This window comes from Zingiber officinale, chromosome 1B (assembly GCF_018446385.1).
Source record: "Zingiber officinale cultivar Zhangliang chromosome 1B, Zo_v1.1, whole genome shotgun sequence".
Taxonomy (NCBI): Eukaryota; Viridiplantae; Streptophyta; class Magnoliopsida; order Zingiberales; family Zingiberaceae; genus Zingiber; species Zingiber officinale.
In genome coordinates this window covers 61,188,460-61,260,548 of record NC_055986.1, presented here as the reverse complement: position 1 = coordinate 61,260,548, position 72,089 = coordinate 61,188,460, and the positions used below count along the sequence as shown (strand labels likewise).

The 72,089-nt window shown below is 38.9% G+C and overlaps 1 protein-coding gene across 1 annotated transcript; it reads left to right on the top strand.

The window, feature by feature from the left end:
• Nucleotides 1–21,869: 21,869 nt before the first annotated feature.
• On the top strand, nt 21,870–25,576 carry LOC121967509 (two-component response regulator ORR24-like). The gene is made up of 6 exons (XM_042517793.1): nt 21,870–22,417; nt 22,780–22,932; nt 23,171–23,563; nt 23,681–23,757; nt 24,009–25,286; nt 25,364–25,576. Exons 1-6 carry the CDS (start codon nt 22,291–22,293, stop codon nt 25,427–25,429), a joined length of 2,094 nt encoding a protein of 697 aa, XP_042373727.1. The 5' UTR covers nt 21,870–22,290; the 3' UTR covers nt 25,430–25,576.
• The last annotated feature ends 46,513 nt before the right edge of the window (nt 25,577–72,089 follow it).

Genomic DNA, 72,089 nt, shown 5'->3' with positions numbered 1-72,089 from the left:
AAGAATCAGATCAAGATTCTTGGAACCCAAAGTAAACCGTTCCAACACATCCTTTAGTTCTTTGACTTGATTTTTTAGGCTAAAATTCTCTTCCTCAAGTTTTTGGACTTGGGTTGAGGTTCTAGTCTGATCGAGATTAGTCAAGGAGCTAGGGTCATTCACTTCTTTAAGGGTTGTTACCTCCTTTTGAAGTGATTTGACCCAGACATTCGATTTAGCTAACTTGCACATTAAATAATTAACTAAATTATGCAATGAATTTCTTACAGTGGGTTTGGGTACTTTGGAAACGGATATGGATCCGTGGCTTCACTCAGACTCAACTTCTGATTCACTTTCGGTCTCCGATTCGTCGATGTATTCCCGGGCTGTCAGTGCAAGGAGCTCATTTGTTCGAGCTCTTCGTCGGAATCTTCTGAAGAGGACTCATCTCATGTCGCATGTAGTGTTTTCTTCTTCCTCTGCTTCTTTGCTTCTTTTAGGTTTGGACAATTAGCCTTGACGTGTCCCTTTGATTACACTCATAGCAGGTTACTTTGAACTTTACCTTTGGACTCATTAGTACCTTTTTGGACTGAACCACCTTCTTGATATCCTTCTTTGTGAACCCCTTCTTCTTTCTGTAGAGCTTGCGTACTAGGTTAACGAGTTCGGCTTCTATCTCCTCATCGTCATCGTTTGAGTCTGGTTCTTCTTCGAACTCTAATTCGGTTTTACGCTTTGCTTTTGCTTCCCAGGTTCAATTGTACCTGCAATTAAGGCAATACCCTTCTCGACAGAGCGTGTATTAATCTGTTCGTGTAATTCAAATTCTAAAAAAAGTTCATCCAACATAATTAAAGAAAGATCCTTGGATACCTTGTAAGCATCTACCATGGATGCCCACAAAGTATTCCTCAGAAAAGCGTTTAACGCATACCTGATTATGTCTCGATTTTCCACCTTCTGTCCAATTGCGTGAAGATCGTTGAGGAGGTCTTAGATGCGTGCATGCAATTGACTTGCTGTTTCACCTTCCTGTAATTTAATGCTATATAATTTATTAAAAATCAGATCCCTTTTACTTACCTTTGTGTCTGAAATCCCTTCATGCAGCTCAATCAGCTTCTCCCATAAGTCTTTGGCACTTGAGAATGGTCCAACTCGATTCAGCTCCTCCTTTATTAGACCACATTGAAGGGTGAAAGTTGCTTTGGCGTTGGCCTCAACCTTCTTGATTATGCTCATGTCCCCATTCTCGCATGAGACTGGTTTCCCTGAGCCATCGAGTGGAAGTACGATGTCAATCTTTATGATCATCCACAATTCAAACTAAGTTTGGAGGTAGGACTTCATTCGACCCTTCCAGTAATCGAAGTCTTCGCCGGAGAAGAGCGGGGGTGGGTTGTGTTGTAGCCTTCTTGATGACCCATTGTTAAAAAAAATCTTGCACACACACAAAAATAAAAAAACTTGTTCCAAGACTCAGTCTTGGATTAGTAGTGCGGGATTAAGAAATTAAAACATGAACTCGAGTGGTCTTGCACTAACTTCGAGACAAAAATTCAATTACGAAGAAAAAAACAAATCGGAAGGCGACAATTTTACCGATTCCGATCGACTCAGAAAAATTGAAAAACTACCACGAAAAGTTTTGCTTGAATGGTGGTTTCACCAATTCAAAGAAACCTCGCTCTGATACCAATTGTTGGATCAAAAACACTAGAGGGGGTGAATAGTACTCGTGGCTTTCACTTTCATTTCAGAAAACTTTCAAAATAATTACGCAGCGGAAAAGTAGATAATAATGCAAACGCAAACACCAAGGATTTTTTAACTTGATTCGGAGCCTGAGGCGACTCCTACTCCAAGGCCCATGATCGTTGAGCGTTTACTTTGGGCAATCACTATCAATTTGAAAATATTACAGTTTAGATTTACAATATTAAACAGTAATAAAATAATACCAACAATGAAAACAGTAATCTTTAAAGCTTCTAGTTGTCGGAGACTTGTTGTAACTTTGCTGGATCGATCTTTGAGCAGCACACGGAAGAAGGGTTGTCAAATTGTGTTGTTCCTTTGTTGCTACTCGAGACAGACTTATATAGCTTGTTGAGGGCACCTCCAACACCATGGAGGGCGCCCTCATCCACACCGAATCCGCAGCGTGGATGAGCTCTGACCACTTCGCAGCTTATCCGCCTGAGGACGCCTCCAACCGCATGGAGGGTGCCCTCCACCTGCGTCCAGGGAACCCTCAGGCTCCATGAGGGTGCCCTCTGCTTAGTGTCCAGGGCACCCTCTACCCTACTGTGTGGAGGTCATCAACCAGTGACCTGAGGCGCCTCCAAGCTCCATGGAGAGTGCCTCAGGACTGTTCATCCGAGGCTTTTGCTTCTTTTTCACCCCCTGCAAGATGGGTTAGTCCAAAATACAAAACACATCCTGCAAGACAGAGTTTAACACAACAAAATAAGTTAAACATAAGAATTTGATAGTCACCGGACTGTCCGATTTTAACTTCGAATTTTTTACCAGAAACCTTAGGTCGAACCGACACCTACTGTTTCCTCACCGGGGAATGCGTCCTCACCTACTCTACTCAGGAGAGTTTACTTGTTTCTAGTTGATCCTCCAGACCAACTAGACTTTTGCTCAACGCCCGAGCCTCTAGGACTTTCCGTTGGACGTTCGCTCCACGACATGTCCATTCTTTCACCTGGTTCACAATACTAGGACTTTTCACCTAGAGTCCTCGACTCTAGGACTTTTGCTGGAAGCCCTCCACCCGCCAATACTTTCCGCCTATGGTTACCATCCCCTAGGATTTTTCACCTGCCTAACCGTAGCTAGGACTTTTGCCTAAGTACACTTAGGACTTTTCTGTAAACTCATTTAAACATGTTAGATAAAAAATGACCTTAACTTTGAACTCTTTTCCATTATCAAAACTTAGATTTGATCGTTGGATGCTTACCGCACCAACAATATTAACTTCCATTCGTTAGCTCTTTCGAGCTATATTGGTCTTAGTCTTACTGATATTAACATAACACTTACATGCCACTAACTAGTTTCCTTTGACTTCTCTAACCTGATTGACCACAGGGAATTTAATCTTCTGATAGAAAGTTGAAACAATCATCCGAAACTCATTTAAGGTCGGTTGGCCTAAGATTACGTTGTAAGCTGAGGGCATGCCCACCACTATGAAAGTCGATCGGCATGTCTTCATCAGGAGCTCCCCCTAAGGATATGGATAACTTAATTTGCCTGAGTAGCTGAATCTCATTGTCCGTGAATCTGTACAGGCATCATCATGGGTTGGAGCTCATTTTTTTCTATTTACAACTGCTCAAACACCTTCTTAAAGATAATGTTGACCGAGCTATCTATGTCAATAAAAGTGTGATGTATGTTATAATTGGCTATAACAACATTAATAATTAAAGCATCGTCATGGGGTACTTTCGCCCTTTCTATATCCTTAAGACCAAAACTTATTTTGGACCCCTGTGCTTGCTCCTGTCTACATCTGATTGCATGGATTTTCAGTCGGTGAGTGTGTGATTTGCGGACCCGGTTGGAATCTCTATCGGTTGGGCCTCCTGCGATCATACTAATATACTCCAGCGGTATTATTGTGGTTTCTTCTTGCCGCATCTGGGGACGCTCCCGTTCAACCCGGGCGAGGGCCTGGGCCCGGTTCTCTTATTGCTGGGGCATTTGTTGGTGTCGCTCGGCATCTCGGTGGTTCGTTCGATCGTTGGTAACGTCGATGGTAGGTACAGAATTTTGGAGTCCATCGGTCCAGGGGGACTTAAGGAATCACGTCCGTTCGGCCTCCACATATTGTACAGCGTTAGGCCGTTATTCGTGATGATGAGGCTGAGGTCCCGCTCGGGGTCCTTTTTATGGAAGGGGCAGGGGAGGCGCTCGGGCACAGAGGCGGGAGCAGGCGGTACTACTTCCTTCTTCCGAGCAGATTGGGCTTCCTCTACGTTAATGTACTTGGTCATCCTTTCAAGTAGGTGATCAAAGTATCTGGGAGGCTTCTTGATCAGGGATTGGAAGAAGTTCCCATCAGTGAGCCATTGGGAAAAGTCACTCACTAGGATCTTTGGGGTGGTCGAAGGAACGTTCATGACCACCTGGTTGAATCTTTGATGTACGCACATAGTGCCTCCTTTAGCCTCTGTTTAAGGGAAAAGAGGCTTAGTGTGATTTTGTGGTAGCGTCGGCTACTGGCGAAGTGGTGAAAGAATGCCTTGAGGAAATCCTTAAAGCAGCAGATGAACTCGGTGAGGAGCCGGTTAAACCACCTTTGTGCCAAGCCAGAGAGTGTGGTAAGGAACACTTGACATTTTACTCTATCCGTGTATTGGTGAAGGATGACTACATTTTTAAATTTAAGGAAGTGGTCTTCTAGATAAGTCGCCCCTCCATATTCTCCAATTGTTAGGGTCGAAAGTGGTTTGGCAACTTGTCCTCCAATATTTTTTGAGACAATGACATGCTTATCCATTCAGGAGAACCATTCAGGATCTGAGCTTGTCCCTTCCATGGATCTCGAAGGGGGGCATCCCCAGAAGAGGATCCTTGGGGCTTCTCCGCTCGACCCATATCCTCAAAGGGCGTGCAGAATAATTCCTGGTGATAGGCGGTCGGGGAAAGTGACACGGGTGGGAGGTTGATTGATTGAGCAGGTGGTTGCACGAAGCCAGTCAGTGGAGGAACTAGTTGGAACCTAGTCGTGCCTTCTACTCAGGTCCCTCGCTCAGTGTGAGGGTCTGTCATCTATGCAGCCCCCGACTGTTGCTTTTTGTTGCTACATTAACTTTTGCGCTCGGGTAGTTATTAGAAAATCTAAATCTTGTTGTGATAAAGTAACTATAGTAAATCATCCAATCTCCTCCATCTTTGCATTTTAGATTCAAGAGAGGTTCCTATAGACAATGTCAAATTTGATCCTGTCTGAAATCGAGGGAGATAACGTGATAGATAGATGACTGTGAGAAGACTTTGAGGTGGAAGAAAATGGCTACTCCTTTATGTGCACACCAGAGAGAGCAAATGCAAACGTTAAAGTGAGAACTAGGAAGGGGGTCCCTGGCGTAGGCACTCCGACGCTCAAGTCCGAATAGTGGCCAAAAATGAAGAAGATTAACAATAGCTTAAATGTCTGCATGAGTGTAATGTAAAAGTTCCAATTAAAAGTTACTTGGCCAATGAAGAGAACCCTCTTTTTATACTGACCCTCAGAACCTCCGTAATAATGAGGTGTCAGAGAATGTCGGGTATCAAAATATATTGAGTAATGGAAGATGTATGGTCACCCTTGGAGGAAGGTTCCGTTACATGTATATGAACCGTCTTTTATAATCTTCACAATAATGAGGCAGCTGAGAATATGTCATGTAACGTCAGCTAAGCAACGGAAGATGTATGGTCACTTCCAGAGGAAGATTCCATTTAATACATATGTTATAGTAGTAAAATATTTCCTTATAGGTAGCTGTTATTCTTTGACAGGTTGTTGTGATTTTCTAACAATGTTATATCCTAAAGGCAATTCGATGGACCTTGTAACCGAGTGGCTATATACTAGGAGACTTGCATTGATAAGTGGGGAGCTAGACCCTGTAGGTCCAATTGACGATTGGGTCAATTGGATATATATTGTGTGCCTTGGTGTTGAGAAGTAGGGAGTTGAGCCCTTTAAGTCCGATCGACTCCTGCACTAACCGGCTATATGTTGTGAATGTCTGACCGGCGCTGGGTCTGATCGGCTATATGCTATGTGCCTTGGCATGAGAAGTGATGCACTGAGCTCTGAATGCCCGACTAACACTAAGTCCTTATATGTTATGTGCTTTGGCATTGGGAAGTGAGGTGCTGAGCTCTGAATGTACGATCGATGTTTGGTCCGACCGGCTATATGCTGTGAGTTGCACTGTAGAAGTGGGGAGCTGCATCCCGAAAGTCTGACTGACAATTGGGTCGACCGGCTTTATGCTAAATGCCTTAGCGTTGGGGAGTTGAGTCCTGATCAGGGTGACTCATTCAGCTGTATATATCCTGACTTTGGTTGTCATCTCACCTTGACTTTGACTGCTACATCACCTGACCATGGATCCCACATTACCTTTGGGACCATTCGTAACAAGTATAATTTGAGTGTTTTGAATGAAGTATTAGTATAATTTTGCACATTTGTAATTAGTATAATTTAAACCTTGTCAATTATCCATAAAGGTTTGGATCTTCAAGACTTATCCAAACTGGATTGCAGAATTTACAGATACTCTTTCTGGGTACATTTGTGAAAATCTTGCAGTTCATCTCCATTCTAAAAGGATTGTAATTTAAACCAGCAACAATTGTGATTTTAAGAACTTTTAAGATTGAGTAATTGCAGCAGAGTTTCTTTCATCTTGTATATTTATTGTCTTCGAGATGATTTCCTTGGTAACTGGTGATTCCTGATTAATTAAATGTAGCTGCAAGAGCAGTGGTTTTATTTTTATTTTTTGTGAATTTATAATTGTGGTTCTTCAAAAGGAAACTATTTCGGTTGGATGGTTGCAGAGATCTTGTGGAAATAAAAAAAAAAAATCCTAATTAATTAAACTTTGGATCGATGTAATTGTGGGAAAACTATCTGAGTAGCTTGATGAATTGCTACGTGGAACATCTTGTCTAGCTTCAAAAATGGATTTTATAAATTATAGTTCAAATTTACTTATCTACTTGTACTCTGTAGATAAAAAATCTCAGCAAGAGAGCAGCAGAATGAAAATGAATGCAGTCCATTAAGTTTCTATTGTTTATCTTTCAGTAAATCTTCTGACATGTTTTTGGTGATCATGATGATACCCTCAACAAAATTACAACATGATTTTGTGTTTCCGTTATTGGCACCTTTCAGTAATTTATTTGTTGATAGGTTCCTTATTTCTTGTTTGCAAAGGTTTGTTCGATGCCTCCATAAACCCTTTTTGTCGCTTAATACTCTTCCACTATCTTTCTACTCCACTTAAATAATCTTTCGTTTGTGACATTTGTTTTTTTAATTTAGTTATCATCCAGCACAGATCCAAAACCTGGCTGAAGGACTAATCAAATTCCCATTAGCTGGCCAACAAGTACACCTCTAACAACTCATTGCGTATTGTTTTTTTCTATTAGTTCTTCATATCATATTAAACAGAATGGATCTCAAGGTGCAGCACGAGGGAAGTGTCTTATCTCTTAGCTCTTCGAATTAAAAATAAAATTTAATTTAATTAAACATACCAATCAATGTAGTTAGTGCTGTAAAAAAAAATAATCTCAATTAATTTTATTGATTATTTTTTAGAGTAATCGGTTCAGTCCTACGGAAATTTTTCATCAGTTATTAGGATAAATTGGAAAGCGCATATGACGGCCAGTCCAGAAGCCCAGCATCCTTTGGTTGTACCCCTTATTTAGCGAAAAAATTCTTATAAATACGCCATAGCTAAGGATCAAATCATAAATATCTAGATGACAACCTAAATATCTAGCTAAGTGTCTTGTCATTGGAATCTCCTTAAGAGTTCTCTAATATTTGGGTGGCTTCGTTGATGGTTTTAGGAATAGAGAATGCACCTAAGACCATAGCTAAGTAAGAGAAACTATAAAGGAAGAGATTAACTACGTAAAGAAGTAATTATGTTTAGGTCTGCGTTGTTGACCAATATTCAGAATCTTAATTAACCTGGTCAGTTTGACCATACGAATGGCTTACCTTATTTAGCTTGAATTAACCCATTCAGTTCATCCTGTTTGGCCACATCACCTGACTTCCCTAAACCAAAGTAGCTCATTCCTATCAATTAGGCCAATTTTGGTCCTTCGGATCGGCCAACCTATTCTACCCCGATTAATTAGACTAATTGAGATCAATTACGCTTGAATTGAATGTTGGGCAAACGATGATGAAGTTCAATGCCTTTGTGTTGCTCATAAAATCAGCTAGTGTTTTAGAGTTGCGAGTGAATATTATTCCGCAAGGAGTCAGGATTGAATAATATTTTGCAAAGAGTTGTAGGAAAATGTATTTTGATAAAAAATAATTTAACTATTTTGCAAAGAGTCAGGAATTTATGTCACACAAATGTTGTGTTAATAAGTCTAAAATATGAACCACTATAATTTTTGAAAGGACGCACCTAAAATTTGAAATTGCACAAAAAGTGCCCCGAGATTTAAGAAGGTAAAAAGGCACTTTTTTTTTCTTCTGTTTTATCTCTCTCCAAAGTTGATTTTTATTCGATTTTCTTCCATACATGCAATAAGTTGGTGTTTTTCTTTTTTTTTATTAAATTAAATTAAATTATTCTCTTTTCTGTATATATATAATTATCCTAGTTAGTCTTATTGACTATCTCTGAGGACGCCCAGTATCCTTTGATTGCGCTCCTCATTTGAAGGAAAATTCATGGAAATACGTCGTAGCTGGAGATCGAACCATGGGTACCTGGGTGACAACCTGGATGTCCTACCACGGTACCATGCCCCAAGGACCTTTTCTGTATATACATGCAACAATTATTGGGGGTGTTTACATGAGGTGGGCATAATTTTTTTTTTTTTTGCTACGATAATCATTATAGTAATGTTCCGAGCAATGATGCAATGTTAAATCCTTCAACAAATAATTAAAGGATTTAAAGTTTGAATCTCAACTGTAGTGTATTCTAGGAGATTTTCCTTCTAGTAAAAAGGAGATTTAAGAATATTGACTATTTAGATGGGTCTTCATGAGTGCTTTCTGATTTAGTGCCCTATGAAAAATGGGGTTAGATCAGTCACCCTAGGTTTAGTCTATTTAAAGAGCAGGATATCTAATGCCAACTAAAAAAATAATCATTATGGTGTTGGTGTTAAAAAACCAGCACCACAACGGTGCTGATGTATTAAGTTGTGCTATTAATTTTTTAAAAACAATAAAGAAACTCATTGATGGACCACTATGGTATCGGTATTAAGAAACTAGCACTACAGTGTTGTGATCTTCTCATAAAACTTTGCTAGTTTTGGAAGTTCAACATCAAAGTGGTGCTAATCTTTTAAGATCAACACCACAATGTTCTAGAATTTTAAAATTATTTGAGTATTGCTGGAAGGTCTAGAAATAGTAAAGGAGAACACCTTTGAACTCTTCTGCATTAGATAAATCCACTGGACTTGGATTGTGTATGATTTGAGTTCTCTAGATCTATTAATTGGTTTTGATCGTAATTCATTGATAGACTTAGAAAATTTGAATTTATGAAACCTTATCATAAGATGGAAGATGTGGTATATATGATATGAAAGCCTAGGTCTTAGCTCTTAAACAAATTATGAGTTCATCCCAATTGACACATAGTCTGAAACTTTCTAAACCTTTTGAGAAACATTGGAAAATGATAATTGAGGGCACACTTGGATTCAGGGGCACTAAAGAAACTCATGAGACTTGGAATGAATTCGATCTGAGCTCTCTAGGTCTATCAATGAGTTTCGATCAAAACTCATTGATGGACTTAGGGAAATATAATTCTGAAAATTTGCAACGAGATGAAAGCTCTGAGTATGAAGAATATAGAGATGTTGTGAATTAATGGTTGTCTCCAACAAGAAGTTATATTTGTGTGTCAAGTTGCATGAACATAGGTAGAGCTGTCAAACGGGCCAACCCGTGGCGGGGCGGGTCGGCCCGTGGCGGGCTAATCATTTGGCGGGGCGGGGCGGGCCAACCCGCCAACTTGGTGGGTTAGGAAATTTCCAACCCAACCCATTCTAAGGCGGGTTGCGGGTTTGGCGGGCCAACCCGCGGGCCCATCAAAAATTAAAAAAAAATAAAAAATATTTCATATCTTCAACATTTTACTTTGAAAAAGTTTTCTACAATTAAATGTATACATAAACATGTATTTTATATATAAATGAACACAAACGAGTACTTATGTTGGATGAAAAATACTATTTTTATTTCAAAATTATAACAAAGAAAGATAATAAATTGGCCTAAAACTTACCTTACATGTGTTTTTCAACGCGCGGGCCAACCCAAGCCCGAGCGGGCCGACCCGCGCGGGTCGCAGGCCTAGGCGAGTCGGCCCACGGCGGACTTGGGTTGATAAAATTTCAACCCAACCCGCTTAAATTATTTGGCGGGACGGGCCAACCCGACGGGCCCAACCCAAATTGACGGCTCTAAACATAGGTGTTGGTCTTGGTAGACCAGCATCGCCGTGGTGTTGGTATTCCAAAACTAGCATCATAGTGTTGTGTTCTTCTCAGAAAGTCTGGTGCTAATTTTGAAAGATCAGCACTAAAGTGGTGCTGATTTTTAAGACCAACACCATAATGTTATGAAATTTTAAAATCGTTTTGAGCATTGTTGGGAAAGTCTAGAAATAGTAAAGGATGACACCTTTTGATTCTTGTACACTAGATAAATTCACTGGACTTAGAATGAGTCTGATCTGAGCTCTCTAGGCCTATAATAAATCTTGATTGAAATTCATTGTAGACCTAGGTGATTTGGATTTTTTAAAAGTTGACAAGTCATGGAAGAGAGTAGTGCAGTGAATATATTTATAGTGTCCATGCCTGATTCTGACATTCTTATAATAAGTTATGTGTATGTTTGTATCAATTGCTTGATTTCGGAGGTCATATCTTTTAATTTGGGTATCAGAACGAGATGTAATTTTTTTTTGAATCGAAGCACATTCATATATCTACATTTGTTACTGAGTGGCACTCATAATAGCTCAGTTGTGAGCCCAAAAAATATCATTTAAAGCTTTTTTAAAGGAATCAATGGATTTCAGTCAAAACCTATCGATGGACTTAAAGAGCTCTGATCAAACCCATTCTAAGTGCTACATGTTTCTGAAGTATCCCAAAGTTTATAAGTGTTCAAGGATATCAGTTTGAAGTCATTAATAGTAGTGATCAGAAGGTTTCAAAGCTTATGACTTTAAGACAATTAATACATACACATACATTATTATAGGGTTGTCAGAATCAAATGTGGATATCAGAAATACCTTTGCTGTGTAGGACCGTTGACACTTGAGGGGGCGGAGGTGAATCACATGTAGTTTAAAGATGTTTTATCTTTTTCGAAACTTAAAAGAAAATACATAGTAGAGTATAAGAAAGGAAAGCATAAGAAGAACAAAACACAAGAACTCAGTCGGTTACTTTGTTCGGAGCGTTCGACAACTCCTACTCAAAGACTCAGGTCCCTTAGACATATTGATGGACAATCACTATAAACTCGAAAATTACATAATTTTAAGTACAATATAGGTAAATAAAAATATACTGACAACAAAAAGGAGTAGAAGTTTGATCGTTGGTTGTCGGAAGCAGCCTTTCAGTGTCGTAGGAGTCTTCTTGGAGCAGCGAGCGAGTACGAAAGTTAGAGCGAATGTTGATCTGAAGCTTCTGATCGAAGTCCTTTTTATAGGCATTTTTCAAAAGTCCAGGCCACCCTCGAGTGCCTCCAACGAGGCCTATCCGATCCTGGGACTTCGCTGAATTATCCACGTTCGGGCGCCTGGACCACCTCGAGTGTCTGGAGTGCTGTTGTGGCTGCACCATCGTGAAACTCTATTTTTGAAAATATATCCATCTCCGAGCGCCCAGACTAGTCCGGGCACTTGGACCTTGATGTGTGCCTGCTTTATCAGACTTTGTCACCTCAACTGGTCGCCTGCTTGGTTCAGTCCCTTACCGGATGCCTGGACCAAGTCCGAGTGCCTGGACTGTGTTTAGGCACTTGGATCATGTTTAGGCGCCTGGACCCTTTTTTTTAGCTTTTTGATTTCTTACATCACAAGGTTAACACAAGTAATAATATCGAAAGAAGAGTAGTAATATATTTGATAGTTTTCGAACTATTTGGTTTTGACTTTTAGTTTCGCTGAAACCCTAGGTTGAATCGACACCTATTAGTCCCTCAACCGGGAACGTATTTTCACTGAATCTCTTCGTTACTTATCTTTACTTACCATTTGCAATCACTTGACTTGCCTCTTGATCCACCAGATTTTCTTGCCAGTTATCAGGTCCACAAACCCAACTGAACTTTAGTTAGCTGTCAGATTCCACTGACCCAACTGGACTCCATACCAGATATCAGGTCACACTTTGATATATCTAGATTTTGTACCAGTTATCAGGTCTTCATATCTAACTGGACTTCAGTCTGGTGTCAAGTCCTTTAGATCCATCAATTCCTACACGCTCGATAAAAGTATCAAATCATACAGAATCTAATTTTAACCATTTATTATTTATTAAAATCAAAGTTCAATGATTAATGCCAACTGCATTAATATGCTACACACTCTCTTTCATTACATGCCAATTTTTAAAAAAATTTAAATCCCCTACATCCATCGATGGGTGTCAGTCAAAACTCATTGATGGAGTTTGATAGTTCTGATTGGACTCATTCCAACTCTTATAGATTTCTGCAATACTCCAGAGTCCAAATATATCATTTTTTATTATTTTTAAAAAATTAATATCACAACTTAGCACACCAATAGAACACTGTGATGCTGATTTAAATATTAGTGGTGTTGGTTTTTAAATCCCAGTACTTTTGTGATGCTGGTGTAATTAAATTGTAATACTGATTTTTAAAAATTAATATCACAATAATTTTCCATGCATATAAAGGAGAGAAAATTTTAATTTAATTTAAAAGAAAGAGAAGAGATGAAAATTATTACATGCATAAGATTTGCATGGGGTAAAATGGGAAAAAGTGCATTTTGGGGGCATTCTCAGATCTCGGAGTATCTTTTGGTAATCTCAAACCTTAGATGCGTCTTTAAAAAATTATCAAAAATTAACTAACTTTAAAGGTAGGAACATCTTTCTGATTTCTATTTATCTATTATGGAGAAAAGAATGCTTAATTAGCTTAACAAATGACCTAATTAATCACCTTCTGCTTAATTAATCATTCTGATTAGCTCCTTGACACATTATTTTATTTCTCAGCTTAATCACTAACCTAATATCCTTTATAAGTTGATGTTAATAAATTCATTATTAATCAGTGTTCAGTGCAAACAATCTTGGCATGTGGCATACGATTCATCTACCTCTCTCAGTTCAAATAGTTTATAATTCTGCAAACTCTAACAAACAACTTGATTGTATTATTATACTTCATAAGAGTATAATACATTTCACATTATAAATTGTAGATCAATCTCCCCATGGAAAGCATGGAATACCCGTAATAATAAATCAGCTAATTAGAGTTGGTTCTACCTGATAGATTAAGTGATGTCATTTTGTTGTTCACTTGATCTGTAATCATTCGAGGAACTAAAGTGATAAAATTTTGGCGTTTATAAGGTAATAAACATCTTGATACATCATTAAAGCCTGCAAAACGTGATATGTAATTTATTGAAAGAATTGTTAAAGCAGAAAAAAGTTTGCTGATAAAGGTTTTATTAAAAGCAGTAATAAAATGATAATTTCAGAATAAAAAAGGAGGCCATTGACTGCTTTAAATTTTGTAGATGCTAAAAGTTGGGAGACCTGGCACATCAACCCGCATGGTTACCCTCGTTGGTCAGAAACGTCCAGTACTAGCGATTGTGTTTCGAGCCATCGGCCACAGGCTCTGGTGGGTTTCAAAATTGAGACGTGCAATACGGAAATTATTTGTTTTTTTCCCCTGGGGCACGCTGTCATTACGTACGTGGATGCCAACAGGTCAATGAGGGAGCGCCACGTTTCGCCACGGGATTGCATTCTTTCAGTTTCAGAGAACAAGAGTCTGACCGTTGGATCATCCTGCCAATGCATCTTATCCGTCCACAGCCAACAAATTATTTTTTATATTTTTCGAAATTTACTCATGCACCATTTTGTAATTTTAAAATTTATATGTAAGTATCTAAATTTAAGAGTTACTTTTTTTTATTAAAATTAAATATCACACGGGGGAAGGGTTAATTATCCATTAAAATGAGATATAAATTTCCATTTAAAATGGTAATATATTTTAGATATATTTTTAATATCTTTGAGTGGATGAGGAAAATATGTGGGAAGGGTGCAACTTAGTGATTCTAATCTTGTGGCAGTTGGAAACTTCAAGCAATGAAATTGGAGATTGTAGATTTTAATTTTTTTTTTTATTATTTCAAGCAGTGAAATTTAAATGGGAGATTGTAGATTTTAATTTTTGAACATTAATAATATTGCTATCGGTTGATAATAAATTTATTCAAGTCTTTAATCATTGTCTTTGCATGCTCTCTAGTTATAAATCATGGGATTTTACTACGTAAGATCATTTCAATGTTCTTGATAGCATTTGGAATGCGGGAAGTACACATCGTGGAGAAATCATTCAACAATCAAGGGACCTAGTTTGGTTGGTTATAAACATTTTTTCTCATGTTGCATGATATTTTTGGCTCCTCTTGTTTACACTCCACTTGCATAATTTAACACAATCCATGTAATTGAGTTAGTGGAGGATTAGGAAGGTTGATTAATTTAATTAGAATAGACATCTATCTTATTCTTGTATTGGAATATTAAACTAGGTAATATCGAATCTGAGATAATTGGGTTGGTCTTATGGAAGTTTTCTATCGATCGTCAGAGTAAATCAGGAAGTGTTTTCGGCGAGTGGTCTAGAAGCCTAGCACTCGTGAGTGCGACCCCCATTTGGAAAAAAAATCTCTTCAAATACATCGTAACTGGAGCTCGAACTATAGATGTCTTGGTGATAACTTGGCACATTTCCGCTACACCATAGTCCCGGGGGCAAGTGACACATCTACAAAAAAAAAAAAAAAAAAGAGGCCCAGGATCTACGGTACAGCGGAAGGATGCTAAGTTGTCACTTAGGCACACATGGTTGACGTATTTACAGTTGTTTTTCCTCCAAATGGAGTGCGCAATCATATGACAAGGAGCTTCTAGGCCGCTTGTCATGAGCGCTTCTCGATTTACCCTAGCGGGTGGTAGGAAACTTATATAGGGTTGGGTTGGTCGCCCCAGATTCAGTGTTACCTGATTTAACATTTTATCCCCATGGGGGTATAAGTATCTTGGATTGGTTTTTGATGTTATCAAGCAGGTGAAGTTAGACTCTGCGTTATTTGATGCATTGTGTCTAAGTATGTAGGGACTTAGGAACACAAGAAGTCAAGCAAAAGACGCAGCGAGCGAGAAAGATGGCACGGGAAGCAAATTGACAAGCTCAGTACATCCGAGAGATTAGGAGCTGCGAAAGAGTACATCAGTGGACGAGAATGACGTGTATGACGCTTCCGAAGGACGAGAAGCTGGAGGGGAAGATTGCTCGAGGAGAAGGTCGGAGTTAGGTTCAAGTGAGCTCAATTTTGGATGGCCGGAGAATCACCCAAGCGACTGGAACAACCGGACAAATCAACACAAAGTTGACTTGTTCAGGTGGTTGGACCTTGTGTAGGCGCCCAGACCTTGTCCAGGCGCTCGGACTAGTAGGGGAGCCCAAACCACCTTGGGCCAGAACAGCGCACCATCAATACATTGCTATGAGGATGACATTCAAAGTCCACGTCAGCACTAATCTAGGTACTCAGATTGGTCCAGGCGCTCGGGCAAGGATAAAATTTTATCATCAAGTCGTTGAATAACTATTGTGAAGTAGATAAGGTGCATCGCTAGGGCGCTCAGACCGTCTCCAGGTGCCCGAAGATTCCATGTCAACCAACGAGCATATTCGACCAGTAGGCTATAAATAAAGCTATGGTCCTAGGAGTTTATTACAACACTTGTTTATGAACACTATACTTTCATTTCCAAATTCATTCTTTGTTTCTATTCGAGTGTTAAACGTCTATAAGATGCTACTCCGTCTTCATCGAATGAGATCTTCTAGTTGAGCTTCCACTATCTTAGATTTGCAACCTCTCTAGTTGCAAACCAAGTAAATTCTTTTGTCTCTTACTTTGTTTGTATGTTTTTAATTTTTATTAAACTAATGTGTGTTCCTTGCTAAGTTCCAAAAGCGAGAGAAGTGCTAACCTTATTTCAGAGCAATTCACCCCCTCTCACTGGCCTACTCGGGACCTTCAATTAGTATCAAAGCCAGATCACTCTAGAAGGATTAACCGCCTGCTAAAACAAGAAGATGATGGCCAAACTAAGCATCTATCTGTCAAAGTTCGAGGGAGAGTTTGCACTCTAGAAACGTTGAATGGAGGTATTTTTCAAAACTAATTTTGAAATTATTTTAATAATTAAATATGATTTTTTTAGTACCAAAATATCAATAAGGAGAAGAAAAAGAAGAATATCTTTGAATCAAGAATGAGAAAAATGACTTCATAGCTAACGATAGAGCGGAATTCCACCTACTAAGTGTGCCACCGCCTTAAGAAGTCAACAAAATATGCGCTTACGGATCAACCAAAGAACTCTAGGAGAAGTTCTTAGAATTGCACAAAGGGACCTCAGAGGCCAAACTTGCAAGACGCAACCTGCTTCGCAACCAACTCAGCAACCACCGAATGGAAAAGAAAGAATCGGTAGCTCATCTACACGCAACAATCAAGGAGCTGATCACCAGACTCACGGATCTCCCAGAAATGATAACAAACCGAGACTCACTAAGATATGCGTTGAATTCTTTCCCAAAAACACTCGAGTGAACATCCATAGTAGACATTTTCTACATCTCCAAGGACTTTGAGGTAAGTACTTTAGAGAATCTATTTTCAACTTTTGAACTTCACAAGTCGAGATGTGCAGATTTAAAAAATAAGGAAGAAAAGTCAACTCAAAATCTAGTACTGAAAACTAACCAGAATCAGATGCATCACTCGACGAAGACGAAGCAGCTTTTATGCGAAGGAAATTTTCAAAAAAAAATTAAGTCTAATAACTTTGGTAAGAAATAGGCAATGAAGCTAATCCAAAGTAAAAGAAAGGTTCGGTGCTATAATTATCAAGAAAAATGACACATAAAGGACGATTACCCTAAGCTGGAGAAAAGGGAGAAAAAAAAAGGGCCAAGATGAACGAAGCACAAAAATTTAAAAGCTATGTGGGATGAGTCTTCGTCAGAGTTCAAGATTGAGGCCTATGTCAGACTTGCACTTATAGTAAATCATCAAGAAGTCGAAGACGAAACCAACTTATTCGAAATGAGCATCGAGAGCATCGATAAAGGAGGATCTTTGAATTACAAGTCTAACATGATAAGTGAGGTACAATTCTGATCTCCTGATAAGTTGTATGAAGGTATAAAAATGCTATCTAGATCATTATGCAAACAACATAATAAATGCATGAATTAAAAAAAAACAATGAGTTAAAAATAAACTTAGTAAAAACATGTCCATTAGAACTTTTTGATATAATTCAAATAGAAAACTCAAACTTAAAAGAGCAAATAGGAATATTGAAAAAGAATTATGCATGTTAAAATGTTTAGAATTCTAGAAATTTTTAAGGGTTAAATTGGTATTTTAGATTTTATAAGGGTCAAATTAAAAAAATTTCTAGAAATTATATAGGGCTAAATTGATATTTTAGATTTCATAAGGGTCAAATTAGAAATTTTTTTAGAAATTATATACTATGAAAATTTCTAATAAATTCAGTAGATATGAACTTATTTTGGGTTTCTAAATCATGTTTAACTTAATTAAAATTAATTTTTACACATGCTTTAATTTTATTTTAGTTTTAAATATTGTTTACAAAATCAATTAGTTTGTATACTTGCTGTTTATATTTTCTATTGAAATATTTTTTTGTGATTTAGAAATGAATTAACAATTAGAATAACAATTTTTGGAATTTTACAAAATTATATAATTTTTTATAAATTTTTGATCGAGAAATATAATTTAAAGTTTAAATTTTTTTAGAGATGAATTTTGAAAAATCTTATTTTTTTTGACTAATTATCGTTGTATTTTTAATGTTTAGAAAAATCAGTCAGATTTTTAAGATTCAAAAATTATTTTTAAATATTTATTTTTGAAAATAACTTTATATGTTTAAAATATTTTCTACAGTTAAAACAAAAAAATGTTCTACACTTAATTTTTTTATCATGATTTTAAATGATTACTATATAAAAAATTTCAAGATATTTGGCACATTAAAATAATTTTTAAATTATTTTTATAAAAACTTTTGATTAATTGATTAAAAATTATTTATTTTTAACTTAATTTTGGTAAAAAGGTATATAACTGATAATTCTATCTTACAACTTTAGAAAAAGTTTTACCATTTTTCTATATTTTTTCTTCATATTTTCCCTAATTTTTTGATATGATGTGGAGAAGATTAGAGATTAAATTTAGGGGTATAGATGTTAGGATTTTATTGTAATTTTCTTTACATGTTATAATTGTCAATTTATTTACACGCAATAATTTTTTTTATTATTTGTTTTACCTTAACTTAACTTGGGGTGATGCACATCAAAAGGGGAAGATTGTAAGCACCCCAAGTTGATTTTTGATGTGATCAACCAGGTTAAGTTAGACTCGACATTATTTGATGCCTTGTGTCTAGGTGTGCAGGGACTTAGGAACACAGAAAGTTTAGCGGAAGATACAACGAGCGATAAGAATGACACGGGAAACGAGTCAACGGGCTTGGTACATCCGAAGGATGAGGAACTGTCGAAGAATACACTGGCAGACGAGAAGGATGCGCACGACGCTTCCGAGGGACAAAAAGCTCGAACGGAAGATTGCTCGAAGAGAAGACAAGAGTTAGGTTTGGGTGAGCTTAACTCTGGATGGTTGGAGAATCACCCAAGTGGCTAGAACAACTGAACAAGTCAATACGGAGTTGACTTGTTCAGGTGCTCGGACTTGAGGCTCCTAGATTAATCCAGTAGCTTGGATCACCTTGGGCCAGAACAGGCGCCCCGTTGGGATGTTGTTGAGAGGATGACATTCAGAGTCCATGACAACACCAATCCAGGCACCCCGGACCGGTTCAGGCGCTCAGACGAGGATAAAGGATTATCATCAAACCGTTAAAGAGCCGTTGCGAAGCAGATAAGGTGCATTGCTAGGGCACCCGAACCTTCTCCAGGCGTCCGGAGCTGCCATCAACCAACAGATATATTTGACCAGTAGACTATAAATAGAATCTTGGTCTTAGGAGTCTAATACAATATTTGTTTACGAACACTGTACTTTCATTTTCGAATTCATTCTTTGTTTTTGTTCGAGTATTAAACGTCTGTAAGAGACTACTCTGTCTTCATTGAAAGGAAGATGACATGATTTTATATAAGATGTCATTTACTATATTTATGTTTTATTTTTTTTCTGTTGCAAGGAAGATTATTTATGAATTTTGAATTGCAAAATGAATGTTTTCGGAAGTACGAGGAAAAAAATATAACATGAAATAATTTTTTTTGGTAAGATGAAACTTGCAATGATCGTTTAACAAGGCACGGTGTGCAATCCTACCAGAATGAGATGAGAGAGAGATGAATAGGAAGGTGTTAAAATTGAGGTGACGTTGATTTAAGGGTTTGAGAATGAAGGAATGAATTTATTCTTGATGTTAAACTTTATGTTTGGTTAATAGAAATGGAATTAAGATTTTGGAATGAAATCTAAAAATTTAGGTATGGATGAAACCTATCTCTTCCCTTGAGTTTTAATGGAATAGGAATGTGAATTAAGTTTTGGACAAAAATACCCTTAGTATATTTGTTCAATTTGTCTTTCATTTCACACTCTCTCTCCTTATTCTCTCTTATCATATTTTCTCTCTCCTTATTTTATCATCACACTTTCTTTCTCAACATACTTTTCTTTCTCCTCATTCTCTTTCATTACACATTCTCTACCATTTTCTCTTTATATTCTCTCTCATCACACCCTCTCTCTCCTCATTTTCTCGCTCTTCATTCTCTTCCATCATAATTTCTCTCCCATTACACACTCTCTCCTCATTTTTTTCATCATACTTTCTCTCTTCTCAATCTCTATTATCATTCTCTCTTCATTTTCTCTCATCACACTTTCTCTCTCTTCATTCTCCCATCACACTCTTTCTTCTCATTTTCTCTCAATACACTTTCTCTCTCCTCAATCTCTCATTTTCTATCATCATACTTTCTCTCTCTTCATTTTCCCATCACTCTCTCTCTTAAACTATTTTCTCTCTCATCATATTTTCTCTCTCCTCAATCTTTCATTTTCTATCATCATATTTTTTTCTTTCTTCATTTTTTCCTATCACTCTCTCTCTCAGCACACTTTCTCTCTCATAATAGTTTTTTCTCTTCTCAATCTCTCCTATTATATACTCTCTCCTCATCTTTTCTCATAATACTTTCTCTCTCTTCATTTTTTCTCACACTTTCTCTCTCATCATATGTTTCTCTCACATTCAATCTTTCCTCCATCTAATTTTTTCTCTTTTTTTCCTTTAAGAATAAAAAAAAAAATTTAAGTTCATTCCGATTAAAAATATTTAACTAACTAAATATTATTTTTAAAAATGATATCAAACTTATATATACTTTTATTTCATAATATTATGATACTTATTTTCATTCTTATTTCTAAAAAAAATCAAACACCACATGAGATGAGGACAAAAATTAAACTTTATGTTTGGTTAATAGAAATGGAATTAAGATTTTGGAATGAAATCTAAAAATTTAGGTATGGATGAAACCTATCTCTTCCCTTGAGTTTTAATGGAATAGGAATGTGAATTAAGTTTTGGACAAAAATACCCTTAGTATATTTGTTCAATTTGTCTTTCATTTCACACTCTCTCTCCTTATTCTCTCTTATCATATTTTCTCTCTCCTTATTTTATCATCACACTTTCTTTCTCAATATACTTTTCTCTCTTCTAATTCTCTTTCATTACACATTCTCTACCATTTTCTCTTTATATTCTCTCTCATCACACACTCTCTCTCCTCATTTTCTCTCTCTTCATTCTCTTCCATCACAATTTCTCTCCCATTACACATTCTCTTCTCAATCTCTATTATCATTCTCTCCTCATTTTCTCTCATCACACTTTCTCTCTCTTCATTCTCCCATCACACTCTTTATTCTCATTTTCTCTCAATACACTTTCTCTCTCCTCAATCTCTCATTTTCTATCATCATACTTTCTCTCTCTTCATTTTCCCATCACTCTCTCTCTTAAACTATTTTCTCTCTCATCATATTTTCTCTCTCCTCAATCTTTCATTTTCTATCATCATATTTTTTTTTTCTTCATTTTTTCCTATCACTCTCTCTCTCAGCACACTTTCTCTCTCATAATAGTTTTTTCTCTTCTCAATCTCTCCTATTATATACTCTCTCCTCATCTCTTCTCATAATACTTTCTCTCTCTTCATTTTTTCTCACACTTTCTCTCTCATCATATGTTTCTCTCACATTCAATCTTTCCTTCATCTAATTTTTTCCTTTAAGAATAAAAAAAAAAATTTAAGTTCATTCCGATTAAAAATATTTAACTAACTAAATATAATTTTTAAAAATGATATCAAACTTATATCTACTTTTATTTCATAATATTATGATACTTATTTTCATTCTTATTTTTTAAAAAAATCAAACACCACATGAGATGAGGACAAAGATAAAGCTTTTCTTTTTCTCGCTCCCACAGTTCCCTAGATTCCAACTCCAAATTGTCACCAATGGCGATTTTATTGCTTGTGTTGCGATTATTGATGATGGCAAAGTGGAAATGTGACCAAAAAGAGTCTCAAAAGAAGGAAGTGAGCAAAGTGTCCATATAATTGATGGTGTACGGATCAAGAACCTCATCCTTACCCTCCATTCCTCCTCATCCTCGCCCTCAAATTCCTTCTCTCCTTCACCCAGTGCCTCTCTCTCTCTTTCTTCTCTCTCATTCTTCTTTCCCTATTTGACTTCTGCTGCTTTCTTCTTCTCCTCCGCCCTTTCCTTCCTCTTTTCGCTAATACCTGTTCCATCTAATCTAAAGTTTGCATCTTCCGCTCAAAGGTTGCATCTTTCGCTCTCCGCACCACCAAAGTTTGCATCTCTATGTAAAAGTTTGCAACTTTGTATCTCCCTGGCGCGTACTCCCTGTGCTGGGGACGGACTCAAGCTATCTCCTGCTTCGACTGTTGCGCGAGCTTTTTATCCAACAGCGAAATCGATTATTTGGCTTTCTTGCGCTTGAAGGTCGAATCTTGGAGGTTGGGCGAGGGTTTGAGTTCTCTCCGGTTGTTTTGCATCTGTGGGAGATTGCTTTGGAACCATGATTGCGGAGGAGACGAAGGGGATCAGGGATCAGTTTCCTGTGGGCATGCGCGTCCTTGCAGTAGATGACGACCCCATCTGCCTCAAGTTGTTGGAGGTCCTGCTAGTCCGCTGCCAGTATAAGGGTTTGTCCCCAGATTTGCTTATGTTTTCTTATCGTTCGTTTGTACTTTTCTTCTTCATCTTAGAACGTTGAGTTTTGTTCATCTTTCTACATCTGTTGAAGCAAAATACTGCTGTAGAATGATTTTTTTCTCCTTTTTTTCCCCGTATGGTTAAAAGAATGCTTGTTTCTTTGTGGTTTAAGCCACTGCTCTCTTATTTCTGTCATTCGACTGCATTAATGCTTACTTGTTGGACCTTTTATACTTCTCTTTATTGTGTTGAGTATTGTTTTACTTGGAAGAAAGATTGAATGATTCCCTTTTGTATAGTTTTCATCCCAAAGCAAGATTTGAACTTATGGTCGTTTGAATTGGCTCTCTAGTTACGACGACTGATAAAGCAATTATGGCACTGAACATGCTGAGAGAGAACAGAAACACATTTGATCTGGTTATCAGTGACGTGCATATGCCGGATATGGATGGATTCAAGCTATTAGAGCATGTGGGCCTCGAGATGGACTTGCCAGTTATCAGTAAGTCCCAACAACTTCTTCAAATACTAATGGTTTTTGTCATGACTATTAAATAATAGTGGTTATTGTCATGATTATCCTCGCTTGCCATGAACTTACAATTTTGTAATTGGAGTTCCCAGCAGAAATGGAATCCACTCTTTTAGTTTATGTTTTTTGTTACAGGTACCATTTGGTTTCTAAGAGAGAAATTTGTTTTTTTTTCCAATTAAAATGAGATTAATATGCTATGATGCAGTGTTATCTGCAAATGGTGAAACCCAAACTGTCATGAAAGGAATCAGTCATGGCGCCTGTGACTATCTGCTAAAGCCGGTGCGGATTGAGGAGCTGAGGAACATATGGCAACATGTCATCAGGAGAAGGAAGTTTGAAAAAAGATACAGTAATGATCCTGAGAATGGGGATGATGACTTGAGGACTCTTGGAAACTCAGAAGATGGTCATGGGGCAGATGATCTCAATGGAAAAATCACCAAGAAGCGGAAGGATCAGAGCGAAACAGATGAAAATGATAGTGAAGACAACACAGAGAATGACGATCCATCTAACCAGAAAAAGCCTAGAGTTGTCTGGACGATTGAGTTGCACAGGAAATTCGTTGCTGCTGTTAATCAACTGGGTATTGACAGTAAGTATCTTCATTTTTTTTTGCTTTCCTTTATAGAACAGCGAAAAAAAGGGATTAGATGTACTGCAGGTCCATTACTGATGTTAAACTTTTCGCTTTTTGTTCTTTCTTATGCAGAGGCTGTTCCAAAGAAAATACTTGACCTTATGAATGTTGAGAAGTTAACAAGGGAGAATGTTGCAAGCCACCTACAGGCATGTTTCTCAACTTTGCATATTATGGTGAAATTTATTTCGCTCCAGTATATTTTCCATCATGAGCTTGCACCAACATCTCTGGCACTTGGCCATGGACAATGCTTTGAACAAGTTAATTTTCTTAATTGGCAGAATGTCCTCTTGGAGTTCTATAGTTAACGCGGTGATGAAAAGCATTTGAACTAGTTGCTTTCTTGTTTGTTTCTTATTGAGGGTAGCAATTACATTTGCATTTCTTTTGATTGCAGAAGTATAGGTTATATTTGAAGAGGCTTAGTGCAGTGGCTGGCCAACAAGCTTGCATGGTTGCAGCTGTAGGAAGTAGAAGCTCATCATACCTAAATATGGCTTCTCTGAATGGTTTCAGAAATTACTATGCAATTGGGGGATCAAGCCAACTGCCGACCATAGGATCTCTTCAACCGACCGGAGTTCTTGGTAGAATGAACAGTTCATCAACTCTAGGAATGCAGGGGCTGTTGCCTTCCCGCACAGTTCAGCTTGGTGGAATGCACAAAAGCACAAACAATTCTTGTAGTACTGAATTAGGAAATATTCAAGGGATCACATCACCAGGCAACCATCAATTGAGTTTGCTCCATGGGGTGCCTATGAGTTTGGAGGTTGAACAATTTCCGCAACTTAAATTGGAGCAAGAACGGAGAAACCAATTGCCCGCTGGCTTTTCTGGTGTTGGACTTTTGGTTGGTCCTAAAAGCAATTCTTTTCCTAGTAGCACTTCGAATTCTCTTTTAGTTCAGGCGAATAAGCAGCACAATCAATCAGGAGGAATACACAATTATCCATTGGCCAGAATGCCTTCCTCAAGTTCAGAGATTTTTGATTTTGACCTTCAAGATGTTTCTCTGTTTACTTCTAATAGTAGATCTCGTGATGGCTCATGGCAGGGTGCTGCTGCATCAATTGATCAGCCTATTAATGCATTGCCAATACTTGCCCCTTTCAGGAATAATGTCTTCTCTTCTGGGAGCATTGGAGCAAATGTTTCTTCGATAGCATCTCATCCAGTGACCAAAACTTTTGATGAATGTTCAAACACAATGGCTGCTCCTCTGCATAATGCGATCACAAACAATAATATCAACAACCATGTTCCATCGCTCAACGAGAGCACAATTGCTATGCCTCCAGTGCACAATGATTCCAGATTGTCCAATTTTAGCTTGGACAACTCTACACCAAGATGGGATTATTGTTTTAATCCTAATGCAATCTCAAGTACTTACTCAAGTTCTTTGTATCCCAAACATCAGAACAACAATGAAACTGCTCAGTTTCACACATCGGACATTGCAATTGATGATAAAAAGTTGGCTGTCAATGCAGAAGACCAAGTGAACTTTGGGGCATCACTCATCAGACAAGATTGCATGATCGACAGGTCAACTGTTAATAGTCAGCTTAATTTCAAACGTGAACATGAATTGGAGACCTCAAGTTTGCATGGTGGCCTAAACTCAAACGGTTCCTGTCTGGCTGATGTTGTGAATTCCATGATCAAATCAGTAAGTATCTTTTCATGTATACTAGTCGATTGTTCAATAACTGCATGCACAGGGTGTGACCTTTTCCATGTTTGCAGGATGATGATACGTTTGGGGATATCGACATGGGATGCGATCTCTACATAATCGGTGCTTGCATGTGATCTCATTGGATTTGAGCAATTATGGGTTGATGAGATGGTTTATGTTGGTTGTAGTTTGTCTTTGGTTTCTTAAAGAATCTAATATTATGAATGAGAATGTAGCTGAATTATTGCTTTTATGGAAGGGTCCTGGAAACATCTAGCTGAGATCACTGCTTGCTGCCTATCGAATGCAGAGTCATTGTTTGTTTTCTGATATCCCATTCTTTGATCAATTTTTTGCTGTTTAGTAGCTTAGGGGTCGAGGTTACATTAATGTCTGTAGATTGAAATCAAGTCATTTGGGATGCAGAAGCAACTACATGACAGTTATACGATGCCTGTGTCTGTAGGTTAAAATCAAACTCCATGACAGTTATGCGACGAAAGTCTTAATCTTTTTCTTTTGCTGGACATGATGTACCATTCTCAAATCTCCCTATATTCATCTATAAACATTCAATTGGAATGGAAAATGGAGAACTCCATAAAAAAAGGGGGTTTTTTTTTTTTTTGGACAACAGACGTCTATAAACACCACACTTAAAAAGTGTTAAATGACTTTGAACCTTTCAAATTGGACATCTGAGATCATCTTTGGATTATAGAGTGTTCTAGACTCACTGGTGGCCTCGGGAGCCCAGTTTAAAATGTTTAGGGCCTTAAAATACTTCTAGAAAATTCTGAGTTGGACATCAAAGGCCACCAATGAATTTAAAATGTTGTCAATACTTTTTGGACAAAGTATTTAATGACCCTAAACATCCGAAATTGGACATCCGAGATCATTTATGGATCGTAAACAACATTCTAAACTTACAATGATCTTGAGTGCCCAATTTGGAATTTTCAAAGCCACTAAACACTTTCAGTTAAAACTACCATAGATGATCTCAAAGATTCTAATATGGTGTGTTTTGCCAATCAAGGACTTTTTGAAAGTGTTTAATGTTCCTAAACACTCAACACTTAAGACCACCAGTGAGTCTAGGTTGTTGTCTATAATCTATAAATGGTCTCAAATATCCAATTTGAGAAGTTTAAGATCATCAAATATTTTTGTTCAAGAATTCTTGATGGCCTTAAATACTCCAAATTAGAGACTTTGGGATACTGGTTGCTAAAATGTTGCTTGCAAAAATTCATGAAGTACTTTTAGCAAAAATTATTTAACAACTCTAAATACTCTAAGTTATACATGTTAGACCATACATGAATTGTAGGCATCATTCTAGATTCATTAGTGGTCTTAGGGACAAAAGTTCTTATAGACCTAAACATTTTAAAACCCTTCAAAAATTTAGAGATGGAGTAGAAAATAAAAACAAGACTTGGGTAATTACTTGGTTCACAGTCCAACAACCGTTACTCCAAGGTCTATAATCCTATGGATCATTTTAGATAAGCAATTCATTAAAATCCTCTTTCTGAAAACTTTTGGTAAAGAGAGAAATCGTTGTAAAACTTAGGAGATAATACCAACTTTATTAATTTCCTAATAAAATACAATAGTAAATTTATCAACAACAAGAGAGTAAATTTCGGAGTAGGTTGTCAGAGATCGTTTCGACAAAGTAGATGTGCAGATCTTGCTCGAACGACAAAATGGAAGCAGGAGTTGTGTACGAGGAATTGAGAATTGATGTGTCGAGTCTTGGATCCCGAGGATTCTTTTATAGATTTTATCTGGTCGATTGAACACTTATTTAGTTGATTGAACCCAATCAGATCTTGCTATCTTTGCACTTGATTTCAGGATTTTCTGATAGATTGAATGTCCTATCAATCGACTGAACTTTTAATATTTCCTTGCTTGCTCCAATCCAATCAGATCAATCCAACATAATCCGCTTATTCGATAAAGTGATCTTCTTGATCAATCGACTGAACTTTAGAACTTTGTTTACTGTTTGATTCAATTGCATTCAATCTGTTCTTTCCATATGTGTTCGATCGACTAATCCTCCTGATCAGTCAATTGAGCACTTATTCCCTTCATGGCTCAGATGGGTCTGATTTGTGCTTATCTGCTAGGATCGGTTGACCAAACCCTTCCATCAACTGAAAACTTTATTTTTCTGCAAAATAAAATTAGCATAATAACAAAAATAATAATAATGTAAAATAGATTTAGAAATAGATAAAATATGCATGAATTATTTTAATGGTTAAGACTATCATATCTCAATTTAGAAACCTCAGTTGGTTCCTTTAGTCGGATTGGCATTTAAGGTTTATCTCAACTGGGATGTCTTCACTGCCTTCCTGAATCGAAAGGCCTTTCCATGACTTACCTTACTTACCCACTAAACATCCAGTCTAGTTGACTTGCTTGAACTTCTTCTTCTTAGTGTCCGATCGACTCACTATGACTTTCCTTACTTGATGTCCGATCCATCTGACCCATCAAGTGTTCTGCTAGATCAACCCATCTGGTCTTCTGCTTAGTGTTTGGTCTTTCTGATCCACTAAGACTCTCTTGTCTAGTGTCCGATCCTCTTGACCTACTAGGACTTCCGATGCCTAATGTTCATTCTTTCTGATCTATTAGGACTTTCCATGTTAAATGACCTGCATGTACGCTTAAGTCACATATTAAATTCATAATGTCTAACTTTAAACCCTTTTCAAGATATTAAAATACAAGTTTGATTAATAATGGAGTTTGGTTTTGTAGCACCTGACGGTAAAGATAAATACCACTGGATCAAAAAGGAGTAAGCTTTTCGTGACAAATGGAAAAGCAGTGTTCCATCTGCTAAGCGTTCTACCGCCATAAGAAGTCAATCGAATCAGAGTCTACGAGTCTGCGAAGGAGCTCTGGGAGAAGTTCCTAGAACTACACGAAGGAACCTCGGAGGCAAAACTTGCAAGACTGGATTTATTCAGAAACCATATCAACAACATCAAACTAGAACAAGGCGAAACAGTTGCACACCTTCATTCAAGGATCAAGGAGCTCATCACTGGACTCACGAATCTTGGAGAAAAGGTAAGTAACAGAGATTCACTAAGGTATGCGCTTAACGCATTCCCTAGAAGTATTGAATGAGCATCATTAGTAGATGCCTATTACATATCTAAGGATTTAGATTCAACTACGTTAGAAGAATTATTTTCTACCTTTGAAGTCTACAAAACAAGATGTGCAGATCCAAGGAGCCGAAGCACTACATTTCCCTTAAGGCAAAGATGGACGAACAAGATTCAAAGTCCTCTCTCAATGATGATGAAACAGTAATGATGGTAAGATATTTTAAAAAGTTACTTAAATCTAAAAAATCTAACCATCCGTAGGGTAGAAAAAGAAGAACAATCAGATGCTACCACTGCAATGAAGAAGGGCACGTTAAAGACAACTACCCTAAGTTAAAGATCAACGAGAAGGACAAAGGCAAGAACAAGAAGCCCGTTCAAAAGAACAAATACAAGACCCTGAAGGCGACGTGGGATGAAACATCGTCCGAATCGGAGGTTGAAGCCTTTTCCGGGCTTCCGTTGATGGCAAGTCATCAAGAGGATGAACTGTTGGGTTTTTCGGGCCGCGAAAACTGCTTTTTCGCATCGCGAAAACCCTGAAACCCCCTAGCTATTGGATCCGTGCGAAGAAAACTTTTGAAAATACGAGTACGAGTTTCAAACTATGATCTATAGTAGATCTACAAAGGAAAAACATTTTATACCTTTGAAGCGTGCCCTCGCAAATCCCGCTCGTTCAATGGTACGCCGGATCTCGAAGTTGTCAACGTAGACAACTCTCTAGTGATATCCACACGAACAAGAAGTGTTCTCTAACACTCAAAGATGGAGAAGAAGAGCACCACAAGTGTGCTAGCACTTTCTAGGGCTCTCGAGTAGGATTTAAAAGGGGAGAAAGGAGATAAAGGAAAAAGGAATCTCACATACTCCTCTAGGTACCCTCCTTTGTGACCTTCACTTCACCCTTTCTCTTGAAACTCAACACATTCCTCTTCACCTTGCTTGAAACTCTCGGCCAAGAAGAGGAGAAGGAGGAGGAAGAGAGCTAAGGAAGAAGATGCATTCAACACCACTTGAATTTCACAAAATGAAAACCTCCTCCACATTAGTGTGGCCGGCCACACACATGTAACTCCCCTCATTAATGTGGCCGGCCACATTAAATGGAATGGTGTGTAACCTCCATGAGGTGGCACACCATAATGAGGTGGAGATGATGTGGCAAGGTTAGTCATGCCATGTAGGATGAGTCAACCTTCATGATGTGGCAATACATCAAGTCAAACTTGATGTTTTAACTTCCATTTGGTCGAGTCAAAATTGACCAATTCTCTTCCTTTGTTGAGTTAAAACCAACATTTGGTTCAAGTCAATTTTAATTGAATGAATCTCAATTCATTAATATAAATTGACTCAATGAATCAAATTTAAATTAGACTCATTAAACAATTGAATCTAATTGAGTCTAACTCAATAAGTCTAATTTGAATTAATCCGAATCCAATCTTTGGTGCATCATATGAACCTAATCCAATTGGTTCATCATATGAACCTAATCTCCATCCACTTGTTCTTTGTGTGTGACCCAATAGGTTCTTGTAACGTTGGCTGTCACGCCCCGGAGGAGTCCATGTCCGAAGAAATTTCGACAGTATCTCCCCTGTACGGCGGACAATCTGAAGCATTACTACATCACCATATACCTCAGCCACATGCGGCTGGAATAGATAACAATATAGAAATAACACAAACACACAATTAATATACACAGCCTACCTGGCTGGACATAAATGAATAAAAACAACCACACAGTTAACAACAACCCACACGACTGGAAACATGCACAGCGGAAGACACAAAATAATACGAACGTAAAACTAACAATGGCACTAACAAAAATACCTACAACCACCAGACTAGACTCCAAAATCCATATCGAAGCATACAATAAATACTAAGTTCACAAAACCAAAACATAAATTTCGTTAGCAACCAAAACCAGAAAAAAAAAAACTATCCTCGAGTGTGTCGTGGGACTGGCAGCTGGGACTCTCCAAGTATCCATGAATCATCTACTGCTACCTGACGAAAGAAAAATCATTTTTACGGGGTGGTGAGTATTGGAACTCAGCGGGTAAGGAAAGAGATAGTGCATGAACATAACATATAACTAGAAAGTGAGCCAAGAGTATACAGTCTCAGACAGAAATAGCAGATACTACAATAGAACCAAAATAAACACTCATACCTGAAACCATATCCTAGGCTAGGTATAGTAGGACAGAACTGGTACTAATCTGCTACAGTACTACTCATAACTACAGAGGTACTAAGCAAGGTATATAAGAATTTCCAATGACTAAACCTCAGCAACGAGAATATATCTCAACACAAGCACATCAGCATATGCGAACAACAGCAGTAAATAGCAATAACAGCATATATAAACAACAGTAGCCAAAACAAATATAATAACAACAGCGTATGCACGGATGGTCACTCCCGCCCACCTCTCTGCACCATGACCCCTGTATGGTCGAGAGGCCGGGTCAGTGACAGACTATACACCACTCCAGCTACCACTCACACAAATGGCCGAGGGGACAGTTGCATAGTAGCTAACTAGCTACATCTGCGACGGGGTCCCTGCTGCTCGTACTCCAGCTACCACTCACACGAATGGCCGAGTGCGGCAGGACAGGACAAGCGACATCAACTCCAGCTACCACTCTCTCGAGTGGCCGAGGATGCGGCATGCATGTAATGACATGATGCGAACAATGCAACCGTCATCATATATATATATATATAAGCAGAAACAGGTATGCTACATGAAGCCAGCATGCTCAACATAATATATAAATAAATAACAGCCAAAGCATACAAACATGGTATCTAGTATCTGCTACTGATCATGGACAACAACAAGAGACTGTATAGATATGGAACGAATTTCTCAAAGATTTCGTGGAAGTATCAAGCGCAGGAAAGTAAGAGTGGAGTCAAGGTAAAAACAATCCTTATCCAAAATAATTCATGCACTAAGGTCAAAGTACTAAAAGAAAACAAAGCAAGAAGTACCCGCCTTAACTGTAGACTGAGCTAACCAATCTCCACGTCGAAGTACTCGTCTCGAATTACAGTCCTGTAAATTACATAATGTACAATTTAGCTAATTTCATAAACGACACTAGCTAAACCGAAACCTAACTTAATTAGGGAAAAACCCTAATTCAACTATGAACCTCGATTCACCTAAGTCAATAGCACATTCCACTCATTTTGTAACCATAATGATTCATTATTACTTTTTCCTAATCCATTTCCCTGCATAATCAAAGAACCTACACAGCAGCAAAACCACAACCCACCTAACAAATTCTGTCCGAAATCTGTAAACACAGAAAAACCAGCAACACAAACTGCATCACAATCCTCCGAACAAGAGCCCAATCATCAATTCACCAAAATTGCCCTGTAACCCGAGACCATCACCAGTCAAGAACCCAAAGTCAATTCTCAATCACCTCCTTCAATTCTACACTGGAATCCGGAACCATTACAAAGCAAGAACAACATCCAATCCAAACCCCAACAGAAATGCCAACAAAAGTATGTTAAAGGATCATACTTACGAAGGGAATCTACTTGCTGGTTTGGTTAGGGCACGACTTGGAGAGAATCGGCGGCCGCGACTTCGGCTGAGGGTGAGATCGCAAGCTGTGGTGCCCGCGTGAGGGAGATCGGCTGGTGTCGTGATGCTGGTGCACGGAGAAGCAGCGGCTATAGCTCGAGGAAGAAGAAGTCCCGGCTGTGCACAGGAACTCGCAAGGGTAATCGGGAGAAGTCGGCGGCGGGGAAAGGATTAGGGCAGGCAGCTGTGGCTCGAGAGGGAAAATCGTCGGTTGTGGTGTCGCGAGGTGAGGAGATCGCGTGAGGAGGAGAGATCGGCGGCTGTGGCTTGAGAGAGGAAGAGGTCGACGAAGGTGAAGGCTCGAGGGTGAGGGAGGCCGCGCGGTGAAGTCTCGGGAAGGAGTTGGCGCCGTGTCGGGGGGTTAGGGCAAAGGGAAATTCTCCCTTTTATAACTTAGGGAAATTTGATTAAGTCCTAGACCTGTTTCTCAATTAACTCCCAGCTCTGGGTATTCTAAACGGACCTTTCTCGAGCCCAGTAATGCATCCCCTTTGATTACGCCATACGAGCTCCAATTAAATCCCATAAAATTTCTAAAAATTCCTAATAATTCTGTTAAAATTATTCGTCCATTAAACTTTATTATTTAATTATTATTTGGGCACCGTATTTTACATTCTCCCCCACTAATAAAAATTTGGTCCCCAAATTTACTACCTAACCACGTTAAACCACAAATGACATGTTTTATAGTCATCCACTCTAAGCTTAGTATGAGGTCAAACCCCACCTATAGATCCATCACCAGTGTCTGACCAACTAAGTCCAAAGAATATTCTTTGACTTCTTGACTACTAATAAGTACCCCTTTAGATGGTACAGATACTGTTAACTCATGTGTATAGCATGTAGGGGACCCCTAATCTTATCCAAAGATACCCGAGAGATGAACGAATGAGAACTACCAGTATCTATCAATAGATCTACACAAAATGTTTAAAGTGGTTAATACCTCGGAAATCCAATCCCTCAGCCCGTTGTGCCTCCTCCCGTGTGACGGCATAACCTCGTCCCACCTCTGCACTTGATGGTGGCATCCTTAAAGTAGGCTGACGTGGAATCGGAGGAGCGTCACCCTGCTGCTGCTGCGGGTACTGAGGCTGAGTCTGTGGCTGGAATGCCGAATAAGGCTGAGATGGAAGTGCAGGATCTTGCTGTATCGGATACGTCTGATAAGGGGACGCCGCGGTCGAGTACTGCGTGGTCGTTGGCATCACTGGATACTCCTGACTCTGGATATGGTATACTTTTCCCTGGGGTCCCGGCAGTTGCGGCTGATATGAAGCGTTCTGAGTCCTTGGAGGTCCTTTCTGCTGTCGTGGCTGGGTGGATCGCCCTCCCTGAGTGGTATCTTTAGTCGTCTCTAATTGAGCCTTCAGAGGGCAATTCCGACTCTCGTGCCCTGGAAGCTTACAATAGAAGCATATAGCGTGATCCAACGGGCAATCATTCCTGGTATGACTTTTGGAGCCACACTGAAAACACGTGATCCCTCCGAAGTTGTTCTTCCGGTCTCGTTGAGAGGAACGAGAACCCCCATCCGAGGTTCGCCTTGTCTTCTGAGGTGGAGAGGACCCTCCTGAAGTAACCTGTGAGCTCTGTCCTCTTTTCTCCTTCTTCTGCGTCACTTGTTTATTATTACCTTTTTCCAGATTCACCTGTTGCTGAGTCATCTCAATGAATAACGCCCGATCTAAAACCTCTCGATAAGAACTACCGGGAAATCCGGACATCTTGAGTCGTATGTATGCCGCAAGTCCTTGAGTAAACTGATGCATCCGATCATAATCCTGAGCCACCAGATGAGGACAGAACTCAGCCAGTCTACTGAATTCTGCATTATACTCCATCACAGAACGGTCACCTTGCTTGAGGTTCAGAAACTCCTGACGACGGGCTAGACAAAATGTAACCGGAAAATACTGTCTCTCAAATGCCTCCCGGTACATCTGCCACGTGATACGTTGTTCCCCAAAGATCGACTTCTGCATGTCCCACCAAGTGACGGCTTGATCCCGGAGATGATATGCAGCCAACTCCACCTTCTCTTCATCTGTACACTTCATGTACCAAAATGTACCCTCCAAGTTCTTCAACCAGCTACGAGCCGCCCAAGGGTCAGCACCCCCATGGAACAGCGTAGTTCGATCCTTCACAGACTTCGCCAACAAGGGTATTCGGGCTCTATCCATCACCCAACCAGTAGTGTCTGGAGCAGGTATAGAAGGTGGTGCTCCCGGCGTCCGTAACTCATGCTCCCTAGTAGAGGTGGGAGGATTCCGATCACTGCTACCTGAATCAACCTCATTCGGGTTTCCTGTAACCTCCGTCTCTTGGCCAGCAGGTTCGGGACCCATCGATACCGTGGGTTGTTTTCGTGGTCGACCTTGTCCACGGTGATTCATAGCAGTCGACCCTTTTCGTGCCATTCCTGTTAATAATAAGTATGTAAGGAAAATGTTTTAGCAATATACCACTTACATCCTATAGCTCGGAGATATCTGCCGCTGCCTGGTCCCACAACTCGAGAGTCCCATCGTGGGATCCACTTACAAGGAAAAACGAACAATCGTAAAACCGAACATCATAGAACGAACCAGATCGAAATTCCAAAAACACACAACCCAACGTCGAAAATCCAGATCACGAAACCGGCTCTGATACCACTAAATTGGTATCAGATTAACTTAAAAATCCACAATGCGACAAACAAATCGCAAGGTCTGAAACATATAAATAGGCTTCGCAACCTGGGCTCTGATACCACTAAATTGTCACGCCCCGGAGGAGTCCATGTCCGAAGAAATTTCGACAGTATCTCCCCTGTACGGCGGACAATCTGAAGCATTACTACATCACCATATACCTCAGCCACATGCGGCTGGAATAGATAACAATATAGAAATAACACAAACACACAATTAATATACACAGCCTACCTGGCTGGACATAAATGAATAAAAACAACCACACAGTTAACAACAACCCACACGACTGGAAACATGCACAGCGGAAGACACAAAATAATACGAACGTAAAACTAACAATGGCACTAACAAAAATACCTACAACCACCAGACTAGACTCCAAAATCCATATCGAAGCATACAATAAATACTAAGTTCACAAAACCAAAACATAAATTTCGTTAGCAACCAAAACCAGAAAAAAAAAAACTATCCTCGAGTGTGTCGTGGGACTGGCAGCTGGGACTCTCCAAGTATCCATGAATCATCTACTGCTACCTGACGAAAGAAAAATCATTTTTACGGGGTGGTGAGTATTGGAACTCAGCGGGTAAGGAAAGAGATAGTGCATGAACATAACATATAACTAGAAAGTGAGCCAAGAGTATACAGTCTCAGCCAGAAATAGCAGATACTACAATAGAACCAAAATAAACACTCATACGAAACCATATCCTAGGCTAGGTATAGTAGGATAGAACTGGTACTAATCGCTACAGTACTACTCATAACTACAGAGGTACTAAGCAAGGTATATAAGAATTTCCAATGACTAAACCTCAGAACGAGAATATATCTCAACACAAGCACATCAAGATATGCGAACAACAGCAGTAAGTAAGCAATAACAGCATATATAAACAACAGTAGCCAAAACAAATATAATAACAACAGCGTATGCACGGATGGTCACTCCCGCCCACCTCTCTGCACCATGACCCCTGTATGGTCGAGAGGCCGGGTCAGTGACAGACTGTACACCACTCCAGCTACCACTCACACAAATGGCCGAGGGGACAGTTGCATAGTAGCTAACTAGCTACATCTGCGACGGGGTCCCTGCTGCTCGTACTCCAGCTACCACTCACACGAGTGGCCGAGTGCGGCACGACAGGACAAGCGACATCAACTCCAGCTACCACTCTCTCGAGTGGCCGAGGATGCGGCATGCATGTAATGACATGATGCGAACAATGCAACCGTCATCATATATATATATATATAAGCAGAAACAGGTATGCTACATGAAGCCAGCATGCTCAACATAATATATAAATAAATAACAGCCAAAGCATACAAACATGGTATCTAGTATCTGCTACTGATCATGGACAACAACAAGAGACTGTATAGATATGGAACGAATTTCTCAAAGATTTCGTGGAAGTATCAAGCGCAGGAAAGTAAGAGTGGAGTCAAGGTAAAAACAATCCTTATCCAAAATAATTCATGCACTAAGGTCAAAGTACTAAAAGAAAACAAAGCAAGAAGTACCCGCCTTAACTGTAGACTGAGCTAACCAATCTCCACGTCGAAGTACTCGTCTCGAATTACAGTCCTGTAAATTACATAATGTACAATTTAGCTAATTTCATAAACGACACTAGCTAAACCGAAACCTAACTTAATTAGGGAAAAACCCTAATTCAACTATGAACCTCGATTCACCTAAGTCAATAGCACATTCCACTCATTTTGTAACCATAATGATTCATTATTACTTTTTCCTAATCCATTTCCCTGCATAACCAAAGAACCTACACAGCAGCAAAACCACAACCCACCTAACAAATTCTGTCCGAAATCTGTAAACACAGAAAAACCAGCAACACAAAACTGCATCACAATCCTCCGAACAAGAGCCCAATCATCAATTCACCAGAATTGCCCTGTAACCCGAGACCATCACCAGCCAAGAACCCAAAGTCAATTCTCAATCACCTCCTTCAATTCTACACTGGAATCCGGAACCATTACAAAGCAAGAACAACATCCAATCCAAACCCCAACAGAAATGCCAACAAAAGTATGTTAAAGGATCATACTTACGAAGGGAATCTACTTGCTGGTTTGGTTAGGGCACGACTTGGAGAGAATCGGCGGCCGCGACTTCGGCTGAGGGTGAGATCGCAAGCTGTGGTGCCCGCGTGAGGGAGATCGGCTGGTGTCGTGATGCTGGTGCACGGAGAAGCAGCGGCTATAGCTCGAGGAAGAAGAAGTCCCGGCTGTGCACAGGAACTCGCAAGGGTAATCGGGAGAAGTCGGCGGCAGGGAAAGGATTAGGGCAGGCAGCTGTGGCTCGAGAGGGAAAATCATCGGTTGTGGTGTCGCGAGGTGAGGAGATCGCGTGAGGAGGAGAGATCGGCGGCTGTGGCTTGAGAGAGGAAGAGGTCGACGAAGGTGAAGGCTCGAGGGTGAGGGAGGCCGCGCGGTGAAGTCTCGGGAAGGAGTTGGCGCCGTGTCGGGGGTTAGGGCAAAGGGAAATTCTCCCTTTTATAACTTAGGGAAATTTGATTAAGTCCTAGACCTGTTTCTCAATTAACTCCCAGCTCTGGGTATTCTAAACGGACCTTTCTCGAGCCCAGTAATGCATCCCCTTTGATTACGCCATACGAGCTCCAATTAAATCCCATAAAATTTCTAAAAATTCCTAATAATTCTGTTAAAATTATTCGTCCATTAAACTTTATTATTTAATTATTATTTGGGCACCGTATTTTACATTGGCAATGTTTCTAAACTCCTTTAGAAACATAAGCAATGAGCGGCATCTAGCAATACATCATTGCTACCCAAGTTACAAGAATGTTGAGATCCAACATCACCTTGTGATTACTAATTGTGACTCCTCACAAAATATGACAAGTGTCCTTCTATCCTAGACATCTAGATTGATCAATATGAGGCATAGACCGTGTCATCCTCTAATCAATCTAAATCTTGAACTCCAAGTAGACACACTAAATCAAATGAGCTCAATATCCTATATTGACTCATTTGGGCATGGCCATGCACTTCGTGGTCTCACTCTATCAAGAATACCGATGTCACTCCCGTCATATAGGAGGGATAGATCCCATCTACATCACTCACATCCCTCCGCATAATTTGTTACATACCCAGTAATCGCCTTTATAGTCCACCCAGTTACGGGTGACGTTTGACGAAACTAAAGTACATAACTCCTTATATAGGGAACCATGGTGACTTCAGGTCTAAAGACTAGTAGTCATACTAATAGCCACATGAGAAAGTATATGACACTCATATAACGATCCATGATACTTTCTCATGGCGGGTCATTCAGTATACATTCTCCAATGCATACCCATGTGTCAACTTGATATCTCTATATCCATGACTTGTGAGATCAAGTCATCGAGTTGACCTACATGCTAGTCTTATTACATTAACATTGTTCCTGAATGTTAATACTCGACTATGAATGATTAAGAGTAGTGCTCCCTATATCATCTCACTATCGGTTCAACTAACCGATTGATATAGGTGAGAACCGTCTACTCAAGGACGTTATTATACTTAGTTTATTTGGCACCAATACAAGTAAGTATAATAACCAAAAACCAAATGCCTTTATTTATATAGAATATGATACAACAAGTCCAAAATACAATCATCAAATGATTGGCTCTGGGGCTTTAGCTAACATGAACATGAAGCAAGTTCGTTCGAGATGAGTATCGAGAGCATCGATGAAGGGGGAGCGACATCGAAAAAAGACAACAGTTCAGGGGAGCCACAGACAACAAGATCGACAAGGTAAGTCAGGTACGATCTCTTCCTCCCGATAAGATGTTTAAATTCATTAAATTATTATCTAAAGATTGTTGCAAATTAGAAAAAGAAATTAAAGAATTAAAATTAATTCTAGCAAAATCTTGTCGATTAGAACAATTTGATAAAATAAAATTGGAGAATGATAATTTACAAAAAAGAAATAGCATACTTGAAAAATCATGCATGTTCGTTTAATCAAAACAATAAAAGATATAATTTGAACTAATATTTTAAATATCACAATGGACAAGTTAAGAAAATTTCAAAGAAATATATATCCAAAAGATTTTTAATTAATCTAGTAGGCTGGAATTTATATTGGGTTCCAAAGACTTGTCTTAATTAAAGTTTAATTAGACTTAGGGCTTTCAGAGAGTATATTAAATATTTGATTTCATTATGAGACTTTGTCTAGAAGTGGTTGATGATCCAATAACCAAGAAGGCCTAGTGCCTCGCCACAGCCTAGAAGCTGATTAACGAAATAAAATGTTTAATTGACAAACTGATAAGCATGAAATAGTTAGTTAAAATAATGCTTTCAATTTTTGTCAATTTCATAATTTTTTTTTTCCAAAACTTAGAGTTTCAAAAATTATTGTAATTTTTCTAAGTGATATCAAAATGGTTTTAAATTTTTTTTCAAAAATACTTACTTTTTATTTTTGGAAAGTTACCCTTAGCTTTTTTGTTACCCCAGTTTTTTATGTGATCAAAAGGGGAGAAGGGAATATTAAGTCTAGGGGGAGGTACTAGTTAGACTTTTAAATTTTAAAACTTAAAATTTTTGCACTTTATTGCATACTTGTATTTTTTTTATTTAACTTTATATTTGTTTACCCTAACTTAACTTGGGTTGCTCACATCAAAAAAGGGAGAGATTGTTGGAACCCCAAGGTTGTTTTTGGTGTGATCAACCAAGTTAGGTTATGTCCTATTATTTTCTAATCCCTGTGTCTAAGTGTGTAGGAGCTTAGGAGCACAGGAAGTCGAGCGGAAGATGAGGCTAGCGAGAAGGATGGCACGGGAGAGAGCCGATGGGCTCGGTGTGTCCGAGGAACGAGACGCTGCGAAAGAGTACGCCGGTGGACAAGAATGACGTGGACGACGTTAGAGGGACGAGAAGCTGGAGCGGAAGCCTACTTGAGGAGAAGGCCGGAAATTGAGTTCGGGTGAGCCCTATTCTGTTGGCTGAAATCACCCAGGCGATTATAGCAGCGGAAGAGCTCAAGTGGAGTTATGGAGCTGCTAGAGGTGCCTTCAACAAGAGTTGAAGGCGCCTCCGCGACCTTCAGGCAAAAGGCGCCTTCAATGGTTAAAGGTGCCTTCTGTTGGAACCCCAAGGTTGTTTTGGTGTGATCAACAAGTTAAGTTAGGTCCTGTTTGTTTCTAACCTAGTGTCTAAGTGTGCAGGAGCTTAGGAGCACAGGTAGTCGAGTGGAAGACGCAGCTAGTGAGAAGGATGACAGTTTGAGGGACGAGGTGCTGCGAAAAAGTACACAGGTGGACGAGAAGGAAGAGTGCGGTGGTTCCGAGGGACGAAAGTCGGAGCGGAAGATTGCTCGGGAAGCAAGAGACGCAGCTAGCGAGAAGGACGACACGCGGTGCGTCCGAGGGACGAAGACTGCGGATGAGTACGCCGGCGGGTGAGAAGGGAATACGCGGCGATTCCAAGGGACGAGAAGTCGAAGGGAAGCCCGCTTGAGAAGACCGGAAGTTGGGTTCGGGTGAACCCTTTTTCGGATGGCAAAGATCACCCAAGCGAATGGGTCCGGAGTAGAAGACCCGGACCGAGGCGAACTGAGCCGGATCAGTGGTCCCTGGATGAAAAAGTCAACATCAGTTGACTTTAGGCTCCTGGGCGCCCGGAGTAGCCCGGGGCGCTTGGAACCCTTCCGGGCGCCCGGACCTGGTTTGTTGACCAGATCGCGTCAAACGTGATCTGAACGTCGGGGAAAAAGTTTTATCCCCCAGGGTGCCCGGAACCCCTTCCAAGCGCCCCGACCAAGGTTATAAATATAGCCTTGGTCCAGAAGCTTTTCATGAATTCAGAAATTGTAAACAACACTTGTGCGCTTCCACTGTTTAGATAAGCTTCTGTCTTTCTGTGCTTACACTGCTGTAAACGAGGCTTCTCCACCTGAAGGAGTTCTTAGTGTGACCATCTTCCTTGGATTAACAACCTCCCCGGTTGTAACCAAGTCAAATCCGGTGCCTCGTCTTTATGCTTTATTTTCTGCTTAATCTATTTTTCAAGTGTTAGCTTAATCGTTCGAGAAAGGGTTGTGTTTTATTCAGGGCTATTCAACCCCTTCTTCTAGCCGGCCCAACGGTCTTACAAGTGGTATCAGAGCCGAGACGCTTCAGGAGAACTAACCGCCGAATGAAGCAACGAGATGGTCGGATCTAATATCCACCCGCCAAAATTCGAGGGGGACTTTGCAAGCTAGAAGAAGCACATGGAGGTATTTTTCGGTACCGATTTCGATTTATTACTAACAATGGAACTCGATTTTGAAGCTCCCGAGGGCAAAGTGAAAAATCAATGGACAAAGAAAGAGCAGGCCGAGTTTGTGGCAAACAAGAAAGCAGAATTCCATCTGCTAAGCGTACTTCCGCCACAAGAAGTCAACCGTGTCGGCACCTACAACTCGGCAAAGGAGCTTTGGGAGAAGTTCCTTGAACTACACGAAGGAACATCCGAAGCCAAGCTTGCGAGACGGGACTTACTTCGCAACCAGCTCACCAACCTCCATCTTGAAGAAGGTGAAACAATTGCACATCTGCACTCCAGAATAAAAGAAATCATCACCGGACTCATGAATCTCGGAGAAAAGGTAAGTAACCAAGATTCGCTCAGGTACGCCTTAAATTCATTTTCGAGAAATTCAAAATGGGCATCACTAGTAGATGCTTTTTACATTTCGAAGAACTTAGAAAAAATTTCATTAGAAGAATTTTTTTCAACATTTGAAGTGCATGAGTCAAGATGTGCAAGAATGAAGGAGCCCAAGAACAACGTCGCCCTAAATGCTTCGAGAGATGAACCTGAGTCGGAATCTTCTCTCGACGACGAGGAAATGGTAATGATGGTAAGAAGATTCAAGAAACTTTGTAAATCTAGATCTACTAACCATCTGCAGGGGAAAAAGAAAAGGACAATCCGCTGCTACCACTGCGACGAAGAAGGGCATGTTAAGGACAATTGCCCCAAGCTGATGAACAAAGACAAGGAGAAGGGTAAGAAGCCTATCCAAAAACGAAAGGCCCTGAAGGTGACGTGGGACGATTCGTCGTCTGAATCGGAAGTCGAAGCATTCTCAGGACTCACACTGATGGCGAGTCATCAAGACGACGACTACGATTCAAGCTCTTCCGAAATGAGCATCGAGAGCATCGATGAAGGGGGAGACACGTCGGAAGAAAGCAGCAGCTCAGGGGGAGAAACGGACAACGAGATCGACAAGGTAAGTCAGGTACGATCTCTTCCTCTCGATAAAATATTTAAGTTCGTTAAACTTTTAACAAAAGATTGTTGCAAATTAGAAAGTGAAAATAAAAATTTAAAAGTAATTCTAGCTAAGTCTTGCCCCTTAGAAGAATTAGATAAATTAAAACTAGCAAATGAAAAATTGAAACTTGAAAATGATGATTTGAAAATTCAAGTAGATAACTTGAAAAACTATGCATGTTCATCTAAAACCAATTTTAGAAGATTTAATAATTTAAATTGATATTTTAAATATCACCCGGGATAAATTAAGAACATTTCAAGAAAATATGTCCCTAAAATTTTTTTGGTTAATCCAGTAGGCTGGAACCTATATTGGGTTCCGAAGTCATGCTTAAATTAATTTTAAAATTAAAATTAGCGCTTTAAGTGAGAAAATTAAACAAAGAATTTCTTTATGAGGCTTTGTCAAGAAAGTGGTTGTTGCTCCAATAACCAAGAAGGTCTAGTGCCTCGCCACGACCTGGAAGGCAAAATATTGAAATAAATGTTTAATTAACTTACTAATAAAGCATTAATGTAAGAATTAATTAATGCTTTAAAAAGGTTATTCAAAACATTTTTTTCAATTTAGAAATTTACTTACTTAATTTTTTTTTAAAATTGTCTAAGTCATTTTTTTGCTTAGAAAAATTTTCTTAAAATTCTCAAATGATTAAGTTAGAAAAATTTCTTTCAAAAATAATCTTTACTTAGAATTTTTTTTTTAAGTTAAAAGATTTTCTGAAATTAGAAATTTATGCTCAAATTACTTAGAAATTTTTTTAAAATTGCCTAAGTCAAATTTTTAAAACCTTACTTAGAAACTTTACTTAGAATTGATTTACTAAAGTTTTAACCCTTAGATTGTTTTTCTTGGAACCCCATGTTTTGTGATCAAAGGGGGAGAAGGGAAATTATAAGTCTAGGGGGAGGTAGATAGAGATTTAAATTTTTTTTTTATCTTATCTATCTTTTTGCCCTTAAATTGCAAATTAAGTTAATTTACTTAATTTTATTTAATGTCTACTTTAACCCTAGCTTAACTTGGGTTGATCACACCAAAAAGGGGGAGATTGTTGGAACCTCAAGGTTATTTTGGTGTGATCAACAAGTTCCTGTTTGTTTCTAGCCTAGTGTCTAAGTCTGCAGGAGCTTAGGTGTAACGCCCGCCCTCCCTGCTAACTCTAAGGGACGGAGCTACGATACTCCATGTACAAATTTTTCTTTTTAAAACAGCGGAAGACTTAAAATAATTTTCTTAGTTTAATAAAAACTTTTCTTTTGTTTTTCTTTTCATCAAATCTGAACTACACTATCATGGCATCAATAACATGATATCAAAATTAGTAGAAACATAACATCAAGTCACACATACGGTACTACAATTCATGATACCAAAGCATAGTTCTTTAAAAGTTTTTAAAGCAGGTTCTTATTTGGTTACCTAGCCACTGCCACACACATCTCCTTGCCTCTCCTGCTACTCCTTTAGCTCATCCAGCTTTTTCCTTTATCTGTGGTACAAGGAAAGTAAGCTATGAGCACTCATGGCTCAGTAAGTTCATTTCCTACTCACTAAAACCAAAAATCATCACATGATCAAAGAATGTCTCAACATATCATGATCTCAACTAGTCATTGCATAACATATCATACTCTTTAAGCATATCATGCAACATAACAAAATCATAACTAGTCATGGCATATCATCTCTTAAAGCATAGCATGAAACATAACATAATCATATCTAATCATGGCATATCATAGTATCAGCATAAGGTGGCATGGCATATCAAGCTCTTAAAGCATAGCATGAAACATAACATAATCGTATCTAATCATGACATATCATAAATCATAGCATCATCACAACATGATCATAAGGTATATGCAATATGATTTTGAAAACATGTATCCGAAAAACATGTGTATGTCTCATGATCTTTAAAACCATTTCTTCTTACATATATACTTGAACATAATATCAACATAATCAGGGCCCCGACTTGTACCACACATAGATAAATCACGTAGATATGCGCGCTTCCTAAGTATATCCAAGGTAGCAAGTCTTGAATCATACTAGGAACTAGGTCCGGATCACACAGCCATAGACCTAGGGGCGTACTAAGGAGCCCATCCCTTTGTTTTTACTAGCCTGGATCACACAGTCAAAGGCCTAGGGGCTGATTAGGAGCCCACCCTTGGTACAAGCCTTACAAAGTAAAGTAGCATGTATAAAAATGCATCATTTAGTCACATAGCATATCATAGAAGTATGCATCACTTAGGCATACGTTATGTCATAAAAGTATGCATCACTTAGGCATACATCATATCATAAATAGTATGCATCACTTAGGCATACGTCAAGTCATAAAAAGTATGCATCACTTAGGCATACATCATGTCATAAAAAGTATGCATCACTTAGGCATACATCATGTCATAAAAGCATGCATATTTTCACCACATAGCATATCATGAGTGCATGCATATTTTAGGCACATAGCATATCATCAAAGCATGCACATTTCTATCCACATAGCATATCATGAAAGCATGCATATTTTAAGCACATAGCATATCATCCAAGCATGTATATTTCTATCCACCTAGCATATCATGAAAGCATGCATATTTTAAGCACATAGCATATCATCAAAGCATGCATATTTCTATCCACCTAGCATATCATGAAAGCATGCATATTTTAAGCACATAGCATATCATCAAAGCATGCATATTTCTATCCACCTAGCATATCATGAAAGCATGCATATTTTAAGCACATAGCATATCATCAAAGCATGCATATTTCTAAGCACATATCATATCATGGAAAGTATAAATCACAAGCATACATGTTTAAGCATAAGGGTGTATCATGTGATTATACTATCATAAGAAACATGGTAACATAGTTAGCTTGGGTTCTAAGCTTCTTAATCCCTTGGGTTCTTATCATGGCCGAACCCCCCCTTAGATCTCAATTTAGGTAAAAACAACCTCCAAGCATGTGGAACCTAAATTATCATCACATCAATTTCATAGGAAGCATTATAAGCATGATTAACTTGGTTTCTAAGTTCTCCAAGTCCCTAAACTTCATGTGGCCGAACCCTATCAGGTGTGAAACAAGGTCCCAAATGTCATGAAAGCATGGAAACCTTAAACCATATTTATAGCATTTTTTCCAAGTAACATAGTAAGCATATTTGAGCTAGTTCCTAAGTTCTTCAAGCCCTTAACATATGTCATGGCCGAAATTTAACAAGTATTCATTAGGGCTAAAAGCAAGCATACAAGCATATGAACTTGAACTAACATCATGTATAAATTCATAATAAGGCATCATACAATGGGTATGGCCGAAACTTACCCTAGCCTCATTTTAGGTCATTAAACAACATATAGCATGAGAACTTTGGCTTTCTACTTATCATATTTCATGTAGAGTGACATGAGCATATTTAATTTTTATTCTAGGGTTTCTAGGGCATCTATCCCTTCATGGCCGAAACATACAATGGTCCATTTAGGTCATGGAAAAATTATACAAGCATGTGACTCAATCAACATATTATCATATTTCCATAAGAAGCATTTTTAACACAATTGGTTTCAATTCTAAGGCCTCTAGGTCATTTAAACCCTACTTGGCCGAGACTCATCAGTGCTTAAATTTGCTTCAAATAGCCTAAAAGCATAGGAAGTCATACAAGTTTCATAGCATGTATAAAGACAAGCATAATAAACATACATGTGAATTGTGTCTTAGGCTTCCTAGGTTTCTTTCCTTTTTCTTTTATTTTTCCTCATGGCCGAAACCTACCAATCTCTAAACTAGGTTTTAAGTGGCCTAAAGCATGGAAAACCTAAGTAAGTTTCATGGCAAAAATTACTAAGAACATCATATACAAATTTGGTTCATAAACAAGCTAGGACCCTTGTGATCTTACATGTCATATATCATGTAACTAAATTCTCTATACCCTAATTAAGCATGAGAGCATTAAACAACTTTCATATCTTGATATCACAGAGGTCTTGAGCATGTTAAAATTTTGTTTAAGCTTTTCTAAGCTATCCATCTTATCATGGCCGAAAATCTTAATGAAGAGTTCATGAATTTCTAGCAATATTCAACATGCAATTCTTTAAGAGAACTCTATATTCTATCATATAAACATGGTTACTTAAATTTAAAGGTCTTCCTAACCCTAAGCTCTTTTCTTGGCTGAAACATATGAGTGGATTTCTTTTGGTTCCAAGTAACTTTTAAGCAAGAAAAACCAACAAAAGACCCTTAGTAATTCATGGAGGGAATCTTGTACTAGTTTGGTTAAACAATGATTTCCCTAACCTCTTTAAAATATTTTTGGCCGAAATTCTAGGGTTAGGTACTCCTCTGACCAAGCATCATATAGGTATAAAAACATGAAGGAAAACCTTCCTACATAGCATAGAAAAATATCATGAAATGAGGACTTGTTTAAACCTTCCTAGATTTGAAAACTCTTCTTTGGCCGAATTTTTCTTAAATTCTATTCTAGGTTTTATAATCCTCATAAAATCCGAAAAGCACATAAAACGCCTTGTACCACAGGTGAGGGGAAGCTTACTTCCTTTTCGCTTGTGGATCTAAGGTGTGGTGATGGAAGAAGTAGCCTCTTCTTCTAGTTCCCTTCCCTTGATTCCTTGCTAAGTCCTCCTTGTATCTTAGGCTTTCTTAGGAGAAAACCTTGGCTTGGGCCGAAGATGGAGGAGAGGGGACTGAGGGTTCGGTGAGGGAGAGGGAGGATGAGGGAAAATGAGAGAAAAATAGAATTTTCCCTTTACATCATTTTTTTTATATTAAGGGGGAAGAGGTAGCAAAATTGGTTTTTGCTTTCCTTCTCCTTTAACCCATTTTCTATTTTCTTTTATTTATTTTATTTTCTAATTTATTCTCATCATTTATGATGAGGACAAGGGGGAATGAATCCCCTTCATTCTCCATTTAATGTCACGGCAAGAGAGGGAAAAGAGAGAGAAAGGGAGGAAGGCAAATTGCCTTTCTCTTGCTTTCTCTTCTTAGATCTTTACTCCTATCTTTATCATGCATTCCCTTTCCTTTCTATCAATATCTTCTCTCTATCCCAATTGGTTTCTACTAATTAATTCTATAAATTATAATATAAGAGGTTCAAGGTTCAATCCTTGACCTCCTCCTCTTTTTATTTCATTTTATTTCTTTTTTTTTGCTTCAACTCACTTCTTATTATTTTTCTAAGGAAAAATTCATCTTTCTCTTATTTATCTTAAAAGTTTAGTGGGTGTTACATTAGGAGCACAGGTAGTCGAGCGGAAGACGCAGCTAGCGAGAAGGACGACAGTCCGAGGGACGAGGTGCTGCGGAAGAGTACACCGGCGGACGAGAAGGAAGCGTGCGGTGGTTCCGAGGGACGAAAGACGGAGCGGAAGATTGCTCGGGGAGCAAGAGACGCAGCTAGCGAGAAGGACGGCACGCGGTACGTCCGAGGGACGAAGACTGCGGATGAGTATGTCGGTGGACGAGAAGGGAACACGCGGCGATTCCAATGGACGAGAAGCCGGAGGGAAGCCCGCTCGAGAAGACCGGAAGTTGGGTTCGGGTGAGCCCTTTTCCGGATGTCAGAGATCACCCAAGCGAACGGGTCCAGAGTAGAAGACCCAGACCGAGGCGAACTGAACCGGAGCAGTGGCCCACGGATGAAAAAGTCAACATCGGTTGACTTTAGGCTCCGGGGCGCCCGGACCTGGTTTGTTGACCAGATCACATCAAACGTGATCTAAACGTTGGGGATAAGGTTTTATCCCCCCAGGGCGCCCGGAACCCCTTCCAGGTGCCCCGACCAAGGCTATAAATATAGCCTTGGTCCAGAAGCTTTTCATGAATTCAGAAATTGTAAACAACACTTGTGCGCTTCCACTGTTTAGATAAGCTTCTGTCTTTCTGTGCCTACATTGCTGTAAACGAGGCTTCTCCGCCTGAAGGAGTTCTTAGTGCGACCATCTTCCTTGGATTAACAACCTCCCCGGTTGTAACCAAGTCAAATCCGGTGCCTCGTCTTTATGCTTTAATTTCTGCTTAATCTATTTTTCAAGTGTTAGCTTAATCGTTCGAGAAAGGGTTGTGTTTTATTCAGGGTTATTCAACCCCCCCTTCTAGCCGACCCAACGGTCTTACACCTTCAACCGGCCATGGATGGCGCCTTCCATGGCTATTGAAGGCGCCTTCGACGAGGTAATCTGGCCGTTGGCAGAAAGGATAAAGTTTTATCCTTTGCCTAGTTGGAGGCGCCTTCCAACCCTATGGAAGGCCCCTTCAGCCTGAGGATAAGTTTTTCCAGGAGCTATAAAAAGACCCCTGGACCTACGAAAGACACAACAACTTCTGTATTAATTTCCTAGCAATAGTCTGAGCTATTAACGAGTGTAAAAAGATTCTCCACCTTCTGTGAAGGAGATTTTTTAAGAGTTTCCATTTGGCTTGGATTAACAGCCAGTTAGGTTGTAATCAAGTAAATTCTGGTGCTTTTTACTGATTTTATTTAAGTTATTATTTCTGTATTATTTTTATTTACTAGTGCTTTTTACTGATTTTATCCTTTGCCTAATTGGAGGCGCCCTCCAACCCTATGGAAGGCCCCTTCAGCCTGAGGATAAGTTTTTCCAGGGGCTATAAAAAGACCCCTGGACCTACGAAAGACACAACAACTTCTGTATTAATTTCCTAGCAATAGTCTGAGCTATTAACGAGTGTAAAAAGCTTCTCCACCTTCTGTGAAGGAGATTTTTTAAGAGTTTCCATTTGGCTTGGATTAACAGCCAGTTAGGTTGTAATCAAGTAAATTCTGGTGTTTTTTACTGATTTTATTTAAGTTATTATTTCTGTATTATTTTTATTTACTATTGCTGCTAACCTATGTTGAAAGATCGAGAAAGGTATTTCAGTGTTTCAAGCAACTCAACTCCCTCCAGCCGGCCCACCGGACCAACAGAAATAACTTGGGTTGCCTCTCAAGAAGCTCTTATTTTAGGTCATTAGCTCGACCCTGTATTTGACATATCTAAATCGTGCTCTTAGAGGCGTTAGATATTTTAGAACCCTTTATCAAAGGTTCTTAGCTTCTCAAAGATTATGCTCTCCTTTAAAGATTCATTCCAAGGTTGCTCCTTCCTTGATTGTTGTGCAAAATATGTCCTGCTACCAACATGCTCCAAAAACTATTGGTTATTTATAAGATATGGCAAATTAAAAATAAGTGTTATTGGAGAAATAAACTTATTGGACTTTTTATAAAATTTTAAAATTTTTTTGGGAGTTAAACGGAGTCCGTATGATATGTTTAAGGGGATGAACCGATTTAGCTCGGAAGAGACCTATTTAGAATACCCAATTAAAGTGGGAGTTGATTAACCTAAGGTGTGATTAATGAACCTATGGTATAAGAGCTAGAGCCTCCCTAATTTTTTCATTTCTCCCAATTTCCTCATTTCGCCGACACCTCTCTTCCTCTCCTCTCTCAGTCCCAATCACATTGACCACCGACCACCAAGTATTGCCACCGATGGCCACAAAGGGTTAGACATCACTGCTCTACCGCCTACACTGCTTGTACCACCACGGATCAGCCGTATCCCGAGCGCCAATGCCAAGATTCTTCACCGCCGTAGACACCACCTCCTCTTCTCCCTGACTATAGCCACCGACCCATTGCCGATCGACTTTCCATTTACCCCTAGTTCCCAGTCTCATTGCGTTGCCCTACCGGATCGATCCATCACCTCGGCCACCAACTGTCTGCCTTCGATCGCCGTCAAGGTCATCTTACTATCAGGACAGCCGTCGCAGGAAGGGGGATCAACACGAGGGGGGGGGGGCTAAGACTAGATCTAGGCAAAGCATTAGCTGCTACCACCCGAGGAGTTTCTCTGGCGAATTATCACTCGACCTACTTCCTCCAGGCGTTTGCTGTCAGTCCGCTTTGAGCTAGCATCCTTCAGGTATGAACAGGGACATGCTATGGTGCCTTAGATCTACTACCCATAGTTATCCTTCATCCCTTTCATTGGATTCAACCAGAATCCTCTATCTCCTCACTGTGTACTATTATTCTTTTCCCTTTTCCAGATCTATACTCAGTGTTGTGCTAGATCTTTGTTCTATACAGATCTGAGGTGTTTTGGGTTGGAGGATAGCAACACCAATTTGCTCCGGCCACCAATTTTTGGTGGTAAGCCTTCACAGCAGTGAATTGATAGGGGAATAATCAGTATTGGGGTATGTATGTTTTTGTATCATCTTTTATATGGAGTTGATTGAGTAAAATAGTGGTTGATTGTGGAATGGGGATGATTGAAATTGGTTAATTTTGGACAACTTTGTAGATCCACTTACATGATAGATTGAAGCATTAGTTTGATGATGTTTTGGATTTAGATTATTAAAATAGGTTGATTAACCTTTAGGAAGTGGATGGATTGGGTGGAGTCAATTAGGGTTTCCTGATTAGATTTGGATTAGGTAGCTATTTAATGTATGAAGGGATTTGGTTGTAATTGTATGATTTATTGTAGAACACTAATACGAGGCAAGTGTTCTGAAGTGCAGACAATCCAACATGATCTACAGTTAAAGGTGGGTACTTCTTCCTTGGCCTTTATAATTTTTTGAACTTAGTGCATGGTTGTTTTGATTGATGGATTAAGTTACTTTACCTTAAATTTATTTGTTGTTATCCTACTTGATACTTTTCTACTTGATCTTAGAGATAATCTAGTTATTTCATATACAGTATTGACTTTGGATATCTATGCCCTGTTATGTATACACATGTAGAGTTTGTATTGTAGGGGATATCTTATTGACAAAGTTAACATGTTGATTATGCATATAATGTTGAGTGTACACATATTTGATATGTACTATAAGAGTTAACATGTTGACTGCCCATTCGTATATTGGGGGAGCACACATGACTGGTGTGATTATTGAAGGTTTTATGTTAATTATACCTATGTTGTAGCGTGCATATGTGTCTGATTTAACTATTGGAGCTATTATGTTGGCTATACCTACAAGGTATTGTGTATACGTGTTTGGTGTGATTATTAGAGGTTTTATATTGATTATATCTATGTTATGTGTGCACTCATATCTAATGTGGCTATTGGAAGTACTAAGTCGATTAAACCTATATTGGGTACATACATGGGTTTGTTGTGTACTTTTGGAGATATCAGGTTGATTGAACCTCTATTGTCGCATAATCACTTGTGTAGGGTGTATGATAGGTGTTACTTTGTACCTTTTGGAGATCTATTCATGCCTATGGACTTAGGTGATTGATGGATCATGTACTAGAAGTACTTATGTGTATTGGAATGTTGCATTGATGATGATCATATCGATATCATGATTATTTACATCATGTCCATCATTGCAATATATGATGATGACCATTATCTCCCTTGTAGTGTGAGAGAGTCGTCAATCATTTTTAGTTGTCCATTCGACCACTGAGGGAGAGTGGTAGCTTGGAGTGGAGCTAGTCCTGTCGTGCCACCCGGCTACTCAAGGGTAGTGATATCTAACATTGTGAGCAGTCAAGGACTCTGATGCTATGTAGTGAGATAGCTACTTAGCAAACTGTCCACCTTGGCCACTCTATAGTGGTATCAGAGGGTAGTACAGTTGTCATTGTCCCATCATCTTGGCCACACAGTGGTTGGGGTATCTGCGAGAGTGACCATATTGCATGCACGTGCATATTGCATTTGATGCACGGTGCATCTTTCAAAGATATATCTATATTTGCTTATGATTGTTGCATATACTTGATATATGATTGTTGTATATGGTTGTCATTTTTCATACATATTCATTTATCGTACATGTATATACTGTCGGTTATATTGCTCAAGTATTATGAGCATATCTGTTGTTGATCCCTAGTGTCTTTACTAATCACTATACTATATGTGTTGGTTCCAAATTGGGTATGTGCATTCATTATGCCAGATATGATTATGTGTATTCATTATGTCAGTTATGTATAGATGCATTAATTATATCATATATAATCATATTCTTACATCCCTACTAAGACTGTATACTTTGATCTTCTTGTTTTATATTAAACATGCACTATCGTATCTATTACCCGCTGAGTCATCAGCACTCACCGCCTCATTTGTGTATTATCTTTTCCTTAGGTAGTAGGTTGATGATTAGAGTTGCTTGGAGTATTTTGTCTGTCGGTCCCACGTCATATAGGAGAATGGTCTTTACTTTGCTTTATGCTTTTCTTACATTTCTTTAGATTTTATATACTTGGCATTGTAATATTTTGTCGTGGACTTGGTGTCTAGCCTTGTGGTTACTTTTATTGGTTTGTTATTTGTTGTGTAAAGACTAGCCGACTAGCAGTCTGTCATTTTTTATTTATGGGTTTTCCTTTATGTCTTCCACTGTATTTTGTTTTATTTCTAGCCACGTGGGCTGTGTAACAACTGTGTAGTTGTTGATCTAGCCGTGTGAGTTGTAGGTTATTATTATACCTGTACAGTCGAGTGACTATGTATTTAGATTTCATTTATAACTATTACAGGGGAGATGCTGTTCGTTTGTCAAGTAGGGACTCCTCTAGGGTGTGACATTATTAGTTTTAGATATATCAAATACAATCTTCCACTGCCAATCACCAAAAATAGAGTATCGTCAAACATGTTTTCACATGTGGGTAGGGGAGGCTCAGCTACATCCTTGAGACTTGGAGATATTTGAATTAGAGTAGTGCACTCCACTGTCAAGGCCTCACTTTCATGTTCCTCAAGCTCATCCTCATTATCTTCACTTCTTTTAGGCTCCTCCCCAGTTGAGAGTCGAGTTGACTTTCTAGTGTAGAGTGAATCTATGTTATTGCACTTAACATTCATACTCTAGATCTTCAAGCCCATAAAATCAATTATAGACACTTCTATGAAATTTTCTAAAAGATCACTAGATATACTCACCTTGTATTGCTGAGAGGTATTTGAAAGTTCTAAACAAGTGGGTGTGACTACTTCTAGATCAAAGGATCGTTTTGGTTCTTGCTTAGGTGGTAATGCAACTAAAGGTGGTAATTCTTGGGGCTCTGTCATCTCTGCATAAGTCCCTACACATTTATCCATAACTTACTCAATTCTTACAACTATCATAGTATTAAGCGGTTATGGGAACAAAGGAAGTGATTCTTGAGATATTGCTTCCACAACAAAGTTCCCTACACTTCCATCCATAACATTATCACAAGCAAGAAATAATATATCGACATCAAAATTAGCAACAATTGATGCGCCAGTAGACATAATTAATCTTCTTCAATTAATGTTTCGATGCCTTCATCCTCATTATCATTGCTTATCTGAAGCTCTTCCCAAGTTGAAAGTCAAGTTGACATCCTGACACATGATGAGTCTCTGTTATCTCACTTAGAATTCATTTGCTTGATGTACTTGTGCATTTGAGCTTGTGAGGTTAAGATGTCTTCCGGTAATTTCTCTATTCTTTCCCACTAAGATAGTGTTAGAACTTCCGTTGATAGCCCATAATTGTTATGCTCTCCTTATTGTTTATTGTTCATAAAGAAATATTAAGGGTCCCTCCAACTGTGGCTATATGTGTGAGATTATGATGAGACCATTGTGTTGGTGCAGGGAGTACCAGATAATCAAATCTGTGTTTTAATAATGACAAAGGGTTCAAAGTTAAATTGTATTGTTATCTAATAAGTGTGACTGAGTTTACAGGAAATTCCTAAGTTATCTTAAACAAATGTCCTAATGGATTCTGTTAGGATGTATACTAAAAGCCTAGCTTTTTGTAAACATTTATTTTGAAATAAGAATCACATTGGTTAAATGTCTACATTTATATTAAATGTCTACATTTATGTTAAATGTAGTTATTCATTTAATTTATATTGTAGATAACATGGTGTGTGGTGCCTCACAGAAGATCATGCTATCAGCTCCTTATAAATTATAAATAGTAGCTCACAACTAAGATAAAATGGGACAAACCATTGGAATGGTTGTAGTGTAATTTGGTATTAGTTTATCTTAACTATAAAATTACACTAGTACACTATGTGTGTATTGAGCAGGACCATTTGAGGTTATTTCTTTTTATACTGACTACATAAAAGAACAAAATCTCTGTTATTATGGATGTGCGTACTCTTAATCCCGACATAATAACAAGCACGTATACTTAGTATTTATTTATTTAATTTATCAATGGATGAGATTTAGTTCGATAAATCAATAGGCCCGATAAGTTGAGAAATGATATTATTTATATGGTGTGTTGTTGATTATAGAAGGAAACTGTGTCCTAGTAATATAGGTTGATGATGTCCCCTTGAGGAGCTCATAAAGATTATCTTGTAAACCCTGCAGGTGGATATTGTCCGGCATGATAATGAAGTTGAGTGGTACTACTCTTGGAGCTAGATATTAATTAAGTGGGTTGTCAGTAACTCATTTAATTAGTGGACATTCGATATCTTAAACACAGGGAGACTAACACACTCATGTAAGAAGGATCCCATAATGTAATTTGGGATTGGTGGGGTAGTTCAATAATAACTCTTTAGTGGTATGAGTTATTATTGATGAACTTGAGTTGGGTGTTCGGGGTGAACACAGGAAGCTCAAGCTCATTGGGAGACCAAAATCAATTTCTCCTCTCGGTCCTTGTTGTAGCCTCTATAAATCCTTGTATCCATAAAGTCCACTTCTTACCCAAGTAAAGGGTCGGCCACATCCTTCCTTGGTGCATGGGGGTCGGCCAAGCCGTGCTTGGTGTCTAAGCATGGGGCCGACCACACCATTAGAACTAAAGAGAGATTTTATTTTTTGTTAAAATCTTTCCTTTTGTAGCCATTTATGAAGGGATTGAAAAGAGAAATTTTAATTTTAAAATTTCCTTTTATAGCTATCCTCATGGTTTTAAAAGAGAGTTTTAAAATTTTAAAATCTTTCCTTTTATAGCTATTCTCATGGTTCGTGTGGATTTCATCTGGGTAGATCGTTACCCACACAACATCCAAGAGGAGGAGAGGAATACAACAGAAGATCAAGAGATCTTTAGCTACAAAGAAAGGTATAACTAATTAATGGTTTCCGCTTCGAATTAATTAGTTATTTTTTTTGCATGAATTCTGAAACACCAACACAAGAGGCTAGCGATTTTATGTTTCGATTTCGTTCTATCGATTTTGTATTTTGATTTTATGTTTCGATCTTGTGTTTCTATTGTGGTCTCTGTAGTTAAACCTAGGGTTACTGTAAGAAGTTAAATATCTAATTTCTTTGAAAGACTTTGTCTAGGAATTGGTGGATGATCCCATAACCAAGAAGGCCTAGTGCCTTGCCATGTTTAACCTGGAAGCCAATCTTTGAAATAGTTATTTAATCAACTTCTGTAATATGGTTTAACTTAGGAAGATCACATCAGTTAAACTTGGAGTAAAAATGTTAAGTATCGTTTCCAATCCAAGTTTAACTTTTGAAGAGCAACTTGGATTAATAATGTTAAGCATCGTTTGCAATCCAAGTTTAACTTCAGTAGAGCACATGGGTCGCTAGGTTAAGTTCTGTGCATGTACAAATTTTTGTACAGGGGAAACATAACGAAATCCAGGTGTAGCAACCAACAATTGGTATCAGAGCTAAGTTTTTGCCTCTGCGTGTTTGGTTTTCAATAAATTATGCACTTTTCATACATAAGTTTAGGTAGGATAATAGTAGGATGTGCAAATAGATTAACTCTGTGATTACAAGCTCCAACTATTATGGCCTATTGTGATTGTGTGTGATTGGACCCTCAGAAATGTCGAGGGCATTTTATATGTGTGCATGATTGTAATTATTAAATACAGCAGGAGCTATATTAGTTTTAGGATTTTACATTCTGTTCGATCTAGATTACATGTACATTCCTTCGTGGAATATAGGATCGATAAATGTAAAATTTTATTTTTTGTCGCGGGTCGTATCCTTGCGAGGCATGGTGTTATTTGAGGACCAGAGGTGCAGCGAAAAAAGGAAGAAAGATAGACGTGACGACATGACCCATTGGTGGCGACTAGGGTTGGCGGCACCCGGAGGATAACATTGGATGAGGCCATAATAGTTGGAAAATTATTTTTCTTATTTATTGCCTTTTATGCTGTGTGTGCTTGTGTGCATGTTAAAATTCCTCGTCTCTAAATAACTAAGTGGGAGAGGAATTTTATTTAAATTCCACGGTTTCCATTACTGATTTGTAAGTGATGCATTCAAACTTGCGTGTTGGCTCTAAGTGCCTTCCTCTACAATGGATGAGTTTGTTTGTGGATCACTAGATCAAACTTCCTTACTGGATGGTTATAGGAAATTATTTAGGAGCGTGTGTTCTTCTCCAACTGAAGGGGCGCAATCCTATTTAATGGACTAAGTATCAAGTAATGGTATACACTTAGGCATATTTAATAGTATTCTCTGTTGGGATTTTCGGGCCGTAAAAACCACTTTTTCGCGTTGTGGATACCCCGATTCCCATGCCACCGGATCCGTGCGAAGTAAATAAAACAAAAATTTTATGTGTACGAGTTTCTTACATCTAGATCTACACTAGAACTACATGGTTGAGAGATTTTACCCTTGATGCGATGCCCTTCGCAATCCCGCTCGTCCAAAGATTTGCCGGATCTCGAGATCGTCAAGTGTACGATCCTCTATATGTATCCACACGAACAAACTAGGCGGAGAAGACCAAACAAAGGTGTGCTAGCACCTTAGGTGGTTCGGCCAAGGAGGAGGAGAGGGAGAGGGGAATGAGAGGAGGAAGAGGATGGAATGAATTGGCTTTAATTGAAAAACAACTCATTCAATCCACAATAAGTGGTCGGCCACATTAAGGAGTGTAACCTCCTTTCTCATTTAATGTGGCCATTAAAGAGGAGATTTGTAACCTCCATGAGGTGGCACACACATGTGCTAAACTTAATGATGTGTAACACCATTATTGGCCACTTAATGCCAACTCACAAATGAGGTGGCATATAGTCAAGTCAAACTTGACTTTTCCTCTTCCTCTCAAGTCAAGTCAAACTTGACATTATAACTCCCATGGTTGATCAAATTCAACCATTTGATTCAAGTCAATTTAATATAATGGATCTAATTCATTCAATTAAATTGATTCAATGAGTCATAATTTAAATTAGACTCATTGAACACATGAATCAAATTGAGTCCAACTCAATTAGTTCAATTAGGATTACTCTTAATCCAATTTGATTCATCACATGAATCTAATCCTCTTGGTTCATCATATGAACCAAATCTCTATCTAATTGTCCTTTGTGTGTGACCCTATAGGTTCTTGTAGCGTTGGCAATGCTTCTAAACCCATTTAGAAGCATAAGTAATGAGCGATATCTAGCAACACATCATTACTACCCAAGTTACAAGAATGTTGAGATCCAACATCACCTTGTGACTACTAATTGTGACTCCTCACAAAATATGACAAGTGTCCTTCTATCCTTGACATCTAGATTGATCAATGTGAGGCATAGACCGTGTCATCCTCTAATCAATCTAAATCTTGAACTCCAAGTAGACTCACTCAATCAAATGAGCTCAACATCTCATATTGACACATTTGGGCATGGCCATGCACTTAGTGGTCTCACTCTATCAAGAATATCGATGTCACTCCCATCATATAGGAGGGATAGATCCCATCTACATTACTCACATCCCTCTGCATAATTCGTTACATACCCAGTAATTATTAGCTAGAGCCCTAGAGCCAATCATTTGATGATTGTATTTTGGACTTGTTGTATCATATTCTATCTATATAAATAAAGGCATATTGATTCCTTCTTCTTCCTTGAGCTCTTCTTGTTCTCTCCCTCTCCTCTTCTTGCCGTGACCTATCAAGGTGCTAGCACACCTTTTGTTTAGGTCTTCTCCACCTAATTTGTCCGTGTGGATACTTCTAGAGGACCGTACGCTTGACGGTCTATAGATCCGGCATTTTGGACGAGCGGGATACGCGAAAGGCACGCTTCAAAGGTATAAAAATGTTTTCTTCCTTTGAAGATCTACTGTAGATTGAAGCTTTAAACTCGTACTCATATTTTCGAAAATTTTCTTCGCACGAGATCCAGTGGCATGGGTGATTCGGGGTTTCCGCGACGCGAAAATGCAGTTTTCGCGGCCCGAAAAACCCAACAGTGGTATCAGAGCCACATGCGAAGCGAGTACTAGTTTCAATTAGTATTTTTGTGAAAAATATGTATACTGTAACATTCTGTGAATTTCCTAATTTTTATGATTTTATGGGTATTTTTCTCGTAGAAGCGAAGCACAAGTGTTTCGGCACTCATAAAATCTGTAAAATTATGAAAAATTACAGAAAAATTATGAAAAATATATAATTTTGAATTATATATTATTTTTGTGATAGTCATGGCCCAAAGACCCAATTCGATTGGATAATTGTGTTGTAATTCATAATACGGCCTGAGTGCCGTTATGTGATGTGCGTGCTGTATTTATCTTATTTTTATTTATTTTATTTATCGCGACCTGCGCGTCGTGCCTTCTTTTTATTCTGGTTGTAAATTAGATTTAGACTCGAATGTAACTCGAGTTTCAAAATTTTAATGTAATTTTGAAGCGGTGGAAGGTCCACACGAGACGGAGTTACGAGGAGGGCGCGAGCAACACAAGGTGGTCAAAGGAAGAAGCTTGAGAAGCTGTTGACCTTAGGTTGACCATCCGATCTTCTCATTGGCTTGAGAATATCGTAGTAGGGCCATGACACAATCACAAAATAATTTAATTAATTGCTTATATGTATGTGATGCATGTTTAATTAAGTAGTTAATTAGTGCCTAGCGATTAGATAAGATCTAAATCGTGCACATGATGCACCCCACGATTAGATTAGATCTAAATCAAGTATTTGATGCGCATCATCATTTAGATTAGATCTAAATCACGTCAACTCTAATGCCTACCGTGCCATGATACCTACTACTACCTCGATCGCATGTAGTTGTTGAATCTGCCAAAGCAGAGCAACACATACTATCTTAGTAGGGTACGGAGGGACAATCTTGGTCCCGCCTATCAACGCATGGGTGAGTACAACTCAATTAGATTGAGTATTCCTAGTTAACTTGGTTGGATCGAGTATAACTATAGGCATTCTTCCAACGGTTGGAAAGTTAGGTCAAAATCACATATATATTAACTCTCGGGCGTATTAGCTAAAGCTAACTCGAGTTTTAATATAAATGCGGATTTTTGATTCTATAAACAAGAGTTGCATAGAGATGTAATTGGTAATCGTTACCTACCGATCATACTAAGTCTTGGGCGTATTAGCCAAAGCTAACTCAAGGATTAGTATGATGTGGATCTTGTCCCACATGAATTATAGAATTCAGTGGGAGCATCATTTAGTTAAAGACCTAATTAAATGATTAAGAATATGATATTTATTTCTACTTTTATTTCTGTTGTAGATTACCATGACGTCGAATATGAACACCTTCTCCCTGTGATCTATCCTCGAGAAGGACAAGCTCAACGGAGCAAACTTCCTAGACTGGTACAGGAACTTGAGAATAGTTTTCACTTAGGAACGTAAACTGTACGTTCTGGAGCAGCCCATTCCGGAGGCTCCTCCTGCCAATGCCACGCGAGCAGACAAAGATGCTTACAAGAAGCATCAAGATGACGCATTAGATGTGTCCTGTCTAATGCTCGCGACCATGAACTCTGAGCTTCAGAAGCAACATGAGTTGATGGGCGCTTACGATATGGTTGAACATCTTCGTCAACTGTATCAAGGACAAGAGAGGCACGAGAGATTTGAAATCTCAAGGGCACTATTTTAGTGCAAGATGTCAGATGGGGCTCCTGTAGGCCCATATGTACTCAAAATGATTGGGTACATAGAAAACCTACAGAGGTTAGGGTTCCCGCTTGGCCAAGAGCTAGCCACTGACCCGATCTTGCAATCCTTGCCGGATAGCTATAGTCAATTCGTTCTAAACTACAACATGAACGAAATTGACAAGTCACTGCCCGAGCTGATTAGCATGTTAAGAACTGTTGAGCTCAACCTTAAGAAGGTTAAACCCAACTCTATTCTGATGGTTCAGAAACATAAGGGCAAGGGCAAGCCCAAAGGCAAGGGAAAGTCCCAAGCCAAGGGCAAAGGCAAGGCACTGAAGCCTAAAGGAGGGGTCACCAAGGATGCTACCTGCTTCCACTGCGATCAGACCGGGCATTAGAAGAGGAACTACAAGGTGTACCTGGAAGATCTTAAGAAGAAGCGAAGTGAGACTTCCACTTCAGGTATATATGTTATAGAAGTCAATCTATCTATTTCTACATCATGGGTATTAGATACTGGATGTGCTTCTCACATTTGTACTGATGTGCAGGCGCTGAGAAATAGCAGGGCATTGACAAAGGACGAGGTGGACCTACGAGTAGGCAATGGAGCACAGATTGCTGCTATTGCTGTAGGGACTTACTTTCTATCTCTGCCCTCTGGGCTTGTACTAGAGTTAGTCGATTGTTGTTATGTGCCTGCATTAACTAAGAACATTATATCAGTTTCTTGTTTGGACAAGAAAGGTTTCTCGTTTACTATAAAGAACAAATGTTGTTCCGTCTATTTAAACGATATGTTCTATTGTAGTGCACCTCTGATAAACGGACTCTATATTCTAGACCTTGAGAACCCTATCTATAACGTAAATACCAAGAGGTTCAAGTCAAATGACATGAACCAAACCTACCTCTGGCACTATCGCTTAGGTCATATAAATGACAAGCGCTTATCCCAGCTCCAGAAGGATGGTTTGTTGGACTCATTTGATTTTGAATCATATGAGATATGCGAGTCATGCCTACGAGGCAAGATGACCAAGACTCCCTTTAGTGGGCACAGCGAGAGAGCAACTAATTTGTTAGGACTCATACATAGTGATGTATGTGGCCCTTTCAATGTTGCTGCTAGAGGCGGTTATAGATACTTCATCACATTTACTGATGACTTCAGTAGATATGGTTATGTGTACTTGATGACACATAAGTCTGAATCCTTTGAAAAGTTTAAAGAATTCAAGAATGAAGTACAGAACCAGCTTGGCAAGAGTATTAAGATACTTCGATCCGATCGAGGTGGAGAATACCTTAGCCATGAGTTTCGTGACTATCTAGCAGAGTGTGGTATCCTATCCCAACTCACTCCTCCTGGAACACCACAGTGGAATGGTGTATCTGAGAGGAGGAATCGTACCCTATTAGATATGGTGTGATCTATGATGAGTCACACAGATCTTCCGATATACCTTTGGGGCTATGCTCTAGACACGGTAGCTTTTATACTCAACCGAGTTCCATCCAAGGTCATGATAAAGACACCATATAGGATATGGACTGGGAGAGATGCCCAGGTGTCTTTCATGAGGATTTGGGGTTGTGAGGCTTACGTTAGACGTCAAGTCTTAGACAAATTAGGACCCAAATTCGACAAGTGCTACTTTATTGGATATCCCAAGGAAACTAAGGGATATTACTTCTACATTCCCAGTCAGCACAAGGTAGTTGTGGCAAAGACTGGGGTCTTTCTAGAAAGGAACTTTGTTTCTAGAAAGACTAGTGGGAGCGCGTTCGATCTTGAAGAAGTTCAAGATGCGAACAATAGCACTGATGCCTCGATGGAAATTGAACTGGAACCATAAAGTGTTGTGGATGATGTTGTTCCACAAGGAGTTGAGGAACAACAACCAGTTCAAGTAGACATACCTCTTCGCAGGTCTGATAGGGTACGTCGTCAGCCTGAGAGATACTCATTTCTCTTGTCTGACCATGATGACATTGTGCTAATAGAGGATGAGCCTGCCACCTATCAAGAAGCTGTGATGAGACCAGATTCCGAGAAATGGCTAGAGGCCATGAGATCCGAAATGGAATCCATGTACACCAACCAAGTATGGACTTTGGTTGATCCACCTGAAGGGGTAAGACCCATTAGGTGTAAGTGGGTCTTTAAGAGAAAGACTGACATGAATAGACTTATCTATAAGGGTCGCTTGGTAGCTAAAGGTTTCAAGCAGATTCATGGTATTGACTATGATGAAACCTTTTCTCCAGTAGCGATGTTTAAGTCCATTCGGATCATGCTTGCTATTGCAGCCTACCATGACTATGAGATATGGCAGATGGATGTCAAAACCGCGTTTCTGAATGGAAACCTGCTCGAGGATGTGTACATGACACAACCTGAGGGTTTTGTAGATCCATAGCATACTAGCAGAGTATGCAAGCTGCATAGGTCCATTTATGGACTAAAGCAAGCTTCTCGGAGCTGGAATCTTCGATTCGATGATGTAATCAAACAATTTGGTTTCATCAAGAACGAAGATGAGCCTTGTGTCTACAAGAAGGTTGTAGGGGACATAGTTGTCTTCCTCATATTGTATGTGGATGACATACTACTCATTGGGAAGGACATCCCTATGCTTCAGTCTGTCAAGACTTGTCTAGGGAGTTTCTTCTCAATGAAGGACTTAGGTGAGGCATCCCGCATTCTAGGGATACAGATCTATAGAGATAGATCTAAGAGATTGCTTGGCCTAAGTCAGAGTACATACATTGACAAGGTACTCCTTCGGTTTGCCATGCAGAACTCCAAGAAGGGATTTCTGCCGATGTCACATGGCGTGAGTCTTTCGAAGACTCAAGGTCCCTCTTCTAGAGAGGAGAGAGACCGCATGGATCAGATCCCTTATGCCTCATCCATAGGATCGATCATGTACGCCATGCTATGCACTCGACCTGATGTCTCGTATGCTTTGAGTATGACGAGCAGATACCAGTCAGATCCAGGTGAAAGTCACTGGATAGCGGTCAAGAATATTCTTAAGTACTTAAGAAGGACTAAAGAATATTTCTTGATATATGGAGGCGAGGATCAGCTAGCTGTAAAGGGTTACAGTGATGCTAGCTTCCAGACCGACCAGGATGACTATAGATCGCAGTCGGGGTTCGTATTTTGCATTAATGGTGGTGCTGTGAGCTGGAAGAGTTCGAAGCAGGACACAGTAGCTGATTCTACGACAGAGGCCGAGTATATTGCTGCATCAGAGGCAGCAAAGGAGGCAGTTTGGATCCGCAAGTTCATCACTGAACTTGGGGTGGTTCCTAACATTACTGACCCCATTGAGCTCTATTGTGACAACAATGGAGCTATAGCACAGGCGAAGGAACCTCGCTCACACCAGCGGACCAAACACATACTACGGCGCTTCCATCTCATTCGAGAGATCATCGAGAGAGGAGATGTGAAGATTTGCAGAGTACCTACAGAGGCTAACATCGCAGATCCCTTGACCAAGGCTTTGGCACAGAGGAAGCATGATGGTCACACTAGGTCATTTGGGCTTAGAGCCTACACTGATTGGCACTAGTGCTAGTGGGAGATTGTTAGCTAGAGCCCTAGAGCCAATCATTTGATGATTGTATTTTGAACTTGTTGTATCATATTCTATCTATATAAATAAAGGCATATTGATTCCTTCTTCTTCCTTGAGCTCTTCTTGTTCTCTCCCTCTCCTCTTCTTGCCGTGACCTATCAAGGTGCTAGCACACCTTTTGTTTAGGTCTTCTCCACCTAAGTTGTCCGTGTGGATACTTCTAGAGGACCGTACGCTTGACGGTCTAGAGATCCAGCATTTTGGACGAGCGGGATACGCGAAAGGCACGCTTCAAAGGTATAAAAATGTTTTCTTCCTTTGTAGATCTACTGTAGATTGAAGCTTTAAACTCGTACTCGTATTTTTGAAAGTTTTCTTCGCACGAGATCCAGTGGCATGGGTGATTCGGGGTTTCCGCGACGCGAAAATGTGATTTTCCCGGCCCGAAAAACCCAACAGTAATCGCCTTTATAGTCCACCCAGTTACGGGTGACGTTTGACGAAGCCAAAGTATGTAACTCCTTATGTAGGGAACCATGGTGACTTCAGGTCCAAGGACTAGTAGTCATACTAATAGCCACATGAGAAAGTATATGACACTCATATAACAATCCATGATACTTTCTCATGGTGGGTCATTCAGTATACATTCTCCAATGCATACCCATGTGCCAACTTGATATCTCTATATCCATGACTTGTGAGATCAAGTCATCGAGTTGACCTACATGCTAGTCTCATCGCATTAACATTGTCCCTGAATGTTAATACTTGACTAGGAATGATTAAGAGTAGTGTTCCCTATATCATCTCACTATCGATTCAACCAATCGATTGATATAGGTAAGAACCTTCTACTCAAGGACGCTATTATACTTAGTTATTTGACACCAATACAAGTAAGTATAATAACCAAAACAAATGCCTTTATTTATATAAGAATATGATACAACGAGTCCATACAACAATCATCAAATGATTGGCTCTAGGGCTCTAACTAACATCCTCCCCATCGGAGTCACTGCTATTATTTGTGTGACCGAAGAAAAACCAACTATTAATCTGTCATAAAGTTAGGTTGACAAGATAATAAAATTAATGGGTAAAACCCTCCTCTTACGAATGTTTGAATTTGTATACATCCACACTAACATGACATACAAAATTCACGGTGTTTGAGGTAATTTTATTTGTCATAAAGTTAGGTTGACAAGATAATTAATAGGTAAAACCCTCTTATGAATGTTTGATTTTTTATACGTCCACACTAACGTGACATACAAAATTCACGGTGTTTGAGGTGTTGGTGAATTTAAATGATATTGTTTGAGGAATCAATATTATCTTAAATTCTAAAGTCTTGACCAAATGTTTTGTGATTCTTAGGATGACCTTCAATCCCCTTGATGTTATATTGAAAGAGAACAAACTTACTGGTCCCAATTACATTGATTGTAAATGTAACTTAAATATTGTCTTAATTGCTGAAGGCTATAAGTTCATAATTTTTGAGATCTGTCTAAGCTTGCCTAATAGTGATTCTAGTGAAGAGGAGATTGAGTGTCATAAGAAATAGGTCAGGGTAGATGAGATGGCGCAGTGTTAAGTTTTGGCTTCTATGTCAAATGTGCTATAACATCAGCATTAGGCCATGCCTACTGCTTATGACATGATGTGCAATCTCAAGGAACTATTCGAACACCAGAATCAGGCTGCTAGACAAGAGGCTATGAGAAACTTGATGACGACTACTATGACTGAGGGGACACCCGTAAGAGATCATATCCTCAAGATGATGGCTCATTTAAATGAGATAGAAATCCTTGGAGCTGAAATCGATGGAAAACCCCAGGTTGATATTATTCTCCAAACACTACCTATAAGTTTTGAGCAGTTCCGCCTGAACTACAATATGAACAAGAGGGTTTATATGTTGGCGGAACTTCTGACAGAACTTCAAGCAGCAGAAGGGTTATTTCGTCAAAGTTCTCAAATTCACATTGCTCAGAACATTTCTCCTTCTAAATCAAAAGGCATGAAGAAGAAGAAAGAAGCAAAGAAAGTGAATTGATCTTTAGGGGCTGGATCGAAAGCAGGTGTAAAGAAGATGAAGGGAAGTGCTTCACATGCAAGCAGTCTGGACATTGGAAGGTGGACTGTCCTCTTATAAAGGAGAACAATAAAGGTATATCTTATTCTCTAGTAGTTAAAACATGTTTAGTGGTGTTATCTACTAGTACCTGGTGTGTAGATATGGGAGCCACTGATCATGTCTGTAAATTCATTCCAGGGGTTCCAGGAAACTCGACGACTACATGAAGAGGAGATTACCATCTACATGGGCAATGCTACGAAAGTGATAGTGGGAGATGTTTATCTATTTTTAGATAGGAATAAAATATTGATTTTGAGAAATTATCTTTATGTACTAAGTTTTAGAAAGAATTTATTTTCAGTTTCTAAAATTATGGATGGATATTCTATTTCTTTTGGTAATGAAAATAGAGTAGTTATCTATTCTAGTATGTTGGCTGACAATTTGTATACTCTAAATCCAATAACTCCCATGATACAACAAAAATTCATTTTAGGGATATGCTCTGGAAACGGCAGTGTACATTCTGAATTTGGTACCTTCTAAGTCAATACCCTTTACTCCCACAGAATTGTGGAATGGGCGTAAGCCTAGTCTGAAACATATTTAGGTCTGGGGTAGTCCAGCAGATGTGCTGAAGGGAGATACTGATAAGTTGGAATCACGTACAGAAGTTCGCATGTTTGTGGGTTATCCTAAAGGAACGAAAGAAGGATTATTTTATAGTCCTAAAAAAATCAGAAGGTCATTGTTAGCACCAATGCCCAATTGTTAGAAAAGGACTATGTAATAAACCACAAGCCCATGAGTAAAATTATTCTTGATGAAATTAGAGAAGACACGTCTACTTTAGTACCAACTATACAAGATGAGATACCACAAGAAACTACAACACGTGTCACAAATGATGCACAATTACAAGTAATGTCTCATCGTAGTGGGAGGGTTGTTTTGGGAGAGTCTTTAGACTTGATCCATAGTGAACATGAACCTGATCCCTGGACATATAATGAAGCAAAAGATCTTGGAACATCCGGTTTAATGAAGTAATCCAGTCTTATGGATTTATTCAGTGACCGGATGGGTCTTGTGTATACAAGAAGAGTGACAGAAACGTGGTGATATTTCTTTTACTATACGTAGATGACATTTTGCTCATTGGCAACAATGTCAAAGTGATTGTCAGACGTAAGGATATGGTTGTCCAAGTGTTTTATATGAAGGACTTGGGAGAATGCGGGCATATTCTTGGGATCAAAGTAATAAGGGATCGCAAGAAAAGGATATTGTCCTTATCCCAAGCTTCATACATCAATACTATCCTTGCTCGTTTTAGTTTGCAAAACTCCAAAAAAGGTTTTCTACCTTTTTGGCATGAAGTACCCTTATCTAAAGAGATGTCTCCTCAAACATCAAAGGAGATAGAGGAGATGAAGGCGGTTCCTTATGCTTCGGTCGTAGGAAGTCTAATGTATGCAATGCTATGTACGAGACTGGATATCTGTTTTGACGTGAGCATGGTTAGTAGATATCAAAGCCACCCAGGACCGGGACACTAGACTGTCGTAAAACATATATTAAAGTACCTGAGAAGGACTAGAGATTATATGCTAGTTTACAAGGCAGATAATTTTCTCCCTGTGGGTTACACAGATTCGGACCGATAGGGACAATAGTAAGTTGACCTCGAGGGTTTGTGTTTACTTTAGGAGGTGGAGCCATAACAATGAAGGAGTGTTAAGCAGAAATGCGTTTCAAACTCCACCATGGAAGTTGAGTATGTGGCAGCCTTTGAGGCAGCCAAAGAAGCTGTATGGCTCAGAAATTTCATGACGGACTTAGATGTGATTCCTAGTTTGCCCAAAATTATTACAATTTATTGTGATAATAGTAGTGCAGTAGCAAACTCGAAGGAACCACGAGCCTATAAGGCAAATAAACACATAGAGCGCAAGTACCACCTAATACGAGGAGAGGTTGTTGTCGCCAAGATTACATCAGTAGATAACCTGGCAGATCCTTTCTTTAAGGTCTTTCCAGTGAGAGCTTTTGATGGGCATGCTGAGAGGATGGAAATCAAATGTATGGCAGAATATATGGCAACATAGTCTTTTAGTATAAGTGGGAGATTGTTAGGATGTATACTAAAAGCCTAGCTTTTTGTAAACATTTATTTTGAAATAAGAATCACATTGGTCAAATGTCTACATTTATGTTAAATATAGTTGTCTATTTAATTTATATTGTAGATAACATGGTGTGTGGTACCACACAGAAGATCATGTTATCAGTTCCTTATAAATTATAAATAGTAGCTCACAACTAAGATGGAAAGAGACAAACCATTGGAATGGTTGTAGTGTAATTTGGTATTAGTTTATCTTAACTATAAAATTACACTAGTACACTATGTGTGTATTGAGCAGGATCATTTGAGGTTATTTTTTTTATACTGACAACATTAAAGAACAAAACCTCTATTATTATGGATGCGCGTACTCTTAATCCCGATATAATAACAAACACGTATACTTAATATTTATTTCTTTGATTTATCAATGGGTGAGATTTAGTTCGATAAATCAATAGGTCCGATAAGTTGAGAAATGATATTATTTATATGGTGTGTTGTTGATTATAGAAGGAAACTGTGTCCTAGTAATCTAGGTTGATGATGCCCCCTTGAGGAGCTCATAAGGATTATCATGTAAACCTTGTAGGTGGACTTAGTCTGCATGATAATAAAGTTGAGTGGTACTACTCTTAGAGTTAGATATTAATTAAGTGAGCTGTTAGTAACTCATTTAATTAGTGGACATTCGATACCTTAAACACAGGGAGACAAACACACTCATGATAAGAAGGAGTCCATAATGTAATTTGGGATTGATGCAGTAGTTCAATAATAACTCTTTAGTAGTATGAGTTATTATTAATGAACTTGAGTTGGGTGTTCGGGTCGAACACAGGAAGCTCAAGCTCATCGGGAGACCAAAACTAATTTCTCCTCTCGGTCCCTATTGTAGCCTCTATAAATCATTGTATCCATAAATTCCACTTCTTACCTAAGTAATGGGTCGGCCACATCCTTGCTTGGTGCAAGGGGGTCGGCCAAGCATGGGCTTGGAAGCCCAAGAGGTGGTCGACCAAGCCATGCTTGGTGTCCAAGCATGGGGCCAACCACACCATTATAACTAAAGAGAGATTTTATTTTTTGTTAAAATATTTCCTTTTGTAGTCATTCATGAAGAGATTTAAAAGAGAAATTTTAATTTTAAAATTTCCTTTTATAGCTATCCTCATGGTTTTAAAAGAGAGCTTTAAAATTTTAAAATATTTCCTTTTATAGCTATCTACAAAGGATTAAAGGAAGATTTTAATTTTGTTAAAATCTTTCCTTATTTGTAGTTATCTATAATGCTTAAAAGAGAGATTTTAATTTTTGATAAAACTTTCCTTTTTTGTAACCATGATTTAAAAAGAGAAGTTTTTAATTAATCTTTCCTTGTTTTGTAGTTGTCTACATGTTTTAAAAGAGAGAGATTAATTTTAAAACTTTCCTTTATTGCCATGTAGAATAGGAAATTTAAAAAAGAGAGATTTTAATTGTTGTTAAAATTTCCTCTTTTGATCAAGCTATGGCTGGCCATATAGAAATTAAAAGGAAGTTTTTAATTTTGTTTAAAATACTTTCCTTTTTGCATCCACCAAGGATTATAAAAGAGAGGTAGAGGGTGCCTCATGAGAGAACACACAACCTTAGCTCCTCCTCTCTTTTCCTTGGTGGCCGACCCTTGCTTCTCTTCTTTCTCCTTGTTTTCTTTCTCTCAAGGCCGGTGACACGTCAAAGAAGTTCCATCTCCTTGGTGGTCAGCTATTTGGAGAAGAGGAAGAGAAGGTAGTTTCCTATTTTGGCATCCTTTGGTGGCTTAAGAGTCTTGGAGGAGAAGAAGTGGTTCGGGTGGATTCCATCTTGGTAGATCGTTGCCCACACAACGCCCAAGAGGAGGAGAGGAATACAACAACAGATCAAGAGGTCTTTTGTTACAAAGAAAGGTATAACTAATTAATGGTTCCCGCATCGAATTAATTAGTTAGTTTTCTTTGCATGAATTCTGAAACACCAACACAAGAGGCTAGCAATTTTATGTTTCAATTTCATGCTATCAATTTTGTATTTTGATTTTGCGTTTCAATCTTGTGTTTTTATTGTGGTCTCTGTAGTTAAACATAGGGTTACTGTAAGAAGTTAAATATCCAATTTCTTTGAAAGGTTTTGTCTAGGAAGTGGTGGATGATCCCATAACCAAGAAGGCCTAGTGCCTCACCATGTTTAACCCGGAAGTCAATCTTTGAAATAGTTATTTAATCAATTTCTGTAATATGGTTTAACTCAGAAAGATCACATCGGTTAAACTTGGAGTAAAAATGTTAAGTATCGTTTCCAATCCAAGTTTAACTTCTGAAGAGCAACTTGGATTAATAATGTTAAGCATCATTTGCAATCTAAGTTTAACTTCAGTAGAGCACATGGATAGCTAGGTTAAGTTTTGTGCTTGTACAAATTTTTGTACAGGGGAAACAGAATGGAATCTAGGTGTAGCAACCAACAGATTCTAGATAGATAGAAAGTCCTAGCTACAGTTAAGCAATGAAGTCCTAATCTGAGGGACTGGCAAAGTCTTGGTGGATCAAGGACTTTGGGTGAAATCCTAGAGTCGAGGACTCTAGGTGAAAATCTTAGGGGTCGCATACACCAGGTGGAAGGTTGGATGGGTCATGGAACGAACATCCAGCATGAAGTCCTGAAGTCTCGGATGCTGAACAAATGTCCAGTCAGTCTAGAGGATTAGTTTGGCAAAAGGTAAACTCTCCTGAAAGGAGTAGGTGAGGATGTGTTTCCCGAAGAGGGAACATTAGGCATCGGTCTGACTTAGAGTTTTAGCAAAATTCAAAGTCGGGATCAAACAGTCTGAAGGTTGTTTTATCATTCTTTACATATTATATCCCTTTTATTCTAACTCTATTTTGCAAGAATACTGACACTTTGCAAGTTAGAATTTTGGTTTGTTCAGTTGACTGAATGTCCGAATCTGTCAACTGAACCTCTAAGCAAACAGATCAGATTATAGCTTGTGGTGAAAGTTTTCCCAAGGGATCAGTCGATTGAACCTCAGGTTCAGTCAACCGAATAGTGGATAAACTTCAAACCATGTTAATCAAACCAGATAAGCCAAGGAGCATTAAGGGTTCAGTCGATCAGACTATGGGATCAATCGACCGAACGATGATCTTAGCGAGAGCGGCAGCATCTGGACAGAAAGCTAGGTGGATTGAGCGGATTCAATCGACCGATCAGGAGGATCAGTCGATTGATTAGTGTCGAGTCAAACACTGACCCTAAGATCAGTGGATCTAGATCATGCCCAACTTGGCTATAAAAAGGGGTTCGACCAAGAGCTTCAAAAATAATTTTCATTCAGAATAACTTTCGCACTTGCACACTGCTCTGGAACGATTCAAGAATGCTCAAACGCTGCTCCAATAATTGACAAACAACTTCTTATTCTTTTGTTGTCAGTAACTTAATTTTTATAGTTATTGTACTTCAAATTGTAATCTTGTTCGAGCTATTAGTGATTACCCAACAAAAGTGATCAACGATCATGGGCCTTGGAGTAGGAGTCGTCAAAAGGCTCCGAACCAAGTAAATCAAAAGTGTCAGCATTGGTTTTATTTTCTTTCTTACATTTCCACTGCGTTTATTCTATGTTTTCCGAAAATGTGAAAAAGCCACGAGCGTTATTCACCCTCCCCCTCTAGCACTTTCGATCCTACACATTGCATCAAACTTTCTGTCAAGATCATCCATTGATTCTTCCAAGTTGCATAACTTGATGAAATTTTCGATTGTATGACTTGTTATACCACAAATCTCATAATATACATTAGGAGGTTTCATAGCAGCCATTTGTTTGAACCTTTGAATTGAAGCATACATTATTTCATTTATTCCTTGCTCTGGTTTTATTGTGTATGCTATAAATGCCTTAGGATATGGAGAGTCAGTCACAATGTAGAGGTGATAATCTAGATGAATTGTGGAGCCCTAGTGATAGGGGTAGTCCCTCAAAGTGGACTTCTAGCATTATTATCTTGAATATAAACTGGCTTTCCATCAGGGGATAACTATCTTAGGGATTAATGGATTTGCCTCAATTTGATGTTAGAAAGTAGAGGGGGTAATCTAGATGTACCGTGGTGTTAGTGTTGGAATGTATACTAAAAGCTTAGCTTTTGTAAA

What these genes read in the sequence shown, in the direction of transcription:
- LOC121967509 (XM_042517793.1), top strand. Translation starts at nt 22,291, where the DNA reads ATGATTGCGGAGGAGACGAAGGGGATCAGGGATCAGTTTCCTGTGGGC. An exon ending in TAATCAACTGGGTATTGACA is followed by an intron (nt 23,564 to 23,680) that starts GTAAGTATCTTC and finishes TTTCTTATGCAG; the next exon opens with AGGCTGTTCCAAAGAAAATA. An exon ending in TGAATTCCATGATCAAATCA is followed by an intron (nt 25,287 to 25,363) that starts GTAAGTATCTTT and finishes CCATGTTTGCAG; the next exon opens with GATGATGATACGTTTGGGGA.